This window comes from Miscanthus floridulus, unplaced genomic scaffold (genome assembly GCF_019320115.1).
Source record: "Miscanthus floridulus cultivar M001 unplaced genomic scaffold, ASM1932011v1 os_2657_1_2, whole genome shotgun sequence".
Taxonomy (NCBI): Eukaryota; Viridiplantae; Streptophyta; class Magnoliopsida; order Poales; family Poaceae; genus Miscanthus; species Miscanthus floridulus.
In genome coordinates, this window is record NW_027098435.1 from 5,216 (window position 1) to 77,304 (window position 72,089).

The 72,089-nt window shown below is 43.6% G+C and overlaps 2 protein-coding genes and 1 pseudogene across 2 annotated transcripts; 2 read left to right on the top strand and 1 right to left on the bottom strand.

Moving 5' to 3' along the window:
• Positions 1-9,252: 9,252 nt before the first annotated feature.
• On the bottom strand, positions 9,253-24,594 carry LOC136535296 (protein neprosin-like; annotated as a pseudogene).
• On the top strand, positions 13,863-17,597 carry LOC136535294 (uncharacterized). Its single transcript, XM_066527591.1, has 4 exons — positions 13,863-14,056; positions 14,499-17,032; positions 17,118-17,226; positions 17,313-17,597. The coding sequence occupies exons 2-4, from the start codon at positions 14,502-14,504 to the stop codon at positions 17,595-17,597; spliced, it is 2,925 nt and encodes a 974-aa protein (XP_066383688.1). The 5' UTR covers positions 13,863-14,056; positions 14,499-14,501.
• A 2,520-nt stretch (positions 24,595-27,114) lies between the features above and the next one.
• Positions 27,115-28,016, top strand: LOC136535297 (uncharacterized). The gene is made up of 4 exons (XM_066527594.1): positions 27,115-27,170; positions 27,259-27,432; positions 27,508-27,872; positions 27,962-28,016. Exons 1-4 carry the CDS (start codon positions 27,126-27,128, stop codon positions 28,014-28,016), a joined length of 639 nt encoding a protein of 212 aa, XP_066383691.1. The 5' UTR covers positions 27,115-27,125.
• Positions 28,017-72,089: the final 44,073 nt, after the last annotated feature.

The following is a 72,089-nucleotide window of genomic DNA, read 5'->3' on the forward strand; positions in this document are numbered from 1 at the left end:
CAGATCCGCATCGTCCCTAGCTACCCCTCCCCATCAATCGCAAGATCCACAACCGCCTTCGCCTGATCTACCTACTGATGGGTCTCTCCCTGAGGCGCACGCAGCAGCCACGGGGATCGAAAGCTGCCAAAGGCCTAGTCCATGGAGGGCAAGAGTCACCGGCTCAAGTGCAACAATCGCCACCTGCTCAAGCTCTTCCTCAACCGGCAAGTCCAACTTTGATTGACCAGGATCTGCAGGAGAGGGCCAGCTGGGCACAGCTCCCGGATTTCGCAAAGGATTTGAAAAGTTTCAAAGAGCAAAGAGCGGGCTTGGAGCTGAGTGAGGGCAGGCCCGTCCTCAATCTGCCAATGTCAGATCCACCAGAGATTTCCTCCGAAAAATAAGCCATTGGCAACTAGAAACCTGGTAATGAAACTATTAGTTAGCGACCCTTCAGATAATAATTAGCAGGTTTATTAGGATGTCTGTTTGTATCTATTAGTACTAATTTTAGCTGCTAATTTTTAGTGCTAATGGGTAGATTCTTTAAAAGAACACTACACCTACACCATAACTAGAGCACAGCCTTGACTTGTCGGAAGCTTTAGAATAGAGTAGCGTACCTTATTTTATTTTTATTAAACTAGGTTAGTGCCTTTGCGTTGCAATGAGAATAAAATAATGCTGGACCACCTTAGTGCAGGTTAAGTGGCAGCCAAAGTCAAAGGTCTTGAACATGCTCTCCCTCCAAAGAAAGCTTCTTCTAATTTTGTCAATAGCCTTGAGAGCCCAGGGTGGTAGGTCCACATATCAATGTGTGGAAGTGAGCTATAAAACACATTATCTTATTCAAAATTTCTACATACACAAAATGTCGATACTTCTTGCTTTCTTCGCCCTGTTTGGTTGAGCTAAAATCATATATAGCATGAACCTGGGAATAATTTGTTAATGTAATGTACACATGCTCAAGTAAATACAAATATTCATGTGTATTATGATTTCAAATAATATTTCTCAAGCTCTCCGTCATAGATAATAACTGTATACAATCCGTAGATAAATTGTGTACCATCCGGCTACTCACAGAACTTATTCTTTTCATAGGTCACCCAAATTACAGAACTTTATTCACTCAATACTAACTCCAGGCATTAAAATGGATTACATTTTTCAGGTCACAGTGCTGAAGTTTGTAAAATGTTTGATCAATCTGATCATCATAGCATTGAAGACCATTTTACACTGCAAGTCATCTCTCCGACCACTTTGACTTCACCACCACACCATCAGGAATGCATTATCAGTTACCTGGTCACAACACCCGAGATTGATAGCAGGCTTTGAAATGATGTGTCTGTTATTTTCAAGCACGAGTCCATTCTCAAGCTCCTTAAGCTGCTGGAGCACGGAAGAGCGAGTGCTTGACCCCCATAAAGGATTTGGTAAAAGGATAGAAAATTAGCAATATTAACCATTGTTGGAAACTTGGAGATCTCAGGAGAACCTAACTTGGGTAACTAAAAGAGCTACGCAAATAATATTATCAAAGTTTAAAAAAAAGGGTATATCTGAAATAAATTAAAAAGATGAGGCAAAATCTTTGAAAACTGTACATATGGAACTATTCCAAATGGAAAAAGGTTTGCACATGACTTTTTCCATTTTTCTTATAATTATCTCTATCTTAACAGTAATGAGAAAATTCACCCCCTTATATTTCAAAAAAAAAGAACACAACTTCACATTATCAAGATGGTACGTGAGACTAACATTCTCGAAGTAGGATTGAATCAGTCTGTGATGGAATACTCCAAAATGTACTACAAGTACAGTTTCCTTTTTTTTACCTTGAAGCTATAGTATGACTCTTGCAAAATATAGCACTTGTCTAGCATGACGTGCACAATCTCTGCAAGAAGCATCAGGAACTTGTTGCAAGCCACTGGTGACCTACAATGGCAACTAACATCTTTGTCAAGTTCAGGTTAGTACTACAATGTAAGCATCAGTAGAAACCCAAAAAAAAAAGATTCGGCTTGTGAGAGCCATGCAAAACATCAGCTGCAATACAACATGCGATAAAAAATGGTTATAAATTCTAAACACTATTCTTGATTCATGTAGAGATAGTAGGATCTTTGTACCACGAATACGGAACTTCTCTACACAGATCTACCAATTTTTACATCACTCTGCAGTTTGCATCCATGAAGCCAATTTCAGAGGAATGGTGAAACCAACATTACTTGATCTGGACACCGACAAAATAGGCACGGGGCATTTACTGAGGAATAATTTATTAGAATATCTTTTTTCAAACTTCAAAGCCCCTTAAATCTGGTAAGCACCACTTGTAGTTATATGTACCTATGGGGATTAAGCACTAACTATGTGATAAAAAAGTACAGCAACTGTTAATACATAAAGAACCTGAAAGACCTGGTTACTTGTGTGTTATTTTTTCCGTCTTGCCTCAGCATCCAAAGAAAAATAAAACACAAGAGAGAAGTGGGAAGGAGTTTCTTTGTATTTGATCTGAGCACACAGAAACTAATTGAATTTCACTGCAGCAGCTGTGACCGGGGTTCCCATTTAAAACTAACCTTCTTACTGTGTTGGCACGGTGTTAAAGGTTTCCTACAGCTTCTGGGTGACTGCTGCATAGTAGACGGGAAATGATTATACAAATGTCTCCCTTTTTCTGATTCATTCTTTCTTATACTCACCCCACTCCAAATGAAATCAATTTAAAGACAGTTTATATTCGTTCTTAGTAAAAATCAGATAAAGATAAAAAAGTTGTCATATGATCATAGCCTTCACAAGTGTCCGCATCTGTGAGGCCTTGTATGCATGCAGCAACGATCCATGCAACCAGTTTGGCTGGCTTCTGAATTTAAGTAGGTTCGTCACAAACTAGCGCTTAATCAGATTGAGACAGGAAAAATCAAGGAGATTAGAAGAATTTGGGGGAAGAGGAATCGAGAGGCGGGTGAAGGCAGCTCGGAGCCCAGGAGACCGAACCAGTGACGGAACCAGGAACTTTAGGTAGGGGGGGCCGTGCAAAACACTGTGACTTCATGGGTCGGCATGTTGCTTGAGGGTGCATGCAGTTGGGTCAGAAGTGTACCGTGCCTGAGCAGTGAGCACCTCTCGCTGTTCCACGGTGTTTTGTTAAACTCTAGTTGTTGCGCCGGGCGACGCTGTGCATATGTTAATTCCATCTAATGGGTAGCGGTTTGTTGTTGACTCGTCCGAGAGGTCCCTAGGCTTTGAATGCGGGGGAGTGGAGACCTGCGGAAGAAAGCTGGAGACCTGCTAAAGTGCAAAATATTGATCTGTATGTGCTGTATATGTGCTTTGAAGAGGACTTGGAATGGCAGGGTTCTAAATATTTTTGACATGTCAGGGGGGGTGGGGGGCTGCTGGCCACCCCCTGGTTCCGATACTGGACGGAACTCACCTTGGCCGGTGCCTTCGCCAGGGCCGCGGCCTCGTCCTCCCTTGCCGCTGTCACTACTGCCGCAGGGGCATCCTTAGATCCCGCCGGCGATGCATCCTCAGCGGGGACGGTGAGATCTCGGCGATCACTTGCGGCGGTAGGTACCCTTCCATAGCTAGCGACAACATAGTCCTCCCCTTTGATCCTATTTTCCGCGCAAGTGGCGCCCTTGCAGCTGCGCGTCCCGCCCATGCATACTCCAGCGACGGCGACGTGTGTGACGGGACAGGGATAGGGCAGCGACGTGCGGAGCCGAGTCAGGCCTCGGGCGTAATGGGTTGGAGCGGCGGTCCGGCGGAATCACCCGAGGCGAGAGAGAGAGGGAGGGACGCGTGGGACCACAAGTCGGCGCAAATTTTCATCATGACGGAATCGGCCGAGGCGAGCGAGCAAGGGAGGGACGCGAGGGGCCACAAGTCGGCGCAAAATTTCACCGGGTGAAGTGTTCCGTGTCGCGGCTTCAACACGGCCAGGTAGACAGGTCCTCTTGGAATTTTTAGTCGCAGAGAAGAGATAGAGATATGTTACAAAAATAGCTATATATGATGCTCATCATTACCAAGTAGTGAATATGTTAAGAGAATAAAAGCCTGTCACACTAGTCTTGTACTTAGCCACTTTGCCCATTATCCTGTCGACAGTCTACACTTAGCTCTGACGCAGTGATGTTCTTCTCTGCCAAGTATAGTCGCATTGAAGTACTGATATATGGTGCAAGTTCGTCAGTACACTTTTTTTTTCGTTTTCCCCTTTATATTTTGAGTTTCCTTATTTTTAGGTATGTACTGTAATTTCAGTAGAAACTAACTGTAATCGTGGTACGAAGGAAATGAAGTAGTACGCTGTTCTCCTAGCTTTTGTCATTGCAGAGAGGTCAGATTTCACAACTATACTTGACATAACAGTTACGCCGGGGCACGATCATGTCTAGGAAAAAAACTATGGCAGTAATAGCATCCGGATCCCTGCGTAGCCTGCCCCCATTCGCTGATTTTTTTACCTGCCCTGCACGCGCACCCTGCCCTATCGTAGGGCTTGCGCGTCAGGACAACTCGCCTCACATGCGTAGCCCACCTTGTCCGCCTCGTTTTGAGGCCGTTTGCCCCGCCTCACATGCACATCCTGCCCCATTGCACCCCAGCTGGCCTCCAGCGCGCCCCGTCCATCGTCCCCCAACTCGCCGCGCCCTATTCCCCGACAACCGTGCCGTGCCACTATCCCTCCACGCACCCCCTAACTCTGAACAACATGAAACACATGAATGCAACATATGTATGAAACAAATAAAGCATCTGGACATATACTTGCAATATATTTGTGAAACAATACAAGATCCACATAAAACACTTGTAACTTACAACATAAAAACATTTACTGCAACATAAGACTAAAACAGTTAAAATATTTGGAACATATTGTTGTAATATATGTGTGAAACATATGCAACATCCAGATCAGACCATATGAAACATTTTGAAACAAACCTCTAAAACACTTGCAACATGCCTCTGAAATACTTACAACATATGCAACATCCCCGATCTACTTCTGCATCTTCCATATAAAGTAATTGCAACATATTTCTAAAACGTCTAAAACACTTAAAACATACGCTTGCAACACTAGTACGTAGAACATTAGTATTGGCGGTTCTAAACCTATTTTTACTAGCATTTTTTATCCACCACCAGGGCCAAAGGCCAGTGGAAATCGCGAACTTCACAGACGTCTTCTATAGAACCGTCACTACAAATGATTTTACACTGGTTGTGTTCTTAAGAAAACCGCCACTATAAAAACATTTTTACTGGCTATTTTCTTAAGGCTACCATCACTAGAAATGGTTTTAAAAAATTGCAAATCAGGCTAAAAAAATAGAAAAAAAATTAATCCTAAGAGGCTGCCACCGGTCAGCCATAGCCATGGCACCACACACTCACTTATGTCTATAATGGATTTTTTTCTCTTCATATTATGCTCAACCGAGTTTAAATTGATTGTTTGAGACCCTAAACGAATTCAAATTTAAAAGTTGTCAACTACAAAGTTGTATAACTTTTTGAGATTTACATCTTTAGTTTTTTATTTTTGTCCTTCCAAGGTCGTTTACAAAATTTGAATTTTAAATTTAAGAAATTTAGACGTAATTATCCTCAACTAGATGATTTAAAATCAAAAAGTTGTTAACCATAAAGTTGCATAACTTTTCGAGATCTATAACTTTTATTTTGGTTATTTCTCCATCCGAGATCATTTGAAAAATTCAAATTTGAAATTTAAGAAATTCAAACATAGTTTTCCTTGATAAGATGACTTTAAATGAAAAAGTTGTCAACTGTAAAGTTACATAACTTTTTGAGTTCTACAACTTTCATTTTGGTTGTTTCTCCATCTGAGGTCGTTCAAAAAATTCAAATTTTAATTTTGAGAAATTTAAAAGTTGTCAACTACAATGTTCTACAAATTTAAGTTTGGTCATCTTTTCATGTGACTTGGTTTGAACAATTTAAATTTTAAATTTCAAAAAATGATAATTTAAAATAAGATTTTTTAACAGCAAATAATTTGAGCTGCAAAAGTCATCAACAATAAAGTTGTAGAACTCATCAAGGTTTACAACTTTTATTTTGGTCATTTCTTTATCCGACAATGTGATAGTATACATTATTCACAAATTTATAAATCTCTCGCATAGTTTATGAAACTATACAAGAGATGTTATTTGTGAATAATATTTACTACCACTTTGTCGGATGAAGAAATGAATAAAATAAAAGTTGTAGATCTTGATGAGCTCTACAACTTTTATGTTAATGACTTCTTTAGCTGAAATCATTTGATGTTTTAATATGTTGTTTGAAGTTATCATTTTTGAAACTCAAATTTGGAAATGTTAAAAAGAAAAGATGACCGAAATATTAGATGTAAAAACACAATAAATTGATAGAGCATGATTTTACAAAATTTTAGGAAAAAATCAAGTAATTTGAAGTTAATACGAGGGACAAAGATTAGTTACAAGTTTTAGCTAGAGATTAAAAAGATAGATAAGAGTTTTTCAACCATTTAAAAATTGAATTTCAAACAGCATTTTGAAACATCAAATAATTTCAAATGGAAAAGTTGTAAACAACAAAGTTATATACGAGATCTACAACTTTTATTTTGATCATTTCTCTATCCGAGGTCGTTTAAAAATTTTAAATTTTAGTATTTAATTTTTAATATTCGGCGTCTATTTCAAATTATTTGCATTGACGCTAGGTTATGAAAACCGCTAGTAGAAATCATGTATTTTTAGTGTCGGTAAATTAAGAAAACAACCAGTAAAAATGAATTTACACTGGCGGTTTATGGTCTGGACCCACAAGTTTTATTTCTAGTGGCGCCCATACATTACGAACCACCATGGGAAAAAAATGACCACCACCAAGAGAAATCGTCGCTGTACTAGTGTAACATGCGCTTTTATCGCAATATCTCTTTGCTGAGGTCGCACGTCGCGGTGGCCATGACATCGACAGCAGCCACAAACTTCTCGTGGGGAACAGCTCCGTCGGTTGCACCCAGCAGCACCTCGGTGTGCGCGGGGGATGGAGCAAGGCATGTAGCAGCGGGGGCGTGGCTCGCAGCGAGCTGGAGCGGCGCGGTGGGGGATGGAGTGTGGCGTGGCGACGAAGGGGGCATAGTGCGGGATGGGGGTGCGGCACGGGATGGAGCGTGGCAGTGGAGTTGGGAGCCGTGCAGCACGGGATGTGGTGCGCAGCGGTGAAGACAGCAGCAGCGAGCACACGGCGCAACAACACGCGATTGGTGAGCACAAGAGTGATAGATATTTTTGAGACAGACGGGGAGACGCAGAGAGAAAGTAGACCTATTAGGCCAGTAGCGCGCAGGCCCCCGAAACGCCGTGCGGACGGACGTCTTGAGCATTACTGAAAAGACTACGGTACAGAGAAAACCATTGTCCAGTGGCGTTCATGGTTCAAGTTGAGTTTGAGACTGAACATGGCCAATCGTGGTGACCGACTGAATAAGCTTCGGAACTTGCTGCAGATTCAGAGATGAAGAAAAACATGCTCAGCTAGCTCTTCCTTGTCATCACCGCTCAAAAGTGATTGATCAGGCCAAGCAACTAAGGCTCTCAGGTAAGCAAACTGGATGCGGGCCGGATGCCAAAATCGATGCTATCACTAAAAGGCCCAAATGCAACGAAACCGGCCCAATTTGCCTTTTCATGTCATCTGTCATCAAGCAGGCCTTGCTGGGACTCGCAGGCGTATGGCCTCTTACCGAGAGCATCGATTAGCCCAGCGGCCCAACTATAAAATATCTCAGCTATGAAAGCATTGTGCTGAGCCTGGGCGAACTAACATTTCCTTGTGATGAGGAGAAATTTTCCTATTTGACACCAGAAAAAGTACAGTTTTTTTATTTGGCACCCAAACACAATTTCTTTCCTATCTATCCCGGTCTCAAGTTTTTCTTTCGTATTTGACACTTCCGTTAGTTTGGAGTTATAAGGGTGTTGAGTCCTAGAGGAAAAGACCGCTTTATCACTGTCGTTTTTCTTCCCAGTTATTAACATGCTGGTTATTGCTATCTTGTTTGGACGTTTTACTTTCAACGGTTATGTTTTCATTTTTCAATTGCTTATGTAAAATAAAGGAAGGAGCATAATCTTGTAATTACTTATAATTATGTTGAGTTCAATATCAATCATTTAGGTACATAATACATAACAATAAAATAGGACTATCTAAGCAGATTTGTTAGTTTAGCTACGTATCGCATGCATGAATGTGCAGATATCTAGCTTCTTCGTATCTTTTCTCATTCTTGACGACGACACGCGAGCCTGCACGTACGTCTCCACTAGCTCATGTATAAATATACACACGCTAACTTTTCTATTCTTCTTCGTGTGATCAAAGCATCAGGGAGCTGCAACCACGTACAACAAAATAACGCATGTATGGACACACATCTTCAAGTAACTGGCTCGCTTACTTTCTATAGTAGCACGCACAAGCTAACAGAGGCTTCACAGCAGCCCTGGCTGCACCGGACCTGGGCACGTAGGCCTTGGTCGCGCCCGGCGTCTAGAGCCCCTCAAGCCCGCGCCGGCCGCCACTTCCCTTTGCTCAAAGGGTATTTCAGTCTTTTCCTGTAGTCCCACTAGGAGATTTAACTCTCACAGAAGTAACAAAAGTGTCAAATAAGAAAGAAAAAACTTGAGACGGGGATAAATAGGAAAGAATTTGAGTTTGAGTGTCAAATAAGGAAGTTGTACTTTTTCTGGTGTCAAATAGGAAACTTTCTCAAAAATGAGAGTGAGACCCAACATTTTCTTTCTTTGGGTGGAACATTTACCTTTTGTTTTTCATTGAATATATATTATATATCTTTTCTTCCAAACTAGGAACAGGAAGACGAATTGTTTGATGGGGTAGGGGAAAATAATCTAGTTTGAAATAAAGATTATTCCATAAAGAAAGGACAAACGTTCTAGTTTGAAAGAGATATTGTCCTACAGAAGAAAGAATAAGTTAAATCAGTGAATGAAACAGCACGCTCCAGCTGGCAAGAAAAATTGTCAAATGGCCTTTTTCCAAAAAAAAATCAATTTGTCCAATGGTGAAACAAAAAATGGTTTGCTACCAAGATTTTCTTTGTGTATTTGTATGCTCTACAAATGAATACAGTCACATGTATCTATTTACTATTTACTCTTCAAGGAGATGTTTGGGCTCTAAAAGAATAATTCAATTTTTACCAACGCAGTTAGGGTTCTTTCCGGGTCCTCCATAGTAGATGTAAGTGCCCCAGTTCCTATTAGTACCATTCTGTACATTATAGCATCCTTGCTGTGAACTTAGCAAGTCCACATTGTCTGGTGATTTGAGAATGTTGGACGAACCCACCACTTGGATGTTCCTAATATAACTGGCCTTGTTGAAGCCTTCCTCAGGGAAGTGTCCACTACCCATCTATGTGAAGTTTGGACAGGGTTAGGTGAGTACACCTCGCCGCCCCACATGACAGAGGAGGCACTGTCTGCCAAGTAGGAGAATATGGATGATGGCCAATAGCCCACAACATAGCTTCCCACTTGCAACCACCAATTGCCCCCCTTGGGGTCCTGCAACCCACAATTTACGGGAAAATTCAGAAAATAGCTAGGTTTATGATAAGGCAATATATTTATAAGTCCTTTGAGTGCTAAAATCATGCATGCACAAAAGTTAGAGTATATCGCTCTTTGATGGGAGTGGAAGCGCAAACATCCATAACTTCAAATAAATGCTCTATTAAAACATATTTCATGTATAATATAATGAAATTAATATGATTTTCTAGTTGCCAGTGATTTTAAACTTTTTTCAAAGTTAAAAAATAACTTACAGAATCAATGTAAACTATAATTTAATGTCCTAAGGTTAAAAATAAGGAGTATGTTAGAAGAACCCTTGCTCAAAAGGCTAACTCAATAGTGTTGTACTATTTGCGAACAAATATGAAACAGGCACAGGTAACACGACGATCCTAATAAGCTAGAGCGACCATTGATAGCCTGGGCTTAAGTCCGAAGGCAGATTAAGTAAGGACACGAAGCTGCTGGCATAGATTCTCTGTGCCCATTCACAATTTTGATTTTGAATGTTTGCAATGTGAAAGGTTTTTGTATTTTACCTTCCAGATTAAAATATCGATGTCAAATTGTGAGCCACCATAACTGGAGACAGGGGAGATGCTGCCACCGATTGCAAACTGATTGTTTGTCTGGATGAACCCTGGGCAGTTTAGGTTGTAACATCCTGTTCTTTGGTATCCATCACGCTACAATATTCCATAACTACAGAAAATTAGTATCTCTTTATGCCATTCCCTAGCTTAATAAAAAGGACCTCTATTAGTACTAATTAAAGAAAAAACAGGGATATTGTGTTTTTTCTTACAGTCCAGTAGATGAATATTCTAGTATTGCTATCCCTATAGAGCTCCGGATAAACCTGCAATTTCGTAGAGAGCACATGACCATTAGCCACAATGAAAGAGAGCAAGTATAGTAGGTTGCTCCTTAGAGCAACAACGATGTTGTTCAAAAGTAGTCCACAGGCATTAGAATCATATTATACTCACTACAGGAAACTGGCTCTTTGCCGACTGCAATTTTCTTTGCCAACTGTTTTTTTTCGACACTCGGCAAAGAGGTCCCTTTGCCAACTGGAATTTCCTGCAGTCGGCAAAGCAGGATTTGCCGACTGCCTGGCTTTGCCGACTGCCAGGCAGTTGGCAAAGAATTGCAGTCGGCAAAGGCAGGCCATGGTTGACGCCATCCACACCGTCACCTTTGCCGACTGCCACTCCGTCAGCAGTCGGCAAAGGCGCAGGCTTTGCCAACTGCCATCCTCCCTGGCAGTCGGCAAAGAATTTTTATTTTTTTTGATTTTCGATCCCAGTTTTTTGTGTTGCCTTGATATAGTAAGTACATGATATATTCCAAGTTTGGGATCATTTTGATTTATTTTGCTATATTCCATTGATTTTTTCTGTTTCTTTGATTTTTTCCGGCAGCTCCAGATTTGAACTGCAGGTACATGAAATAATGGAATCCGGCGATTCAGAAAATGATATTCATGATGTTTGGAGCATGTTGAGGCCGTGTGCGGGGCCTCGCGTGAAATTTCGACCGTGTTGGTGTCGGAACACGCCGAGCCACGCGCGTGAAAAGTGTTTTTAAATTTTATAAAATCGAAACGGAGTCCGAAAATGACGAAACTTGACGACGTGTCTTGTCATCGCATGCGGAGGCTGTGGTAAAAATTTGAGAAAGTTTCGAGCAAGTGGCGACGTCGGGTGGCTAAAACCTGGACATCTGCGGACTCCGTTTCGATTTTATAAAATTTAAAAACACTTTTCACGCGCGTGGCTCGGCGTGTTCCGACACCAACACGGTCGAAATTTCACGCGAGGCCCCGCACACGGCCTCAACATGCTCCAAACATCATGAATATCATTTTCTGAATCGCCGGATTCCATTATTTCATGTACCTGCAGTTCAAATCTGGAGCTGCCGGAAAAAATCAAAGAAACAGAAAAAATCAATGGAATATAGCAAAATAAATCAAAATGACCCCAAACTTGGAATATATCATGTACTTACTGTAGCAAGGCAACACAAAAAAACTGGGATCGAAAATCGAAAAAAAAATTAATTCTTTGCCGACTGTCATCAGTGGCAGTTGGCAAAGAGCCTTTGCCGACTGCCAGGGAGGATGGCAGTCGGCAAAGAATTTCTGAGAAAAAAATCAAAAATAACCTTTGCCGACTGCCAGGGAGCAGAGCAGTCGGCAAAGTATTTTTAAAAAAAATTAAAAAAAAAATTTTTGAAAAAAAAATAATAGACCTTTGCCGACTGCGTCACATGCTGGCAGTCGGCAAAGGGAAAAAATAAAAAAAAAAGAAAAACGTCGCCTTATCCGCTCGGCCCCGCCCTCCCCCCTCCCCAAAATCTCGCCCGCCTGCCCCAAAATCCCCTCCTCCTCCTCCCCCGGCCGCGCCCTCCCCTGCGGCCCCACGCTCCCTCCCCGGGCTGTGTCGGCTGCCCTCCCCCTCGCGCGCTGGCCCTCCCCGGCTTCGGCCCCCCCCCCCCCCCCCCGCTCTTTCCCCCCCCCGGCTCGTTCCCCTCCCCCCGGCGCCCCCTCCCCGCCCCCTCCCCCGCTCTCCCCCTGGTCTCGTCCCCTCCCGCCGCGTCCCCCACGCCCCTCCCGGCAGGCCGAGCCCTCGCTCTCCCCTGCCGCGCAGGGACATCCCCTCTCCTCAGGTGCGCGCGCCCCTTCCCGCCGCCCGGCTCGGCCACTCCCGGCCGCGCACCCCCCCCCCCGCCTTGGTCCTCCCCCGGCCGCAGTGCGCCCTCCCCGGGGCGCGCGCCCCATCCCGGCGACGCGCGCCCCTTCCAGGCGGCGCGCGCCCTCCACCCCCCGCCCCCCGCTGGTCCCTCCCCGGCGGTGCCCCCCCTCCCCCGCGCTCCCCCCCCCGCGCGGGCCCCACCCCCCGCGCGTCCCCCCCCCCCCCCGCGGGCCCCCCCACGCCTGGGCCCCTCCGGCGCCGGCCGCCCCGCCCAGGCCCCTCACCGGCGCTGCCCCGCCCGATCCGGCCACCGGCCAGGCGCGCCACCGTGCAGCTCCGGCGTCGGCCCCACAGCCCGCGGCCTCCCCCCGACCCGCCCGCGCCGTCGCGCCCTCCCCTCCCCAAAATCTCGCCCGCCGCCCCAAAATCCCCTCCTCCTCCTCCCCCGGCCGCGCGCGCCTCCCGGCGCGCGCGCCCCCTCCGCGGTGCGGCGCCCTCCCCCGCGCGGCGCGGCCCTCCCGCGGCGCCCCCCCCCCCCCCCCCCCGGCCCCGCCACCGCGCCCCCCCCCCCCCCCCGCGCTGGTCCTCCCCGCCGCGTGCGCCCTCCCGGCGGACGGCGCCCCCTCCCAGGCGGCGCGGCGCCCCACCCGCGCGGCGCGGCCCTCTCCGGCGGCGCCCCCCCCCCCCCCCGGATGGTCCTCCCCCGGCGCGTGCGCCCTCCCCGGCGGCCACGCGCTCCATCCGGCGCCGCGCGCGCCCTCCCCCCCTACCCGCCGGCGTGGCCATCCCGGCGGCGCACCCCCCCGCGCTGGTCCTCCCCGGCCGCAGTGCGCCCTCCCGGGGCCGCGCGCCCCTCCCGCGGCACGCGCGCCCCCTTCCAGGCGGCGCGGCGCCCTCCCGCCCCCCGCGCTGGGTCACTCACCTGTGCGGTGCCCCCCTCCCTCCGCGCTCTATCCCCTCCTCTAAATAGTCGCGTGGCCACCCCCACGGCGCGTTCCCCCCCCCCTCCTCCCCGCGATTGGCCTCCCCCCGCGCTGGGCCCCTCCTAGCTTCTGCCGCCTCGCCCTGGTCCTCACCGGTGCTTGCCCCGCCCTGATCCGGCCTACCCGGCTCAGCGCCAGCCGCCATCACGTTCAGCTCGGCGTCGGCCACTGCGGGGACGCGGCCTCACCCCGACCCGCCCCTGGCCGAGTCGATGCCCAGCACCGATTCCGGCGTGCCGCTCCGTCCGCCGTCCGAGCCACCGTCCGCGTCCGCGTCCGCGCGCCGTTCGCGTCCGCTTGGCCCTGCGTCGCCGTCCTCGCCTGCCGCCGTTCCTCGCCTCTCGTTCCTCGCCTCGCCGCGCCGTCCTCGCCTCGCCTCGCCGTCCTCGCGCGCGCCCTCTGCTCCACGCGCCGGTGACGCCGTCCGTGACGACGAGGTAGTAGTACTACTAGTAGTAGTAGTTTACTTTGTTAATACCTGCTTATATTCTTCTGCATGGATTGGAAATACATTTGTGGTTGTCGGCCATCGTGCCTGACATGTATATGTGTTTGTCGGCCATCGTGCCGTCTTTTCTTGCAGGTTTGGTAACCTTCCCGTACAGGGGAGGTGCTGCCGAAATTTTTCGTTCTCACTAATTGTTTTTCTTTTTCAGGAGGGCTCCCATTGGAGGCTAGCCGGAGGAGCACGACTCGGCACTGCCCCGCTAGCCTTTCTTCACCGGCACCTGCGGTATGACCCCTCTTTCCGCCACATGTAGTCGTAGGTCGCGTTACCCAGTTAGGCGTCTCCCGTCCGAAACGGATACGGTTGGAAGTATGCGTTCTTCGCATATGTATAACCGTATCCGTTTCGGATTGTCCACGTTATTTGGACAGCCCGAGGATGCGCAGACGAGGTTAGCTCCCATGTTCCGCTCCCGTCCGAGTCGGAGTTTCGGCAGGACCTCCCCGTTGTTCTCTGGATACACACTCTCCCCGCCGGGACGTGTATCGGGAGAACAGCGGGGAGGTGCTGCCGAAATTCCGTCTAGGACGGGAGCGGAGCATGGAAGCTAACCTCGTCTGCGCATGCTCGGGTGGGATTAGGACCTATCCTTCACCTATTAGATGGTAGGAGCGCGTTGTAGATGCACTTGCTGGTTTTATCACATGTTAACATTGCCGCATGACAGAGCATGGGTGACCGTGAGTGGATGTACTCGGGCTTCGCAAGTAAGAGCCACGAATGGATCAGGGGGACGACTGAGTTCCTGGAGCATGCATTTGGCCCAGCTGCTAAAGGGTCGATTCGGATGCCGTGTCCCTGCAGCGAGTGCAGGAACAAGAAGAAGAAAGTAAAGGCTCAGGTGTTGAGAGATCTGTTCAAGCACGGGTTCGTTCCAAACTATACCCGTTGGCGCCACCATGGTGAATACCATCCTATTAGGGACGAGGTGGTGCGACCCGTCCTCGAGGAGTATGATGGCGATGCCGGGATGGCAGACATGATGGCAGACTTCCACGAAGCACGGTTTGGCGAAGGAATGGATGTGGAGGAAGATCCGGAGGAAACCGCGAAGGCCTTCTACGACATGATGGAGTCGGCACAGAAGCCCCTTCACGAGAAGACAAAGCTTACGCAACTGGATGCCGTCTCACGCCTGATAGGGTTGAAGTCGCAGCTGGGCATTAGTCGAGACGGCTTCGATCTCGTGTTGAGCATTGTTGGGGGACTGCTTCCGGCAGATCATGTCCTGCCGACGAACACCTACGCTACACAGAAGCTCCTTCGTGCACTTAAGATGCCGTATGAGGGGATCCATGCTTGTCCGAAGGGGTGCGTCCTGTTCAGGGGAGACCTCGAGGAAGCAAAAACCTGTCCGAAGTGCGATGCCTCTAGGTTCGTGTTGGTAGAAGGCTCTGATGGCAGCATGAAACAGTCTAAGGTCCCCGAGAAGGTCGTACGGCACCTTCCTTTCCTACCGAGGCTGCAACGGCTGTATATGACGGAGGAGTCCGCGAAACAGATGACGTGGCACAAGAATGGCAAAAGATACCATCCTGACAAGATGGTACACCCGGCGGACGGTGATGCATGGAAGCACTTCGATAACATGAATCCTGTCAAGGCTATGGAGGCTCGGAATGTACGCGTAGCGCTGGCAACAGATGGGTTCAACCCGTTTGGAATGATGGCGGCCCCGTACACTTGCTGGCCCGTGTTTGTGATCCCCCTCAATCTCCCCCCCGGCGTCATGTTTGAACCTAAGAACGTGCTCTTGACGCTGATAATACCTGGACACCCGGGCGACAATATGGGTGTGTTCATGCAGCCGGTGTGGGATGAATTGGAACTTGCTTGGGAAGAGGGGGTACTCACGTACGACCGGGCTACGAAGAGGAACTTCAGAATGCATGTGTGGTACCAGTATTCAATGCATGACTTCCTGGCGTATGGCTTATTCAGCGGGTGGTGTGTTCACGGGAAGTTCCCTTGCCCGACATGCAAGGCAGATGTGATGTTCACCTGGCTGGCCAAGGGCGGCAAGTTTTCTTCTTTCGACAAGCATCGCCAATTCCTGCCTGAGAACCATGAATTCAGGCTAGATGTAAAGCACTTCACGAAAGGCGTTCAAGTCACCGGCCCCATTCCGCAGGTTAAGAGCCCTGCCGCCGTCCTTGCCGACATACAGGCTCTCGAACCTGAGGAAACAGGTGGGTTTAAGGGATATGCTCGGGACCACATGTGGACTCATATATCGGGCTTGACTAGGCTCCCCTACTTCAAGGACCTTCTTCTTCCACACAACATCGATGTAATGCACACAGAAAAGAATGTGGCCGAGGCACTCTGGGCAACACTCATGGACGTTGGCAAAAAGTCGAAGGACAACGTCAAGGCTAGACTGGACCTGGAGATGATCTGTGATAGACCAAACCTGGTGATGAAGACCCCTGCGCCCGGCAGGAAATGGAAAAGGGGGCCGGCCGATTACATCCTGAAAAGGGCAGATAGGAAGGAAGTTCTGCAGTGGATCAAGACGTTAAAGTTCCCCGATGGGTATGCGGCGAATCTGAGCAGGGGTGTGAACTTGCAGACTATGAAAGTCTTAGGGATGAAGAGCCATGACTTCCACATATGGATTGAGCGGATCCTTCCTGCGATGACCCGGGGATACCTCCCAGAGCATGTGTGGCGCGTCCTGGCAGAGTTGAGCTTCTTCTTCCGCCAGCTTTGTGCCAAGGAGTTGTCTCGGGATGTTTGTGTTGAACTGGAGAAGGCTGCACCTCTGTTGCTCTGCAAGTTGGAGATGATATTTCCACCCGGCTTCTTTCTGTCCATGCAGCATCTGATCTTGCACCTACCGCGCGAGGCACGGTTGGGGGGTCCCGTGCAGGCCCGTTGGTGCTATCCAATCGAGAGGTGTCTAAAGCTTCTTCGGAAAAATTGTAGAAATAAAGCCAAGATTGAGGCTTCCGTGGGAGAGGCCTCCGTTCTAGAGGAGGTGTCGACCTTCACACAGGCGTACTATACTGAGAAGCTTCGCAGCATGCACAATCCAACCCCTCGTTACAACGCTGACGAGAACTCATCGATACTCAGCCTTTTCCAAGGGGATCTCGGGAGTGGAAGCGCAGGTACCAACAAGCAGTTGAACCATCAGGAGTGGCAGACTATCATGTTCACATTGTTGATCAACCTTGATGAAGTGATTCCTTATCAGAAGTAAGTTCTCAATGAGCTTGTTACCTACGCCGTCACTATCCTCCATCTATCATGGTCTGACCCTCTAGTTTCTTCCTTCTTTCAGGGAATTTATTAGTCAATACTGGAGAGGCAATAGGGCTCCTACCGAGCAAGAAGAAGACAATCTTCTTAGACACGGTGTGCCCGATTTCATCTCCTGGTTCTGTACAAAGGTACCAACCAACTAACCTCTTTCCTGACTTTGTGATTCCACTTTGCTCCCCGGAGCGAGTTATGTAACGATCTCCTACCCTTGCAGGCCCGAACGGATGCAGAAATGAGCGATGAATTGAAACAGGTGGGCCGTGGCTTCTCCCATAGGGTGAAGTCATTCACCGTTTATGATGTGAATGGCTATCGCTTTCGCACGAGAAGCTACGAGGAGAGTCGACCCAACCTAAAAACCATGTGCTGCGGAGTTCGTACGCCCGGCACGGATGGGAAGGACTACTACGGCATAGTCGAAGAGATATACGAGCTCAACTTTAAGGGTGCCAGGGACTTTAGCGCCGGTGGTATTCAAATGCCATTGGTTCGATCCTGATATCACGAGGAAAGACCTTACGATAGGTCAAGTCGAGATTCGACAGGACTCCAGCTATAAAGGAGACGATGTCTACATTGTGGCCAACCGAGACTGCCACGCAAGTTTATTACCTCCCATGGGCGTGCCAAAAAGACGAGAAGCTTGCGGGGTGGAGCCTTGTGCATTTGGTGTCGCCGCGCGGCAAAGCGCCTCTCCCAAACGACGACGATTACAACTTTGACCCAAGCACCGATGAGTTCTATCAACCTGAGGGGCTAGAAGGTACCTTGGAGATCGACATTGGTTCGCTCATGGGCATGGAAGTAGACAACGAAATCGATGAGGACGAGGGTGAGGAGGTGCAGGATGCCAGGGACTTAAGAATGCTTGAGCGATGGCAGATGCAGCGCGATGGAGTTGTCCAGGAGGAGGTACATGATGATGACTATGGAGACGATGAGGATGATGATGACAGTGATGACTTAAGGGAGCTCGACAATATTGATAGCGATGACGACGATAGTGATAGAGATGACGACTCCACGCCCGAGATATTGTCGTTCGCGGAGATAATTACGAGGCCATGTAATACTATATTGTTATTATTATGTTCCTTTACAAGTACTTGTCATTTATTTATGCTAACAGTTTTGTTCTTTGTCATTGCAGGCACTCGGCAAAATGCCAGGCGGACGGCGGCAGCGGCCGCATCGAGCAGTACGCTCGGCGTACCAGGTCCCCCCGCAGGAGACCGCCGACGACGACGAGGAGGAGGAGGAGGTGTTGGTGCGCGGGTCGTCCAGTAGGGGGTCCCAGCCCCCCAGCGGACGTCGCCAGGCGACCAGGAGGCTGCCGTTCTCGTCCTCGCAAGGGGGGACGACGTCGCGTGACGACGAGCGCGGCGGCGACGACGACGACGACGATGACGACGACGACGGCGACGACGCGCCTACACCAGGCGAGACGGCTTTCGACTTCGTCAGGCGTGGCCAAGGTGTACTCGCGCGGGCCCACGCAGCTTCCTAGGGTGCGGCCGCAATTCCACCAGCGCCCGGTGATCACACCCGTGGGCCAGACGTAAGTAACCATTATTGATTTCACTACTTGTTCATATGACATGTCAAAAATCGAACTGAAGACTAACAATTGTTCTTAATGACTCGTGCAGTTCCTGGAAGATTGTGAGTGGAGCAGGTCAAGCACGCCATATCAATGGCATCCAGGGCCTCCTGATTAAGGAGTACTACCCTGGCCTTGTCAACGTCAACGGCGAGATGAAGGTGCCCACCAAGTGGTCCCACTTCTACCTCGTCGAGGAGGGTGGCGAGACCATCGCGGCAAAGATAAAGAGGGAGTTTTGGGTGAGTCTTTCATCGCACCGCATTGCTAAATAGTACGCATTCGTCGGACTTCTTGCAAAAAGGAAATGCTACATGATGTGTCTGTGTGCAGGACTTCTTCACGTGCGAGGAGGGTAAAGCGGCCCAGGCGGCGCGAGTGCAGGAGGCGGTCTGCAAAGATCGTCTCAAGGACCTGTACCATGAGGCGCGCATACAGGCCATCCGCGACTTCCACGCCAACGTGCTTGGAGAGAACATCAAGAAGCCCCAAATCCGCCAGAGAATGAACTCGAGGGAGGCCGACCTCACCCAAGCGCAATACGAGCAGGTAATTAAGTATGACAACATTCGTTCAGATTCCTTCAGTGAAACATTACACTAATCTTCTCGCATGTCAAATACTTGATGTCATGCAGGTGTGTCCGTCGTGGTGCGACAACCACAGGGAATGCTGGACGGAGATTGTGCGCATGTGGCGCACGGATGAGGCGTACGCGAGGCGCGCCGACCGTCAGGGCCGCCGCGCGCAGATGCGAGGGGTGTCACACCACCAAGGGAATCAGCCCCTCCCCCAGTTCGCGACAAGATGGGTATGCGTCCGTTCATGTCTTAATCCTTGCGCTCAATTGTCAATACTTGTAACCATGTTTGTGTTTTCAATGCAGACGCAGACGCACGGTGGGCAGGAAATCAACGAGTACACCGCGTACCTCCTCTCTCACAAGGGCAAGGCGACGGATCCGAACAACGTCTACAACCCGGAGGACGGGCCCGATGCGTACACCAACCCCACCGCCTACGAGAAGGCCACCGAGTACACCGTCAGCGGCTCGCCAGCGCTACGGGGAGACGTTCGACCCCACCGCCGAGCCCCTGGACATAGACCTCCTGCAGAGGTTGGGACCAGGGAAGCAGCACGGCCGCTACTACATGGCCCACAGCGCCCTCGACCCGTCCCAGGTTCCTACGCTGACCCAGGTTCGATCCACGCCCACGAGCTCCAGCGACATCCCCGTAGCGCCCCGGCGGCAGTCAGCGTCACAGGTAAGTGCCGTTTCGTTCGTCGTTCACTCAGTTTCGCACCTGTACATACAATCAACACTGCGGATGTAATATTGCAGGCCCAGATGGAGGCCAAGATGGAGGAGAGGATCGCCACGTTGCACGCGCAGATGATGGCGCAACAGATGGCTTACCAGCAAAGCCTGTAGCAGCACTACAACACTCAGATGCAGAACATGGCCAGCTTCTTCCAGTCCATGCAGACGCCCAGGGCGTCTACACCGCCTCCTCTTCCAATGTTCGCTCCACCGCCTCCTCCTCCAGAGTTTTTTCCTGTGCCTGCTCCTGTCGCTCCTGGAGGGACCCCGGTGAGTATATTGACTCTTGCTTTAACTTGTGCGTCCATGCTGCAGATACTAATGACATCACTTGGCGTTTAACTTGTGCAGGTACAGTCGGCGGGTTCGAACCCGTCTCCTGGAGGTCCCGGCCATCAGATGATGTCGTATCCACCACCTGCACCCTATCCACCGTATCCACCTCCGCGTGGCCCTCCTCCGACGTACTCGTGGCCGCCGGTGCGCGGAGGGTGGCAGTACGCGCAGGCGCCTCAGTTTGGTCCAAGGGGGTTTCCGTGGGCAAACCCTGGGGGCTCTGGGGGCGGAGCGGACGACTGAGACCGGGGACGGCGCGACGAGCTAGGTACTTGTCGATTCTGTTATCATGTATCCACCGTATCGTCGAAGTTGTTGTCATGTATTTCTTTTCTTCGTTATGGACCTAGACTTGTTATGTTGAACTTCGTGTGATGGACGTCGACTTGTGGTGTTCGACGTGTTGGACTTCATGTGATGGTTGTAATGCACTTGTGTGGTTGTTATTGTGACATATATGTGAGATATATGTGATGTTGTGCGTTATTGTGATATATGTGGTGATGTTGGCGACAAATGTGATGAAATTGTGATATAAATGGTGCTACCGGTGCTTCTGGTGAAATTGGATTATAATTTGTGATTTTGCAGGGTTTTGATGCGAGAAAACAGAAAACAAAAGCAAAAAAAAAATTCCAGCTTTGCCGACTGTTTACAGTCGGCAAAGCTGGGCAAAAAAACCCCAGGACAGAATCTTTGCCGACTGCAACTCCGAAAGCAGTCGGCAAAGAACATTTCAAAAAAAAAATATTTTCTTTCTTTGCCGACTGCCGAGCTGGCGGCCAGTCGGCAAACAATTTTTGAAAAAAAAATTCTTTGCCGACTGCCTAGGAACCAGCAGTCGGCAAAGCCTGCCGTCAGGGCTGACGGCGCCACGTGGCTATGCCGACTGCTGGCGTGGCAGTTGGCAAAGGATTTGCCGACTGTGTGCCACGTGGCAGTCGGCAAATCCGCCTTTGCCGACCCAGGCTTTGCCGACTGCCACGTGGCTTTGCGGTCGGCAAAGCCTTTGTCGACTGGGTTTATGCCTTTGCCGACCGGGGCAAGCAGTCGGCAAAGAGGCGTTTTCCTGTAGTGACTGTGATCTTAGCTATCTAAGCTTCGCAACCGAAGATTTATTTATTATAGGTGGAAGTGAGGCACGAGAGATTTTGAGGTACGGTTGTCCTTCGGTGAAGCAAACAACAACACTACTCATCATTATATTATTTAAGTCATGTAGACAGTTTTTTTTCCTTTATCTGCATGAGACTAAGGATGAAAACGGTCGAACTCGGTCGAAAAACTCCTTAACCGTTTTCTACTTTTACATTTGAAATACGAAAGCGAAAGCGAAAACGGACAAGCCGGACACGAAAACGAACACGAACTTACGGAATATCTAGAATTTCGAAAACGAACCAATTCGAGCGGAATTATGTCGAACACGGTCGGTATGCGAAAATTCAATACGAAATACCGACCCACAGTGCATAGCATTAAACAAGTGCACGACCAAATACATAACAAGTTCACAACTAACAAGTGCATGATCTAGTTCAAGTGCATAGCATTAAACAAGTGCACGACCAAATACATAATAAGAGAGATGAGGCTGGGCGCCGTCTATAAGAGAGGGCAGCTAGCCACCGGTAGAAAGAACACAGCTGCGTGGTGAGCAGCCTGTAATTGGGCTGTATGACCTGTGTAGTTGACCAAATTCGGTTTAAACCGAATTTTGAATTCGGAATATTTCAAATTAAAAGTAGAAAAGTAGAAAACGGTCGAAAAATGTGTAAACCATTTTCTACTTTTACATTCGAAATACGAAACATCTCAAATGCGAAAGCGAAAACGGTAAAGTCGGACAAGAAAATGCGGATTCGGTCAGATTAAATATAGAAAACGATGCGGTTCGGTTCGGGATATTTCCGTTCCGTTTTCATCCTTACATGAGACTATCTAGATAAAGTGTCACCACAACAAAAGGTACTATGGGCGGTTGTGCAAATTAGATCCATTTGCTATTGTTTCTGATAATAATTGTGTCTACCGAATCGATAGTTGGATGTGTTTTGCTGTTTCTTTTGGAACTTTTAGGATTGATTATTTTTTTAACACATTTGTGAGGACGACCTAGACACGTATAAGGACACGATCTTCTAAACAAATTCATGCTGTTAGCACAACTCATGAAAGAAAAAGGTTTGCATGAATCAATACCTACTCTTGATCCTACTCAAGCTCTAGCTCTTTCAAAAGCACATAATCATGGAGGATGAAAGACAGCTTTTAATAGAACCTTTTATGAAGATGGGTTTAATAATGTTTCTCCTTGAGGTCTTACCTGCCATCCTACTTCAATGGTATTGAGGCGTTGTTGCTATAGGACCCCTTACTAATCCAGAGTTGGGCCAAACTGAAGTCCTTGTTCTTCGAAATTGTTGGTTGCCACAAATTGAAGTTGGTTTTGGTTCCATAGTACTTATCCTCCGGTGCTGCAGCTATGGCATACTTCTCAATGAGAGAGCAAGAGTCAAATTAAATGAGAAATTTCATAAACACTAATAACAATAAATGATTAGTACTGATGTGAAGGTGATTCATGAATGACATTTTGTACCTTGTGGCCACTCGTCACACCGGGCTTGACAGGGTCATCGACAGAAATGAGTTTTGGGATGCTCCTGGGCATCTTCTTGCCATATCTCCCAATGGAACTGGCCCTCAGGACATCCTCCTCCTTGATCCTTCGAATTGGTATGGTGTTCTCAGGGCACTTGCCATTCTGATGCCATGTTTGGGTGATTGGACGGGCCGAAACTTTGGAGTCATCATGCAAGCCTTTAGGGTGGTCAGAAGGCCGCATCTGAAAGGTGACAAAGGAGCACCGTTGAGTGATGTCATGATACATGCACATATGTATGTGTTGGCGGGAGGCACTGCAACTAGGCTGCACCGAACATTGAAACGAAAAGGGAAATGCTCCTGCAGAGAGAGGAACCTGGATAGTATGGTTCTCGAGGAGAGGATCATCAAATGCAGGTTGTTTGTAGATGTCTACACAGTCTATGATATCTCCATCTCGGCTCTGTTAATTTCTCAAAATCAGTGGTCGCAACCAGGTAGAAATTAAAACAGAGAAGATTGTACGTAAAATAGCAAATGACAGCAGCGGTTGGCCTTCTCCCCTCTATATATAATGGTCCCCTCTATATGTACCTCAGCGCTTGCAAGAGGAGCCTTGTTAAGCTGCCTGAGGAGGTCAAGCACTTAGGCTATGGGCTATGTTGATTACGTAGTTAGAACAATTTGTACATGTTCTAGTAAGACTCATCCTACTTAGAGTAAAATATATTAGGTCTAAACTTAGGATCCGTTTGATTTGCTGGAGCTTCTCCAACAACTCCAATCAGCTCTCCAACCAAACAGTCAAAGCTAAAATGGTTACATTAAGAAAGCTTCGTGAATCATGGTGATTGGAGTTGGATGTGGGAGGAAGCTGAAAAAAGAAGCTTCACCCAATCCCTCTTGCTTCCATGGGCCCAGCACGTGGCCGTTGTCCGATTTACCCTGGGAATGTGGGGAGGGGCCTCCGGGCCGGCGCAGGGAGGGGCACAGAAGCCGGCACAGGGAGCAACGGAGTGGCTGGCATGGGAGGCCCCTCTGGGCTGGTGCAAGGCGGGGCGGAGGAGGCCAGCATGGATAGGGTGGAGAGAGTAGAGAAAATTCGGAAGAAAAAATAAAGAAAAAGAAAAAAAGAAATTGAAGAGTTGATGTTTCACCATTTTCAACAACCATAAGAGTTGTTTGACCAAATATTTTTCTAACTAAAACTAGAGTAAAAAAAGCTGCTTTACCAGAGAAGCCACACCTAGAGCTCTATGCTAGACCTAAAGCTCTACTAAACAGACCTTATTATATTTTTACGATTCTATCTCAGTCTCTAATGCATCCGAGAAGTAGGTCACCGATCATACAATCGACGTGATTTCGCTCCGACACAAACAAAATCATAAACCAAAATCTTTGACAAGGAGACTAGAGGAGCCAAGCAATTGTGTCAACATATATATGTACCTCAAAGCTTGCGACATGAGGCTTGTTGAGCCGCCGAAGGAGACTATGCACCTGCTGCCGCCGCTGCACCGACGTCCCGGAAGTCTCTGCCGGCACCGCCGCCACCGCCGCCGCACCCTCCAAGAAGAGAAACGCGAGAGCCACCACGAGCGCTACCAAGTACGCTCGCGTCGCTGCCATTGAGCCCGTACAGTGCATATGCACGGATGCAGACGGGATATGAGAGTTGAGGAGGAGGCTGAGCGAGGGTCCCAGCGTTTTAAAAAGGTTGAGAGCACATGGAGACGTCTCCAAAAGCCTGGCTTTGGCGTATTTGGGGTTGTTAGAGTATTTTTTTTTTGTACACTTCACATGAGAAAGTTCTTCAAGGTGCATCGGAATCTATCTTTGGGGTATAAGAGTATATTTTATACACTTCACATGTCAGACTACTTTTTTAACACGCACGCTAGGACAGTAATCAGAGGTCAATTTCAGACCAGTCAGCCACTTTTCCTTTTTGGATAAAACAGTTTCTAAAACTTGTCATTTTTGAAATCATGCACATAATTTCTCTTATGCTAAGGCCCCTTTAGAATGACGGAACCTTTCCTGTTTCCTATGTTTTTCCTGTGAAATAAACTGATTTATGTGAAATTCATGTACAACTCCAGTGAAATTCCTATGTTCCAAAGGGAGCTCAATGTTTGTATCAACAAAATCATAACCATAAGGCATTACAATTGAATACAAATCCAGTGGTTCACTTTTCTATAACAAAATCTATATCTTGTAAAGCTATTTTTGGTTGAAGATAACTGTGTCTGATGAATCTTTAAATATGGTGCGCCTCATAAGCAAAAAAGGTTGTAATTTTCTTAGCATAATTTTGTTAGACAAGTTTATTGTGACAACTATCTCAGCATAACTTTTTCAATAAAATTTGTTATTGTCCAACTTCCTATCATGGAAATTACTCACCAGAGCATTTTTAGCACAATATTTTCACTATCCTTTTTTCCTCGGAACAAAATTTTTAGCACAACTTTTTATTAGAAATACATTGCACACAAACATACATGTATAAACTTCTAATGTTATAAACTTACACAAACAGCTTGTGGATAAAAAAATTTTGCTATTCACCTTGCTTGTCTCATGGAAGTAGGTAACACACTAATCCACAATTCTAAAATATTTAAAAACTTTCAAAATGAATTATTTATAATATACTCGCTCCGTCCCAAAATAAGTGTCGCTATGGTATTTATTCTGGTCAAACTTTTTCAAGTTTAACTAGATTTATAGAAAATATTAGCAACCCAATTATGTTTAATATAAAAATAGATTCAATGATCTATCTAATAATACTAATTATGTACTATACATTTTAATATTTGTGTATATTTTTAGTCAAAGTTAAAAGCGTTTTATTTCTTGGGAAGCAAGAATGACACTCATTTTAAGACCGAGGGAGTAATTTAATTAGAGAAAACAATTCTAAAATTTTAAATTCAATTTAACATAACTTTTATAGATATATATAACACTGTATATAACTATATAACATTGATTGATTGCATTCATTCCATTTGCATATGGTTCTTATAAGTGTGGAAATCTTATAAAATGCAATTGCAAGTTTAGTGTACATTTATAGAAAATCTGTACTTTTCTAAACTTCTTTTTGATTTTGTTCTTAGAGCGAACTAAATTTGTTGGAAGCTCCTAGAAACTTTTTAACGAGCTCCATTCTATTTAGTTCCTTATATCCCATTTTATTTTCTTTATGACTTTTTTCTGAAATATTTGGAAGCCTCGAGATAATATGTCCCACAGTCTGAATATATTTTTGGTTTCAAAGTATTCTCATGTCCCAATTTATCTTTGGCCTCCACCCACCTTCTGATGAACTTCTTTTGCGGAAGAGTAAATAGATTCGAGGTTGGCGTCACCCTAATGACAACGTTAAGCCTGGTAGCAGCACGCACTACAGCATATGATTGATTTCTAGCTAGAGTTGACAAAAACTACTGCAAGCAGTTAATTAAGCTACTTATAATTAGCCATACCGATCAGTTGGTTGCAAAGTTGACCTTAAATTTGTAAAGAGAGCCGATGCCGGCAGTGACCAGATGACTCCTCTCAATCTTTCATTCGACACCGTCTTATGATTTATGCCAGTTGTCTTTGATTGTATATCAAGTAGTACAGGTACATGATTGGGGTCGAGAGGCTGATTGGATACAATGAGTCCAATTGTTAGCAGCACCGTTAAAAATTGATTTATGGTTTGCCAACCACACAGCTAGTTGTTTTAGCTTATTGTTAGCTGATTGAGAGGAACAAAAGTAGCTAATGGATTGAGAAAATACCAAAATGGCCTCCACTTACTACACATCTTAGACGCGCATACACCAAGGATAAAATAGACTTTTACCACAAATGGCACAAATGGGGCCTAGCTAATTTAGACGGCTTACGATTAGTATGTCCTAGCTCATCCACGCACTAAGTTTATGTCTCAGTCATGTACTCATGGTCATTTGTTAAATGGGTTGCAACGATAATCTTCATTGAAGGCAGTATTCAGCTCATGGTTGGCTGGAACCTTTGTACTGAGGATTAAAAAGATGAGGTTAAACTTAGCATCACCCTAATAAAAACGATAAACCGGCCTGTAGCATCCCGCATAGCCTGGTCCTAGCTAGAAGCCCCAAATCCGCCAGAGAATGAACTCGAGGGAGGCCGACCTCACCCAAGCGCAATACGAGCAGGTAATTAAGTATGACAACATTCGTTCAGATTCCTTCAGTGAAACATTACACTAATCTTCTCGCATGTCAAATACTTGATGTCATGCAGGTGTGTCCGTCGTGGTGCGACAACCACAGGGAATGCTGGACGGAGATTGTGCGCATGTGGCGCACGGATGAGGCGTACGCGAGGCGCGCCGACCGTCAGGGCCGCCGCGCGCAGATGCGAGGGGTGTCACACCACCAAGGGAATCAGCCCCTCCCCCAGTTCGCGACAAGATGGGTATGCGTCCGTTCATGTCTTAATCCTTGCGCTCAATTGTCAATACTTGTAACCATGTTTGTGTTTTCAATGCAGACGCAGACGCACGGTGGGCAGGAAATCAACGAGTACACCACGTACCTCCTCTCTCACAAGGGCAAGGCGACGGATCCGAACAACGTCTACAACCCGGAGGACGGGCCCGATGCGTACACCAACCCCACCGCCTACGAGAAGGCCACCGAGTACACCGTCACGGCTCGCCAGCGCTACGGGGAGACATTCGACCCCACCGCCGAGCCCCTGGACATAGACCTCCTGCAGAGGTTGGGACCAGGGAAGCAGCACGGCCGCTACTACATGGCCCACAGCGCCCTCGACCCGTCCCAGGTTCCTACGCTGACCCAGGTTCGATCCACGCCCACGAGCTCCAGCGACATCCCCGTAGCGCCCCGGCGGCAGTCAGCGTCACAGGTAAGTGCTGTTTCGTTCGTCGTTCACTCATTTCGCACCTGTACATACAATCAACACTGCGGATGTAATATTGCAGGCCCAGATGGAGGCCAAGATGGAGGAGAGGATCGCCACGTTGCACGCGCAGATGATGGCGCAACAGATGGCTTACCAGCAAAGCCTGTAGCAGCACTACAACACTCAGATGCAGAACATGGCCAGCTTCTTCCAGTCCATGCAGACGCCCAGGGCGTCTACACCGCCTCCTCTTCCAATGTTCGCTCCACCGCCTCCTCCTCTAGAGTTTTTTCCTGTGCCTGCTCCTGTCGCTCCTGGAGGGACCCCGGTGAGTATATTGACTCTTGCTTTAACTTGTGCGTCCATGCTGCAGATACTAATGACATCACTTGGCGTTTAACTTGTGCAGGTACAGTCGGCGGGTTCGAACCCGTCTCCTGGAGGTCCCGGCCATCAGATGATGTCGTATCCACCACCTGCACCCTATCCACCGTATCCACCTCCGCGTGGCCCTCCTCCGACGTACTCGTGGCCGCCGGTGCGCGGAGGGTGGCAGTACGCGCAGGCGCCTCAGTTTGGTCCAAGGGGGTTTCCGTGGGCAAACCCTGGGGGCTCTGGGGGCGGAGCGGACGATGAGACCGGGGACGGCGCGACGAGCTAGGTACTTGTCGATTCTGTTATCATGTATCCACCGTATCGTCGAAGTTGTTGTCATGTATTTCTTTTCTTCGTTATGGACCTAGACTTGTTATGTTGAACTTCGTGTGATGGACGTCGACTTGTGGTGTTCCACGTGTTGGACTTCATGTGATGGTTGTAATGCACTTGTGTGGTTGTTATTGTGACATATATGTGAGATATATGTGATGTTGTGCGTTATTGTGATATATGTGGTGATGTTGGCGACAAATGTGATGAAATTGTGATATAAATGGTGCTACCGGTGCTTCTGGTGAAATTGGATTATAATTTGTGATTTTGCAGGGTTTTGATGCGAGAAAACAGAAAACAAAAGCAAAAAAAAAATTCCAGCTTTGCCGACTGTTTACAGTCGGCAAAGCTGGGCAAAAAAACCCCAGGACAGAATCTTTGCCGACTGCAACTCCGAAAGCAGTCGGCAAAGAACATTTCAAAAAAAAAATATTTTCTTTCTTTGCCGACTGCCGAGCTGGCGGCCAGTCGGCAAACAATTTTTGAAAAAAAAATTCTTTGCCGACTGCCTAGGAACCAGCAGTCGGCAAAGCCTGCCGTCAGGGCTGACGGCGCCACGTGGCTATGCCGACTGCTGGCGTGGCAGTTGGCAAAGGATTTGCCGACTGTGTGCCACGTGGCAGTCGGCAAATCCGCCTTTGCCGACCCAGGCTTTGCCGACTGCTCTTTGCCGACTGCCACGTGGCTTTGCGGTCGGCAAAGCCTTTGTCGACTGGGTTTATGCCTTTGCCGACCGGGGCAAGCAGTCGGCAAAGAGGCGTTTTCCTGTAGTGACTGTGATCTTAGCTATCTAAGCTTCGCAACCGAAGATTTATTTATTATAGGTGGAAGTGAGGCACGAGAGATTTTGAGGTACGGTTGTCCTTCGGTGAAGCAAACAACAACACTACTCATCATTATATTATTTAAGTCATGTAGACAGTTTTTTTTTCCTTTATCTGCATGAGACTAAGGATGAAAACGGTCGAACTCGGTCGAAAAACTCCTTAACCGTTTTCTACTTTTACATTTGAAATACGAAAGCGAAAGCGAAAACGGACAAGCCGGACACGAAAACGAACACGAACTTACGGAATATCTAGAATTTCGAAAACGAACCAATTCGAGCGGAATTATGTCGAACACGGTCGGTATGCGAAAATTCAATACGAAATACCGACCCACAGTGCATAGCATTAAACAAGTGCACGACCAAATACATAACAAGTTCACAACTAACAAGTGCATGATCTAGTTCAAGTGCATAGCATTAAACAAGTGCACGACCAAATACATAATAAGAGAGATGAGGCTGGGCGCCGTCTATAAGAGAGGGCAGCTAGCCACCGGTAGAAAGAACACAGCTGCGTGGTGAGCAGCCTGTAATTGGGCTGTATGACCTGTGTAGTTGACCAAATTCGGTTTAAACCGAATTTTGAATTCGGAATATTTCAAATTAAAAGTAGAAAAGTAGAAAACGGTCGAAAAATGTGTAAACCATTTTCTACTTTTACATTCGAAATACGAAACATCTCAAATGCGAAAGCGAAAACGGTAAAGTCGGACAAGAAAATGCGGATTCGGTCAGATTAAATATAGAAAACGATGCGGTTCGGTTCGGGATATTTCCGTTCCGTTTTCATCCTTACATGAGACTATCTAGATAAAGTGTCACCACAACAAAAGGTACTATGGGCGGTTGTGCAAATTAGATCCATTTGCTATTGTTTCTGATAATAATTGTGTCTACCGAATCGATAGTTGGATGTGTTTTGCTGTTTCTTTTGGAACTTTTAGGATTGATTATTTTTTTAACACATTTGTGAGGACGACCTAGACACGTATAAGGACACGATCTTCTAAACAAATTCATGCTGTTAGCACAACTCATGAAAGAAAAAGGTTTGCATGAATCAATACCTACTCTTGATCCTACTCAAGCTCTAGCTCTTTCAAAAGCACATAATCATGGAGGATGAAAGACAGCTTTTAATAGAACCTTTTATGAAGATGGGTTTAATAATGTTTCTCCTTGAGGTCTTACCTGCCATCCTACTTCAATGGTATTGAGGCGTTGTTGCTATAGGACCCCTTACTAATCCAGAGTTGGGCCAAACTGAAGTCCTTGTTCTTCGAAATTGTTGGTTGCCACAAATTGAAGTTGGTTTTGGTTCCATAGTACTTATCCTCCGGTGCTGCAGCTATGGCATACTTCTCAATGAGAGAGCAAGAGTCAAATTAAATGAGAAATTTCATAAACACTAATAACAATAAATGATTAGTACTGATGTGAAGGTGATTCATGAATGACATTTTGTACCTTGTGGCCACTCGTCACACCGGGCTTGACAGGGTCATCGACAGAAATGAGTTTTGGGATGCTCCTGGGCATCTTCTTGCCATATCTCCCAATGGAACTGGCCCTCAGGACATCCTCCTCCTTGATCCTTCGAATTGGTATGGTGTTCTCAGGGCACTTGCCATTCTGATGCCATGTTTGGGTGATTGGACGGGCCGAAACTTTGGAGTCATCATGCAAGCCTTTAGGGTGGTCAGAAGGCCGCATCTGAAAGGTGACAAAGGAGCACCGTTGAGTGATGTCATGATACATGCACATATGTATGTGTTGGCGGGAGGCACTGCAACTAGGCTGCACCGAACATTGAAACGAAAAGGGAAATGCTCCTGCAGAGAGAGGAACCTGGATAGTATGGTTCTCGAGGAGAGGATCATCAAATGCAGGTTGTTTGTAGATGTCTACACAGTCTATGATATCTCCATCTCGGCTCTGTTAATTTCTCAAAATCAGTGGTCGCAACCAGGTAGAAATTAAAACAGAGAAGATTGTACGTAAAATAGCAAATGACAGCAGCGGTTGGCCTTCTCCCCTCTATATATAATGGTCCCCTCTATATGTACCTCAGCGCTTGCAAGAGGAGCCTTGTTAAGCTGCCTGAGGAGGTCAAGCACTTAGGCTATGGGCTATGTTGATTACGTAGTTAGAACAATTTGTACATGTTCTAGTAAGACTCATCCTACTTAGAGTAAAATATATTAGGTCTAAACTTAGGATCCGTTTGATTTGCTGGAGCTTCTCCAACAACTCCAATCAGCTCTCCAACCAAACAGTCAAAGCTAAAATGGTTACATTAAGAAAGCTTCGTGAATCATGGTGATTGGAGTTGGATGTGGGAGGAAGCTGAAAAAAGAAGCTTCACCCAATCCCTCTTGCTTCCATGGGCCCAGCACGTGGCCGTTGTCCGATTTACCCTGGGAATGTGGGGAGGGGCCTCCGGGCCGGCGCAGGGAGGGGCACAGAAGCCGGCACAGGGAGCAACGGAGTGGCTGGCATGGGAGGCCCCTCTGGGCTGGTGCAAGGCGGGGCGGAGGAGGCCAGCATGGATAGGGTGGAGAGAGTAGAGAAAATTCGGAAGAAAAAATAAAGAAAAAGAAAAAAAGAAATTGAAGAGTTGATGTTTCACCATTTTCAACAACCATAAGAGTTGTTTGACCAAATATTTTTCTAACTAAAACTAGAGTAAAAAAAGCTGCTTTACCAGAGAAGCCACACCTAGAGCTCTATGCTAGACCTAAAGCTCTACTAAACAGACCTTATTATATTTTTACGATTCTATCTCAGTCTCTAATGCATCCGAGAAGTAGGTCACCGATCATACAATCGACGTGATTTCGCTCCGACACAAACAAAATCATAAACCAAAATCTTTGACAAGGAGACTAGAGGAGCCAAGCAATTGTGTCAACATATATATGTACCTCAAAGCTTGCGACATGAGGCTTGTTGAGCCGCCGAAGGAGACTATGCACCTGCTGCCGCCGCTGCACCGACGTCCCGGAAGTCTCTGCCGGCACCGCCGCCACCGCCGCCGCACCCTCCAAGAAGAGAAACGCGAGAGCCACCACGAGCGCTACCAAGTACGCTCGCGTCGCTGCCATTGAGCCCGTACAGTGCATATGCACGGATGCAGACGGGATATGAGAGTTGAGGAGGAGGCTGAGCGAGGGTCCCAGCGTTTTAAAAAGGTTGAGAGCACATGGAGACGTCTCCAAAAGCCTGGCTTTGGCGTATTTGGGGTTGTTAGAGTATTTTTTTTTTGTACACTTCACATGAGAAAGTTCTTCAAGGTGCATCGGAATCTATCTTTGGGGTATAAGAGTATATTTTATACACTTCACATGTCAGACTACTTTTTTAACACGCACGCTAGGACAGTAATCAGAGGTCAATTTCAGACCAGTCAGCCACTTTTCCTTTTTGGATAAAACAGTTTCTAAAACTTGTCATTTTTGAAATCATGCACATAATTTCTCTTATGCTAAGGCCCCTTTAGAATGACGGAACCTTTCCTGTTTCCTATGTTTTTCCTGTGAAATAAACTGATTTATGTGAAATTCATGTACAACTCCAGTGAAATTCCTATGTTCCAAAGGGAGCTCAATGTTTGTATCAACAAAATCATAACCATAAGGCATTACAATTGAATACAAATCCAGTGGTTCACTTTTCTATAACAAAATCTATATCTTGTAAAGCTATTTTTGGTTGAAGATAACTGTGTCTGATGAATCTTTAAATATGGTGCGCCTCATAAGCAAAAAAGGTTGTAATTTTCTTAGCATAATTTTGTTAGACAAGTTTATTGTGACAACTATCTCAGCATAACTTTTTCAATAAAATTTGTTATTGTCCAACTTCCTATCATGGAAATTACTCACCAGAGCATTTTTAGCACAATATTTTCACTATCCTTTTTTCCTCGGAACAAAATTTTTAGCACAACTTTTTATTAGAAATACATTGCACACAAACATACATGTATAAACTTCTAATGTTATAAACTTACACAAACAGCTTGTGGATAAAAAATTTTGCTATTCACCTTGCTTGTCTCATGGAAGTAGGTAACACACTAATCCACAATTCTAAAATATTTAAAAACTTTCAAAATGAATTATTTATAATATACTCGCTCCGTCCCAAAATAAGTGTCGCTATGGTATTTATTCTGGTCAAACTTTTTCAAGTTTAACTAGATTTATAGAAAATATTAGCAACCCAATTATGTTTAATATAAAAATAGATTCAATGATCTATCTAATAATACTAATTATGTACTATACATTTTAATATTTGTGTATATTTTTAGTCAAAGTTAAAAGCGTTTTATTTCTTGGGAAGCAAGAATGACACTCATTTTAAGACCGAGGGAGTAATTTAATTAGAGAAAACAATTCTAAAATTTTAAATTCAATTTAACATAACTTTTATAGATATATATAACACTGTATATAACTATATAACATTGATTGATTGCATTCATTCCATTTGCATATGGTTCTTATAAGTGTGGAAATCTTATAAAATGCAATTGCAAGTTTAGTGTACATTTATAGAAAATCTGTACTTTTCTAAACTTCTTTTTGATTTTGTTCTTAGAGCGAACTAAATTTGTTGGAAGCTCCTAGAAACTTTTTAACGAGCTCCATTCTATTTAGTTCCTTATATCCCATTTTATTTTCTTTATGACTTTTTTCTGAAATATTTGGAAGCCTCGAGATAATATGTCCCACAGTCTGAATATATTTTTGGTTTCAAAGTATTCTCATGTCCCAATTTATCTTTGGCCTCCACCCACCTTCTGATGAACTTCTTTTGCGGAAGAGTAAATAGATTCGAGGTTGGCGTCACCCTAATGACAACGTTAAGCCTGGTAGCAGCACGCACTACAGCATATGATTGATTTCTAGCTAGAGTTGACAAAAACTACTGCAAGCAGTTAATTAAGCTACTTATAATTAGCCATACCGATCAGTTGGTTGCAAAGTTGACCTTAAATTTGTAAAGAGAGCCGATGCCGGCAGTGACCAGATGACTCCTCTCAATCTTTCATTCGACACCGTCTTATGATTTATGCCAGTTGTCTTTGATTGTATATCAAGTAGTACAGGTACATGATTGGGGTCGAGAGGCTGATTGGATACAATGAGTCCAATTGTTAGCAGCACCGTTAAAAATTGATTTATGGTTTGCCAACCACACAGCTAGTTGTTTTAGCTTATTGTTAGCTGATTGAGAGGAACAAAAGTAGCTAATGGATTGAGAAAATACCAAAATGGCCTCCACTTACTACACATCTTAGACGCGCATACACCAAGGATAAAATAGACTTTTACCACAAATGGCACAAATGGGGCCTAGCTAATTTAGACGGCTTACGATTAGTATGTCCTAGCTCATCCACGCACTAAGTTTATGTCTCAGTCATGTACTCATGGTCATTTGTTAAATGGGTTGCAACGATAATCTTCATTGAAGGCAGTATTCAGCTCATGGTTGGCTGGAACCTTTGTACTGAGGATTAAAAAGATGAGGTTAAACTTAGCATCACCCTAATAAAAACGATAAACCGGCCTGTAGCATCCCGCATAGCCTGGTCCTAGCTAGAACCCAGCTCACTGCGATTCAGAAAAATACGATAGCTAGTTCAGCTGAGCATCTCGACCTAATAAACTAGGTTTAGGCAGCATGTGAACGACCAAGCAAATTGATTGATTCCAGAGTTGACAAATGGCATTATCAATTAGCAGTTAATTAAATCACTTTTACTAGTTATTAGCCATACCGATCGGTTGATCGCTACAATTAACACTACTAGAGAACAGACTTTAGAACGATGTCCTAATTTGGCATTAGCCTCGGCATTTTTTGCCTCCGGACTAAAGGACCCTTTAGTCCCGGTTGGTAATACCAACCGGGACTAAAGGTCCCTGCCCAACGGTTGTCCGCGGGGCAGGGGTCTTTAGTCCCGGCTGGTATTACCAACCGGGACTAAAGGTAAACCTTTAGTCCCGGTTGGTAATACCAGCCGGGACTAAAGCTTTTAGTCCCGGTTTGGGTGATGCCCCGGGAATAAAGATTAATCTTTAGTCCCGGTTTGGACTCCTAACCGGGACTAATAATCCCGGCCTATAATTCAGCTCATTTCTTCCTCCCCGAGCCCGAGCCATTCTATTCAAACTCACTGCCTCTGTTTTTCAGCTTGCTGTTGTTCTTGCTCTCTTCCCCTCCATTGGTGTTGCTCTTCGATTTTGGAGGTAACAAACTTAATTCTCTTATGTTTTATCAGTAGCTTATCTCATTTTGCGATGTAGATGCATGTGTAACTTTATATGTTGGACTTTATTATGATTTTATATGTAAACTTAGAAAATTGTAGAAAATCCGTACTAGTTGAACTTGCGGACCGTGTTCAGCTCGGCGAGCATGTTCTCTGCCGAGCGGGTAACGGACGTCAAGGAGGAGCTTTGATTCTACGAGGGAGAGCGGCAACGGTCGTGGAAGACCGTGTTCCCTTTCTTGTAGAATCGGAGCTCTTCCTTGGCCAAGTACGGTGCCGTCTGGTGGAGAAATGCTCGCCGAGTTGATCACGTAAGCAAGGTCAACTAGTACGGATGGTTATTTATTGAAACATGTTTTTGAGCTATAATTTGATGGATATTTGATAACTTCAGACCTACAAATGTCATCTACAAATGTTACTATCCTCGGCAACCTAAACGTCCGCGAGCTCGCCGATATCGAGCAGGTCACTTAGAATTATTTTTTCCATGAAATGAACTACTTAGAAATCATGCCTTTTTTAGAATTAAATTTTCCATGAAATGAAAAACTTAGTAAATAGTTAGAAAATTATAGAAAATCCATACTAGTTTAACTTGCGGACCGTGTTCAGCTCGGCCAACATGTTCTCTGCCGAGCGGTAATGGACGTCAAGGAGGAACTTTGATGCTACGAGGAAGAGCGGCAATGGTCGTGGAAGACCGTGTTCCCTTTCTCGTAGAATCGGAGCTCTTCCTTGGCCAAGTACGGTGCCGTCCGGTGGAGAAATGCTGGCCGAGATGATCACGTAAGCAAGGTCAACTAGTACGGATGGTTATTTATTGAAACATGTGAAATCCGTACTAGTTTTGTTTAAATATATCATTTTAGAAAATATGAAATTTACACTAGTTTGCAAAAATAAGTATAGAAAGTAGATGACAACTGGTACCGGATCATCGGCCTCTCGTTCGGTTGCGAAACGACCGAGGCCAGAACTCCCTCTCATTATCTGCGGCAAGTGTAAGTAGAAGATTGTGATGGAGTACCGAGTCAAGAGACAGGGACCCAACAAGGGTCGTGTTTTCTACAAGTGCCCGGATCGCGATGTAAGTTTCTTACGCATTTTGTCTTTATGGCTAATTGACCTGCTTTTCTTGAATATTTTTGACTAAATATTTTTTGGCTTTAATTACAGTGGGAGGGCAATGGATGCGATGGTTGGTACTGGGAGGAAGATTATGCTACATACGTGCAGAATTTGGGTGCGCTTGAGGTAGCGGCTGCTGCTGATGAGGCAGTGAGCCAGCAGGAGAAGCTTATTGATATTCAATAGAAGAATGATTTGTCTGTTTTAGTTGCGTACGATCATGAAATAATTATGTTACTGAAGTGCATTATAGTTTTAGTTTGTTTAGTGATAGTTGGGATTGCTTACGTTGTAGCCAGACTTAGTTAATTAATCAACCGTGTGTGTGTCATTTATGTTGTGTAATAAAATACTAAATTATGTTCAAGGTTTTCATAATTTATCGTGTAATACAGATTATGTCACGCCATTGGATGTACAATGCCGATCGCCGCTCCCAAGACTTTATTGAGGGCTTGCACTATTTCTTAGGTGTGGCCGAGGCAAATAAGCAGGATGGTTTCATGTGCTGTCCATGTGCCCTATGTAAGAATTTAAAGGAATATTCAAGCTCAATGAGTCTTCATTCACATTTGCTTAAGTCAGGTTTCATATCAAACTATATATGTTGGACTAAGCATAGAGAAAGCGGGGTCATGATGGAAGAAGGTGAAGGAGAAGATTTAGACATTGATGACATTATTGCTCAGTATGGTGCCTTTGATGATACTACAATGGGGGGAGATGAAGAAGAGGTAGCGGTAGAAGATGATCTCGGTGATGCTCTTGGCGATGCCATTCGTGATGCACAACAAGAATGGGAAAGTGAAAAAGAGAAAGTTAAGTTCGAGCGCATGCTTGAGGATCATAGGAAGTTGCTATACCCGACGGCCGAAGAGGGGCAAAAAAAGCTGGGTACAACACTGGAATTGTTACAGTGGAAGGCAAAGAATGGTATATCCAACAAGGCATTTGCGAATTTATTGAACCTCATAAAGAAGATGCTTCCGAAGCCAAATGAATTGCCCACCACTACGTACGAAGCAAAAAAGGTTGTCTGCCCATTGGGATTAAAAATCCAGAAGATACATGCATGTCCTAATGACTGCATCCTCTACCATGGCAATGAATACGAGAATTTGGATGAATGCCCGGTATGTAAAGCATCGTGGTATAAGATCAGGCGCGATGATCCTAGTGACGTCGAGGGTGAACAACGTCCTAGAAAGAAAATCCCTGCTAAGGTTATGTGGTATGCTCCTATAATACCACGCTTAAAACGTTTGTTCAGAAATAAAGACCATGCAAAGTTGTTGCGGTGGTATAAAGAAGACCGTAAGGTAGACAATATGCTGAGACACCTAGCTGATGGGTCCCAGTGGAGAGCGATAGACAGGGAATTTCCAGAGTTTGCAAATGAGGCTAGAAACTTAAGGTTCGCCTTAAGTACAGATGGTATGAATCCTTTGGGAGAGCAGAGCACTAGTCATAGCACTTGGCCAGTTACTCTATGTATCTACAACCTTCCTCCATAGTTATGCATGAAGCGGAAGTTCATTATAATGCCGATCCTCATCCAAGGTCCGAGGCAACCTGGCAACGATATTGATGTCTATCTGAAGCCATTAGTTGAAGAACTTCTAGTTTTATGGAACAAACCAGGTGTACATGTCTAGGATGAGTACAGACAAGAACACTTTGACCTACGAGCAATGTTGTTCGTAACAATCAATGATTGGCCTACTTTAAGTAATCTTTCAGGTCAGACAAACAAAGGATATAATGCATGCACACATTGTTTTGATGACCTTGACAGTATATATTTGAAAAGATGTCGAAAGGTCATGTACCTTGGCCATCGTCGATTCCTTTCGTTGAATCACCAAGTAAGAAAGAAAGGGAAGCATTTTAAAGGTAAGCCAGGCCATCGGAAGAAGCCTCATAACCGAACCGGGGAAGATGTACTCGCAATGGTCAAGGATGTGAAAGTAGTATTTGGAAATGGACAAGGCAGTGAATCTATTCCCAAAGATGCTAAGGGACACGCACCCATGTGGAAGAAGAAGTCCATCTTTTGGGAGCTACCCTATTGGCAAGTCCTAGAGGTCCGCAACGCAATCGACGTGATGCACCTGACAAAGAATCTTTGTGTGAACCTGTTAGGATTCATGGGTGTGTATGGGAAGCCAAAGGATTCACTTGAAGCACGCCAGGACTTGCAGGGCATGAAAGAACGAGACAACCTTCATCCAGAGAAGACAGATGATGGACGTCATTACTTAAGTCCTGCTAGCTACACGCTTAGCAAAGAAGAGAGGGACAGCATGTTCGAATGTCTAAGCAGCATCAAGGTCCCATCGGGATTCTCCTCCAATATAAAGGGTATAATAAATGTGCCAGATAAGAAATTCCTAAACTTAAAGTCCCATGACTGCCACGTGCTTATGACGCAATTGCTTCCAGTTGCTTTAAGAGGAATTCTACCTCCACATGTACGTCTAGCCACCGTGAAGCTATGTGCATTCCTCAATGCAATTTCTCAGAAGGCAATCAATCCAGTGGAACTAGCTACTCTACAGAATGATGTGGTTCAATGTCTTGTCAGCTTTGAGTTGGTGTTCCCTCCATCCTTCTTTAATATCATGACACACATCCTAGTTCATTTGGTGAAGGAGATTAGTATTCTTGGACCTATGTTCTTACATAACATGTTCCCCTTCGAGAGGTTTATGGGAGTCTTGAAGAAATATGTGAAAGTCCATTCTAAGCCTGAAGGAAGCATCGCCCAGGGCTATGGAACAGAGGAGGTCATTGAGTTCTGTGTTGACTTTATTCCTGACCTTGCCCCGATTGGCGTTCCCGAATCACGACACGAGGGGCGACTCAGTGGTAAAGGAACTTTAGGGAAGAAAACATATATCGGCATAGAAGACGATTATTTCAATAAAGCACACTACACAGTTCTTCAGAACTCGTCATTGGTGCATCCGTACATCGAGATACATAAGGAGTTCTTACGATCCAAGTTTCTAGGGAAGACTGAAGCTTGGATTAGGTGTCAGCACATGGAAAGTTTCAGTGGTTGGTTGCGAAAAGAATGTCAAGGCGATGACAATATTGATGAGCAACTGTATTTATTGGCTAGGCAGCCATCGTGGCATATCCTCACGTACCAAGGGTACGAGATAAATGGAAATACATTTTACACAGTTGCCCAAGATAAAAGGAGCACCAATCAAAATAGTGGTGTTCGCATAGATGGAACAGATCCAAATGGGAATATACAAACATATTATGGCCGCATAGAAGAGATATGGGAACTAGACTACGCACCTAATTTTAAAGTCCCTTTGTTCCGGTGCCAATGGGTGAAGCTGACCGGAGGAGGGGTAACAGTCGACAAAGAGTATGGAATGAACAACAGTGGACCTCAACAATATTGGGTAACAAGAGGAACCATTCGTCCTTGTTGCCGATGTGAGTCAGGTGTTCTATGTGAAAGATATGTCTACAAAATCAAATTTCACAAGTATGTGACATAGTTTTAGGAAGTCGATATGAGATTCAAGAAGTTGTGACTAGTGTTTGATAAAAATTTCTCAAATGGGAAAATGAGCTATGTAACAATTGTAGATCTTACTGAGAAATCAATGATCAATGAGCCAAAGCGCCACATAATTCTTTCTGGGAAAATAAATATAGTGGGAATTAAAGACAAGTCAGACATGTCAGAAGATTACGAAAGAAATGTCCGAATTCCACCCTTCATAGTGAAGAAAGATCCAAGCATCATGTTAAATGATGAAGACACTCCATGGTTACGACAAGATCATAACCAAGGGTCATACGTCAAGAAGAAATTCACTGTTGTGCCCGCATGATACAACGATGCATGTTTAATATATTATGTTTTAGAGACGGATATTATGTAATATGTTATGACTTCACAATTGTAGATCTTACTGAGATGATCAAACTTGGTATTCAAAGTTTTTTCATCTGAGGTCATTTAGTGTCTCATTTGAGTAAGTTTGACCAAGTCAAATTTGGTCAAATAAAAAAATAACACTTTGACTCTAGTATTATGAACTCTAAATGACTTCAAACTAAAAAGTTTTGATTACCAAGTTTGTTAAACTCAAAAAGATCTACAATTGTTGTTTTGGTCAACTTTCCGTTTGAGAAAGTTTGGACGGTTCAAATTTGTGATTTTTAAATTTTGACGCCTACAAACTAGTTTTCGGGACCCTAGATTGTCTCAAATTGAAAAGTTTTGAATACCGAGTTTGTTAAGCTCATCAATATATACAATCCTTATATAGGCCATTTTTTCATTTGAGAAATCTTGAACAAAATGTAGTTCAAATTTCACAAGTATGTGACATAGTTTTAGAAAGTATATATGAGATTCAAGAAGTTGTGACTAGTGTTTGATAAAAATTTCTCAAATGGGAAAATAAGCTATGTAACAATTGTAGATATTGCTGAGATGATCAAACTTGGTATTCAAAGTTTTTTCATCTGATGTCATTTAGTGTCTCATTTGAGCAAGTTTGACCAAGTCAAATTTGGTCAAATAAAAAAACAACACTTTGACTCTAGTATTATGAACTCTAAATGACTTCAAATTGAAAAGTTTTGAATACCAAGTTTGTTAAACTAAAAAAGATCTACAATTGTTGTTTTGGTCAACTTTCCGTTTGAGAAAGTTTGGACGGTTCAAATTTGTGATTTTTAAATTTCGACGCCTACAAACTAGTTTTCGGGACCCTAGATTGTCTCAAATTGAAAAGTTTTGAATACCGAGTTTGTTAAGCTCATCAATATATACAATCCTTATATAGGCCATTTTTTCATTTGAGAAAGCTTGAACAAAATGTAGTTCAAATTTCACAAGTGTGTGACATAGTTTTAGAAAGTATATATGAGATTCAAGAAGTTGTGACTAGTGTTTGATAAAAATTTCTTAAATGGGAAAATGAGCTATGTAACAATTTTAGATCTTGCTGAGATGATCAAACTTGGTATTCAGAGTTTTTTCATCTGATGTCATTTAGTGTCTCATTTGAGCAAGTTTGACCAAGTCAAATTTGGTCAAATAAAAAAACAACACTTTGACTCTAGTATTATGAACTCTAAATGACTTCAAATTGAAAAGTTTTGAATACCAAGTTTGTTAAACTCAAAAAGATCTACAATTGTTGTTTTGGTCAACTTTCCATTTAAGAAAGTTTGGACGGTTCAAATTTATGATTTTTAAATTTCGACGCCTACAAACTAGTTTTCGGAACCCTAGATTGTCTCAAATTGAAAAGTTTTGAATACCGAGTTTGTTAAGCTCATCAATATATACAATCCTTATATAGGCCATTTTTTCATTTGAAAAAGTTGTAGAACAAAAAATACTATATTTCCTTTATTTTTATAGGTTCAACAAAAAATTCCTGTCAATTTTGGTCAAAAACCGAGAAAAAATTGAAACATTGACATTACAATAATATGATAATAAATTTTCTATCGAATAATATTAGTTTTATTAATTTTAAGTTACAAATATATTTTTGCATTAACAAAATACTTAGTATTAGTAACATTTATATTCTATATTCATAAAAGAAATTAAAAACTTTAGGTTACAAAATTTTCCTATTTACAATAAATAATTAGTTAATCAATAGTATTTTTTAAAATAAATATTGCAAAGTATTGAAGTTGCTATGGAATTAATTGATTAACCTAGTATTAAACAAAATCAAAATCCCAGGCCTTTCCAATTACGCTGGCGGGTTGGCAAAATTTTCAGGGCTTCAATCCCGGCCCAAACCAAGAACCGGGACTAAAGGGTGGACGGCAATTTCGGTGCCCGCCAAAAAATACCTTTAGTCCCGGCTGGTAACACCAACCGGGACTAAAGGACATTTAGTCCAGGCTGGTAATACCAACCAGGACTAAAGGTCCCTTTAGTCCCGGTTAGTATTACCAGCAGGGACTAAATGTCCTTTAGTCCCGGCTAGTGTTACCAGCCGGGACTAAAGTGTCGCGGGCTATATATATCGAACGTCTGTTCTATTCATCTTCGATCTCGCCTCCGTCGCTCAGCCCCGCCTGGCCGCGCCATCCGCCGTCGTCGAGCTCGTCTCTGTCGCGCCGCCGTCGTCGTCTACCCCCGCCCGGCCGCGCCATTCTCTAGGCCCGCATCGCCGCATCCCGTCTCCGCCGCCGCACCCGACCCCACCCTCCGTCGCCGACGCTTCCCGCGCGCCCACGCCGTACGGCCTCTGTTGAACTCGATCTTGATCTGCTGCTCTCGATCGGCCATGTTTTTTAGATTTTTTTTACAAAGTCTCGGCTGTATGTTAGATTAAAATGTATTAAATTTTAATTAGTAGTTTATTGTTAGTTTTTTAGTTATTTTTAGATAGTTTTTGATATATTAGATTTAAATGTATTAAAATTTAATTAGTATTTTATTTAGATCATTTTTTTAGATAGTTTTTTATTATAGTTTTTGATATATGTTAGATTAAAATGTATTATCTATTACTAGTTTATCTAATTTCATGTTAGATTTATTTAATTGGATTTAGTAATTATATATTCTATCTCTCTATATATATTATATCTAGAGAGAGATTCTATATGTATACATATGTACTTAATTATTTCTATATGTATATATACATGTACTTATTTTCATGTGTTGAGAGAGAGAAAATTGTATCTAGAAAGACATTCTTTGTGTTTCACATGCATATCTAGAGATATAGACATATGCACTTATTTCTATGTGTTGAGAGAGAGAGAAAATATATTGTATCATTCTATGTGTATATATATACATGTACTTATTTCCATGTTGATGAAATATTATGTGTTATTATATTTAATTGGATTTAGTAATTCTATATGTGTTATCACATGTACTTATGTTATGTACCATAGTAATTCTATCTATGTGTTATCTTGAAGATACAAATGGCTGCTCCGGATGATAACTTGAGTGATGACATAATGGCGGATATTATCAACGCTGGCACCAATGTGGATGTAGATGACACGAGTCAGTACTTTGCTGATTATGAGGATATCCTGAATATGCCGGTGATTGAAGATCAACAAATTGTCGCGCAAGAAAATACTGGCGAGGTATATTCGATTATCTATCATCTCTTATAGATGCATGCGTACGTATATTTGTTGTTAATCGTTGTGTTTCTACTCATGTAGCCGGTCTCTGGATCTACATCAACCACCAACAAAAGTAGGAAAGTCCGAGGGCCAAAAAAGCCATTAGAGGGCCGTTTCATAATATCAGAATTCAACACCGACACCGGCAAACCATTGGGACCACATGCTCAGACATATGTCAATCAATGTGGGTTCGTTGTAAGGGATAGGATCCCAGTTAGTGCTCGTGAATGGAAGCAGAAGATATCCGCTCCTAATGTTAGTTTTGTATCTGATTGTGACAAGAACCTAGCTTGCAGAGATATCACTCAGCATTTCACATTACAAGCAGATGATGCTTTGAAGGAGCTAGTGAGGGATTGGACAATGAAGAAGATGGCAACATTGTTCCAGAGTTGGAAGAAGACATTGTATAAAAAGTTTATCTCGAAGAATGCTACGCCGAATTTCAATGCTAAGGCGTTTGTCAAGTTGGAGTCCCATTGGGATGCCTTCGTAGAATACAAGACATCCCAAGACAGTGAAGAACGTGTGATGAGGAATCGGCAGAATGCCCGATAGAAGCAATACCATCATCGCATGGGATCAGGTGGTTATAAGAGTGCTATTCCCAAGTGGCAGAACCTAGAAGCAGAGATTACTGCCAAGGGAATCATACCTGAAACAATAGAGAAGAACTGGCCTCAACGCGCGAAGAATTGGTTCTACGCTCATGGGGGAAGCCTAGACCCAGACACTGGCAAGCTAATTTTCGGCCAAAAAATTGAGAGAGCAACACAGAGACTAGCTCGTGCTAGGGAAGAAGCTGATAGTGGTGTTTTCAAGCCCAACAGAGAGAAGGATGAATTGACATATGCCCTAGAGAATCCCGAACACGGTGGTCGAACAAGAGGCTATGGGGCGGTTCCGTGGCTACACGCATTCCCAGCAGACAAGGATACCTACAGAAGCCGCCAGAGAAAGAAGGATGAGGAGGCAGAACGAATCCGTGCATTGGAGCAATTTGTTGATGAGTCACGACAAGCATTGCTTGAATCACGTGAACGAGAAAAAACTCTTGAGGCAAGAATGCAGGAGGAGATCAAGAGGCAAGTGCAGCTAGCAATGAGTCAAATGCAATCACAATCAACGCCGGGAGTCACCATTAGCCCCGTTGGTCAGATGAAAAGTAGTTGTGCTTCTACGGAGCTGCCAGTTATTCAAGACGACGCTGGGTTGCGCTTCCCTGTTGATGACATTACCGAGCCTCTAACAACATGTGAGCTGCACATTCCAGATGGTAATAATGCATCAATCATGGTGGCTGTCGGGGTTGTATCTCCAATAGACCGAACGAAGACACCAAGAATCCATGGGTCAGTTATTCAACCTGGATATGCTAGCGTCTCGGTCGATAGAGTGCTCAAAGGTTACAGCAATGTTCCTCTTGACATTGAAGGCGGTGATGGGGAGAAGACACTAGGAGAAGCAGAGAAGACATTTATTCAATGGCGCAAACACTTCATCATCATTCCTGGGGCGCCACTGCTTCCCCTACCTCACCCTAGGTACGAATGAAAGTGAATGAAATATTATTTTCCATTAATTTTCTATTGGCTTAAAAAATAATTGACACACAACTTGTTTTTGTAGCAGGGTCTCCCCCCAGCCTAGCCTAATCATTCATTCCCCATCTCATCACAGCGTCGCGGGGGGCGAGACGACTTCATCCCCACGGCGATCGCCAACTCCTACACCGGCCCCATCGCCTCCACAACGATCTCCAACTCCTACACCGGCCCCACCGCCTCCACAACGATCTCCAACGCCTCCACGCCGGTCTCCACCAACACCGGCCACATTGCCTCCACGCCGGTCTCCAACACCGCCCCCACTCCCTCCACAGCGACGCACTACAAAGACGTCTAAGGTCTCGGCGGCAAAGAAGACCCCGAGAAAAAGAGTTATTTCTCAAGAAATACTTTCTGAAAAGACTGATGAGCAAATAGCAGCTGAAGAAGAAAAAAAAGTGAAAGATTTTTTTATAGATACCAAAAAGAAGAGTCAAGCGAAGCTTAAGGAGAAGCCATACTTTTACCTACCACGAGAGGTGCTGAGGCAGAAGGTCGATGCTCACAAGAAAAAGATGATTGAACTTCGTAAGCCTTCGCCACTATCAGACTATGACCGCTCCCTCGTGAAGTCACATGATGCAGATAAGAAAAGGAAAAGAGCATCAGGGAAGGATGTCCCACAGCTCGGACAACAGAAGCAACCAATGCAAAATCTTGTTGTTGCTAATCAATATGGTTCCAACATAGAAGTCTATCGACCAGACAACTCTGGAGAAGTGTCAGTTCAAGCCCTTAATGCTTTTTTTCAAGATATTGGTTTAACCTTGGATCAATTGACGGGCAAAGCTCCAATCCAGAACCTGGAAGTTGATACCTGGAAGACTTATAAATATGGCAAAAGTCTGTACAACCCTGCGGCTCTGAATGAATTGGGTACGCAAATGTACTTGCTCAACAAGTGGTACATGCAGGCGTGTGGCAGGGGTGAGCAGTGGATCTTTGTCAGATTTAGAGACCATCATTACTTCCGTGGCGATGACATCTTACATATTAGTTTCGAAGAATTGCATCAACTATACCACATGGACGCTCTGGACAAATCAATCATTAGCTCCTTTTGTTTGTAAGTGATTCATACTTTTATTTAATAAACTCACTTCCATGCGTACGTGTATATAATTATCCTCACATGTAACTTATATTTATATACAGATTCCAGATGTCAGAGCTCCAAAGAATACAAGACACCAGTGTTGGCTTCATTGATCCTTATATCGTATTCAAAACCGGTATTATTGTCAAGGAGCGATGGGTATCTGAAGCATAGGAGAATATCATGATGTTCTTCGTGAAGCAGCACGGCAAGACAACAATACTTTTCCCGTACAACTTTGAGTAAGTGTTAATAATAATGTAGTCTACACATTTTATGTAATATCAATACAACTTATATGCATATACGTGTGTGTATAAACCAATGCAGTTTTCACTGGATACTCATTGTTATTGAGTTAAACTCAAGTCGGTTACTAATCTTTGACTCGTTGAGAAAAGAACGGGCACTATACCAAGATATGATAGACATTATCCAGGGGTAATTTTGATCTCTCGCGCACAACTATTATTGAATAGACTTTGCCATAATTTATTAACGATCGTACATTATTGGTCGCACAGGGTTTGGAAAGAGTTTATTCGGCAACATCGTAAGGATTGCAAGGCACCACTTAATGTAGTTGAAATACAAGTAAGTTGTACTATATACACTTCCCCACGTGTTTAATTACTATATCGTACTTTAATTTACGTGTGAGATGATGAGAATAATCTTCTTCTCGTACAGTGGTATTTGCGGCAGGAACCAGGTAATAACTTGTGTGGATACTACGTTTGTGAATTTATCACTGCGCACATAAGAAGAACTCCTGAAGATGTCCTCAGAGTACGTATATATCAATTTTTATTTATTTTTAAATGAATATATATACATATATGTGTATTAATACTTTTCCTTTTATTTCAAATGCAAGACTGAATGGTTGAAACGAAGGGTCATGCAAAAAGACCATCAGAAAGCAGTTCAAGAGTCAATAGCAGGATATCTTCTAGAAAAAGTGCTAAATCCCAACGGCGAGTTCTACTTTGATCCTAAGGAATAAATGATATAAATTAAATATTTATTGATATCGTTATTTTCGAGAACAAGATTATGAAAGTGTTGTATATATACATATATATATATATATATATCTATAATATATATAGTTTCATACTTTATTCGAATATAATAATGCTCAAGATGAGAATTAGATGTAATTATACGCATGCGTGTATTTATATTAGCAGCGTAGAATACGTACATAAAAACATATTATATATTAAACAAATACGTGTAACTGAACTGAAAACAAATTAAACAAAAAAAAAGAAAAAGAAAAGTAACCTTTAGTCCCGGTTGGGTACCAACCGGGACTAAAGGGTGAACCGTTAGTCCCGGTTGGTGTTGCCAACCAGGACTAAAGGGTGCGTCAGATTTGCTCGGCTGGAGGGCCTTTAGTCCCGGTTGGTGTTACCAACCGGGACTAAAGGTCCCTCTTTAGTCCCGGCTCGATGACTCGGGACTGAAGGTTCCACCTTTAGTCCCGGGATCGTTGTCCCGGCGCGGTAACCGGGACTAAAGGCTGTTACCGCCTGGGACAACAAGTTCATTCTATAGTAGTGTAATTGACATCGAATTTGTTTAAGAGAGCCAATGCATGCAGCAACAGATGCGAATCTCCATCTTTTCCAGCAGCCACAAAGTCCTATGATTTACGCCTGTTAACTGCGATGCGGCAATAGCCGGCGTATTGAAATCATGTGGTATATATTGACCTAGACACGGCCGTGCAATCGCCCTGCAAATGCGTTTCTTAGATAGATGTTATATGGAAGTGTAATGCTAATAATATGGATATCATCAATTAAAAAACTCTTCTCTTATAAGATATTCAAGTTATTAATAAGTTTATCTTAACCAGATAGAGATTATAGAGTATGGATATAACAAAATGAACAATAAAGTGAAAGCATGCAAAGATAAGTAAGTCCGATAAATTTTAGGCACCAAAATTCTCCATAAATTTTTAATATTTATGTCTTCTAGCATGATTGGTTTCCTAGGTTTAGCCCAAAGAGGCTTACCAAACGCAGCGGCAGCTTGATTGGTTTCCAAGAGTAGGGATTGAGCATGGCGCTGCACGGTACAAAATGCTTCCCCCCCCCCCCCCCCCCCCCCCCCTTTCTACAATGTCATAAAAGATATTTATTAGTTTCACACTTATTTGTTTTCAGTATACTATAGCCATCAAAATGCATCTTTTATTTTTAGAATACACTAGTCCATCAACCCGTGCTCTCGCATAGGCTAGTTATTGCATAATGCCTCTAACTAATAGAAATTAATTATATTGAATTGAATGTTTTTTGTTTCTTCATTTTCCAAGAAATACACATCGTCTTCCAAGCATTAGTCTAAAATGAAAATTCAGATTTTTCTTTCGGCAGCCCTCAAATTTTTGAAATTCACAATGGTGGCGCTTGGGATCCATTTCTTCCCTGGCCAAGTGGCTAGCAACAACACATCTAATGAAATGGAATTTAGAGATGTTTTTAAATTAGAACAATAGTAAATAATATTTTCATTTATTTGGAATGGAGGGAGTACATCTTATATACATATGAATTCATGAACCAAAAAAATGATCATTTTGCTTCAAACATTTAGTTATATCCTGTCCTCCTTGCACCTCCTCCCATTGCTCCCATAGTCCCCTAACGTGCTAGCTCCTCAGATGCACAAGGTTGGGGTAAATATAAAATGGATTAGCGGATTATATGTAGCTACATTGGTATGTAAGTTTAATCGTGCCCTTCAATTTTAATTTGCGAACTCCGATATACCTATGTTGTGTACCCTCTATTTTAAATTATAGGTCACTCTAGCACATTGTCATATTAAGTCAAACCTATTCACGTTGACAAGGTTTTTGAGGTACCTTTTTTTCTCGAACGTGCCTCGGGCACGGTATTCATTAAGCAGGAGAAGATAGTTTACTCGAAATTACAAATAAACGCCATCGTAATCCATCGATTACCAAAGCACAACGACCCACGGGCAGCAAACGAATTTGATTTACATACTACTATGCTTGCGACGGGAATGACCCATGGAGACTACATCAGTGTTAGCAAGGACAGGAGGTGCTTGTATCCTGCCAAACACCACTCCTCGGCCTCGCCCAAGATCGAACAAGCCAGACCAGCCGCGTTAGTAGAAACTCCATCAAAAGTGCGCGAGTTCCTCTCCTTCCACAGTCTCCAGCCAACTAGGAAGAAGAGCGAATCGAACCCCTTTCTCGCCGGTTTGGCAATGAGCTTTCTGTTGCGCAGCCACCATTCCATGACATCCTCCTCATTGACGAGCACAACATCCAGGAAACAAAGTTTGGCCAGTAGAATGGCCTAGACCTCTCTGCTGTAAACACAACCCAAGATGATATGATCCATAGTCTCCGGTAGTTGGTCACAAGTGATGCAGTTGCTGGAGTCTTGCAAGCCATGGCGAAACCGTCGTTCTGTGGTCCAGCATCTCCTGTGCATTACCAACCAGAAGAAGGCACGAACTCTTGACGGCCCCGAGGTCTTCCAAATCTCCCTTGCCCCAAGAGTCCTCGAAGCTCCAAAGACCATGGCTCCATAAGCCAAGGCTGAAGAGTAGCCTCCATCCAATGTGAGCCTCCACCGAAACACATCAGGTGTTCCCTGCAAGGGCTGAAAGTGCCAAACTTGCTGCCACACAAGCATGAACTCGTTGATGACCTAAACCGTATGTGCTCCGGTGATGTGGCGCACCCATGCATTACCCAGTAGTGCATCACATACCAACGCCCCCGATGCCTTGCTGCAACTGCCTGATAGAGCGCAGGCGCCATTGACTGAATGCTTGTGCCATCAATCCAGTTGTCCATCCAGAAGAAAGTCGATTCCCTAGAGCGAACAATGGACACCGTTGCTACCTTGAAAACTGCAGTCACCATCTTTTCTTTTTTCCTATGCAAGCCGGACCAATTCAGGCTTTGATCAACCCGACATTTCCACTCCCATCGGACCCTCAGTGCAACCCCAGCACTTGCCTGCAGTGACCGTCTGCTCGCCACACCAAATGAAAGCATGTCGCCGCCTATCAATTTTCTCAATCGCCCACTGCTAAAGACACGGCGCTATCGACATGTGGATCGGTAATGCCGAGGCGTAGCCCTGGCTAATGCTGTCCCCCCGGCCATGTTCAGCAATCTTCCTTTCCACTATGGTATCCTGGACGCGACGGAATCTACCAGCTTCTGCTCATCACCCTTCCTCAGCTTGAAAATTGATAGTGGAATACCCAGGTAGCGGCATGGGAAGGCCTTGACCTTGCATAATAAAGTGTCACGCACCAGTTCTGACTCCTACTCCGAGCAGCCAATCGGAGTAGCCACACTCTTATCCAAGTTGGAGAACAGACCAGACGCTAGGCCAAAGAGCTCCACCGCCCCCTTTAGGACGAGTAGATCATCTAGTTTTGGTGTTACAAACATGACGATGTCGTCAACGTACAAGCTGACCCTGAAAGGCAGCGCAGCGACCACCAAGGGTGATAGGAAACCCTAGACGTCCAGCCAGCAGATAAGATGGTTGAGAACCTCCATGACGAGCACAAAAAGCATCGGTGACAATGGATCACCCTGGTGAAGTCCTCTCGCATGGCATATTCTTCTCCCCGGCCTACCATTAAGAAGTATTTTTGTGCTAGCAGTTGACAGTATGCTGGGGATCCGATCCCTCCAGTGTTGGCCGAAGCCCAAATGCGCCAACACCTCGAGCAAGAAGTTCCATGCAAGTTTAGTGTACATTTATAGAAAATCTGTACTTTTCTAAACTTCTTTTTGATTTTGTTCTTAGAGCGAACTAAATTTGTTGGAAGCTCCTAGAAACTTTTTAACGAGCTCCATTCTATTTAGTTCCTTATATCCCATTTTATTTTCTTTATGACTTTTTTCTGAAATATTTGGAAGCCTCGAGATAATATGTCCCACAGTCTGAATATATTTTTGGTTTCAAAGTATTCTCATGTCCCAATTTATCTTTGGCCTCCACCCACCTTCTGATGAACTTCTTTTGCGGAAGAGTAAATAGATTCGAGGTTGGCGTCACCCTAATGACAACGTTAAGCCTGGTAGCAGCACGCACTACAGCATATGATTGATTTCTAGCTAGAGTTGACAAAAACTACTGCAAGCAGTTAATTAAGCTACTTATAATTAGCCATACCGATCAGTTGGTTGCAAAGTTGACCTTAAATTTGTAAAGAGAGCCGATGCCGGCAGTGACCAGATGACTCCTCTCAATCTTTCATTCGACACCGTCTTATGATTTATGCCAGTTGTCTTTGATTGTATATCAAGTAGTACAGGTACATGATTGGGGTCGAGAGGCTGATTGGATACAATGAGTCCAATTGTTAGCAGCACCGTTAAAAATTGATTTATGGTTTGCCAACCACACAGCTAGTTGTTTTAGCTTATTGTTAGCTGATTGAGAGGAACAAAAGTAGCTAATGGATTGAGAAAATACCAAAATGGCCTCCACTTACTACACATCTTAGACGCGCATACACCAAGGATAAAATAGACTTTTACCACAAATGGCACAAATGGGGCCTAGCTAATTTAGACGGCTTACGATTAGTATGTCCTAGCTCATCCACGCACTAAGTTTATGTCTCAGTCATGTACTCATGGTCATTTGTTAAATGGGTTGCAACGATAATCTTCATTGAAGGCAGTATTCAGCTCATGGTTGGCTGGAACCTTTGTACTGAGGATTAAAAAGATGAGGTTAAACTTAGCATCACCCTAATAAAAACGATAAACCGGCCTGTAGCATCCCGCATAGCCTGGTCCTAGCTAGAACCCAGCTCACTGCGATTCAGAAAAATACGATAGCTAGTTCAGCTGAGCATCTCGACCTAATAAACTAGGTTTAGGCAGCATGTGAACGACCAAGCAAATTGATTGATTCCAGAGTTGACAAATGGCATTATCAATTAGCAGTTAATTAAATCACTTTTACTAGTTATTAGCCATACCGATCGGTTGATCGCTACAATTAACACTACTAGAGAACAGACTTTAGAACGATGTCCTAATTTGGCATTAGCCTCGGCATTTTTTGCCTCCGGACTAAAGGACCCTTTAGTCCCGGTTGGTAATACCAACCGGGACTAAAGGTCCCTGCCCAACGGTTGTCCGCGGGGCAGGGGTCTTTAGTCCCGGCTGGTATTACCAACCGGGACTAAAGGTAAACCTTTAGTCCCGGTTGGTAATACCAGCCGGGACTAAAGCTTTTAGTCCCGGTTTGGGTGATGCCCCGGGAATAAAGATTAATCTTTAGTCCCGGTTTGGACTCCTAACCGGGACTAATAATCCCGGCCTATAATTCAGCTCATTTCTTCCTCCCCGAGCCCGAGCCATTCTATTCAAACTCACTGCCTCTGTTTTTCAGCTTGCTGTTGTTCTTGCTCTCTTCCCCTCCATTGGTGTTGCTCTTCGATTTTGGAGGTAACAAACTTAATTCTCTTATGTTTTATCAGTAGCTTATCTCATTTTGCGATGTAGATGCATGTGTAACTTTATATGTTGGACTTTATTATGATTTTATATGTAAACTTAGAAAATTGTAGAAAATCCGTACTAGTTGAACTTGCGGACCGTGTTCAGCTCGGCGAGCATGTTCTCTGCCGAGCGGTAACGGACGTCAAGGAGGAGCTTTGATTCTACGAGGGAGAGCGGCAACGGTCGTGGAAGACCGTGTTCCCTTTCTTGTAGAATCGGAGCTCTTCCTTGGCCAAGTACGGTGCCGTCTGGTGGAGAAATGCTCGCCGAGTTGATCACGTAAGCAAGGTCAACTAGTACGGATGGTTATTTATTGAAACATGTTTTTGAGCTATAATTTGATGGATATTTGATAACTTCAGACCTACAAATGTCATCTACAAATGTTACTATCCTCGGCAACCTAAACGTCCGCGAGCTCGCCGATATCGAGCAGGTCACTTAGAATTATTTTTTCCATGAAATGAACTACTTAGAAATCATGCCTTTTTTAGAATTAAATTTTCCATGAAATGAAAAACTTAGTAAATAGTTAGAAAATTATAGAAAATCCATACTAGTTTAACTTGCGGACCGTGTTCAGCTCGGCCAACATGTTCTCTGCCGAGCGGTAACGGACGTCAAGGAGGAACTTTGATGCTACGAGGAAGAGCGGCAATGGTCGTGGAAGACCGTGTTCCCTTTCTCGTAGAATCGGAGCTCTTCCTTGGCCAAGTACGGTGCCGTCCGGTGGAGAAATGCTGGCCGAGATGATCACGTAAGCAAGGTCAACTAGTACGGATGGTTATTTATTGAAACATGTGAAATCCGTACTAGTTTTGTTTAAATATATCATTTTAGAAAATATGAAATTTACACTAGTTTGCAAAAATAAGTATAGAAAGTAGATGACAACTGGTACCGGATCATCGGCCTCTCGTTCGGTTGCGAAACGACCGAGGCCAGAACTCCCTCTCATTATCTGCGGCAAGTGTAAGTAGAAGATTGTGATGGAGTACCGAGTCAAGAGACAGGGACCCAACAAGGGTCGTGTTTTCTACAAGTGCCCGGATCGCGATGTAAGTTTCTTACGCATTTTGTCTTTATGGCTAATTGACCTGCTTTTCTTGAATATTTTTGACTAAATATTTTTTGGCTTTAATTACAGTGGGAGGGCAATGGATGCGATGGTTGGTACTGGGAGGAAGATTATGCTACATACGTGCAGAATTTGGGTGCGCTTGAGGTAGCGGCTGCTGCTGATGAGGCAGTGAGCCAGCAGGAGAAGCTTATTGATATTCAATAGAAGAATGATTTGTCTGTTTTAGTTGCGTACGATCATGAAATAATTATGTTACTGAAGTGCATTATAGTTTTAGTTTGTTTAGTGATAGTTGGGATTGCTTACGTTGTAGCCAGACTTAGTTAATTAATCAACCGTGTGTGTGTCATTTATGTTGTGTAATAAAATACTAAATTATGTTCAAGGTTTTCATAATTTATCGTGTAATACAGATTATGTCACGCCATTGGATGTACAATGCCGATCGCCGCTCCCAAGACTTTATTGAGGGCTTGCACTATTTCTTAGGTGTGGCCGAGGCAAATAAGCAGGATGGTTTCATGTGCTGTCCATGTGCCCTATGTAAGAATTTAAAGGAATATTCAAGCTCAATGAGTCTTCATTCACATTTGCTTAAGTCAGGTTTCATATCAAACTATATATGTTGGACTAAGCATAGAGAAAGCGGGGTCATGATGGAAGAAGGTGAAGGAGAAGATTTAGACATTGATGACATTATTGCTCAGTATGGTGCCTTTGATGATACTACAATGGGGGGAGATGAAGAAGAGGTAGCGGTAGAAGATGATCTCGGTGATGCTCTTGGCGATGCCATTCGTGATGCACAACAAGAATGGGAAAGTGAAAAAGAGAAAGTTAAGTTCGAGCGCATGCTTGAGGATCATAGGAAGTTGCTATACCCGACGGCCGAAGAGGGGCAAAAAAAGCTGGGTACAACACTGGAATTGTTACAGTGGAAGGCAAAGAATGGTATATCCAACAAGGCATTTGCGAATTTATTGAACCTCATAAAGAAGATGCTTCCGAAGCCAAATGAATTGCCCACCACTACGTACGAAGCAAAAAAGGTTGTCTGCCCATTGGGATTAAAAATCCAGAAGATACATGCATGTCCTAATGACTGCATCCTCTACCATGGCAATGAATACGAGAATTTGGATGAATGCCCGGTATGTAAAGCATCGTGGTATAAGATCAGGCGCGATGATCCTAGTGACGTCGAGGGTGAACAACGTCCTAGAAAGAAAATCCCTGCTAAGGTTATGTGGTATGCTCCTATAATACCACGCTTAAAACGTTTGTTCAGAAATAAAGACCATGCAAAGTTGTTGCGGTGGTATAAAGAAGACCGTAAGGTAGACAATATGCTAAGACACCTAGCTGATGGGTCCCAGTGGAGAGCGATAGACAGGGAATTTCCAGAGTTTGCAAATGAGGCTAGAAACTTAAGGTTCGCCTTAAGTACAGATGGTATGAATCCTTTGGGAGAGCAGAGCACTAGTCATAGCACTTGGCCAGTTACTCTATGTATCTACAACCTTCCTCCATAGTTATGCATGAAGCGGAAGTTCATTATAATGCCGATCCTCATCCAAGGTCCGAGGCAACCTGGCAACGATATTGATGTCTATCTGAAGCCATTAGTTGAAGAACTTCTAGTTTTATGGAACAAACCAGGTGTACATGTCTAGGATGAGTACAGACAAGAACACTTTGACCTACGAGCAATGTTGTTCGTAACAATCAATGATTGGCCTACTTTAAGTAATCTTTCAGGTCAGACAAACAAAGGATATAATGCATGCACACATTGTTTTGATGACCTTGACAGTATATATTTGAAAAGATGTCGAAAGGTCATGTACCTTGGCCATCGTCGATTCCTTTCGTTGAATCACCAAGTAAGAAAGAAAGGGAAGCATTTTAAAGGTAAGCCAGGCCATCGGAAGAAGCCTCATAACCGAACCGGGGAAGATGTACTCGCAATGGTCAAGGATGTGAAAGTAGTATTTGGAAATGGACAAGGCAGTGAATCTATTCCCAAAGATGCTAAGGGACACGCACCCATGTGGAAGAAGAAGTCCATCTTTTGGGAGCTACCCTATTGGCAAGTCCTAGAGGTCCGCAACGCAATCGACGTGATGCACCTGACAAAGAATCTTTGTGTGAACCTGTTAGGATTCATGGGTGTGTATGGGAAGCCAAAGGATTCACTTGAAGCACGCCAGGACTTGCAGGGCATGAAAGAACGAGACAACCTTCATCCAGAGAAGACAGATGATGGACGTCATTACTTAAGTCCTGCTAGCTACACGCTTAGCAAAGAAGAGAGGGACAGCATGTTCGAATGTCTAAGCAGCATCAAGGTCCCATCGGGATTCTCCTCCAATATAAAGGGTATAATAAATGTGCCAGATAAGAAATTCCTAAACTTAAAGTCCCATGACTGCCACGTGCTTATGACGCAATTGCTTCCAGTTGCTTTAAGAGGAATTCTACCTCCACATGTACGTCTAGCCACCGTGAAGCTATGTGCATTCCTCAATGCAATTTCTCAGAAGGCAATCAATCCAGTGGAACTAGCTACTCTACAGAATGATGTGGTTCAATGTCTTGTCAGCTTTGAGTTGGTGTTCCCTCCATCCTTCTTTAATATCATGACACACATCCTAGTTCATTTGGTGAAGGAGATTAGTATTCTTGGACCTATGTTCTTACATAACATGTTCCCCTTCGAGAGGTTTATGGGAGTCTTGAAGAAATATGTGAAAGTCCATTCTAAGCCTGAAGGAAGCATCGCCCAGGGCTATGGAACAGAGGAGGTCATTGAGTTCTGTGTTGACTTTATTCCTGACCTTGCCCCGATTGGCGTTCCCGAATCACGACACGAGGGGCGACTCAGTGGTAAAGGAACTTTAGGGAAGAAAACATATATCGGCATAGAAGACGATTATTTCAATAAAGCACACTACACAGTTCTTCAGAACTCGTCATTGGTGCATCCGTACATCGAGATACATAAGGAGTTCTTACGATCCAAATTTCCAGGGAAGACTGAAGCTTGGATTAGGCGTCAGCACATGGAAAGTTTCAGTGGTTGGTTGCGAAAAGAATGTCAAGGCGATGACAATATTGATGAGCAACTGTATTTGTTGGCTAGGCAGCCATCGTGGCATATCCTCACGTACCAAGGGTACGAGATAAATGGAAATACATTTTACACAGTTGCCCAAGATAAAAGGAGCACCAATCAAAATAGTGGTGTTCGCATAGATGGAACAGATCCAAATGGGAATATACAAACATATTATGGCCGCATAGAAGAGATATGGGAACTAGACTACGCACCTAATTTTAAAGTCCCTTTGTTCCGGTGCCAATGGGTGAAGCTGACCGGAGGAGGGGTAACAGTCGACAAAGAGTATGGAATGACAACAGTGGACCTCAACAATATTGGGTACAAAGAGGAACCATTCGTCCTTGCTGCCGATGTGAGTCAGGTGTTCTATGTGAAAGACATATCTACAAAATCAAAGAGAGGAAAAAACAAAGACATCAACTCAATGATCAATGAGCCAAAGCGCCACATAATTCTTTCTGGGAAAATAAATATAGTGGGAATTAAAGACAAGTCAGACATGTCAGAAGATTACGAAAGAAATGTCCGAATTCCACCCTTCATAGTGAAGAAAGATCCAAGCATCATGTTAAATGATGAAGACACTCCATGGTTACGACAAGATCATAACCAAGGGTCATACGTCAAGAAGAAATTCACTGTTGTGCCCGCATGATACAACGATGCATGTTTAATATATTATGTTTTAGAGACGGATATTATGTAATATGTTATGACTTCACAATTGTAGATCTTACTGAGATGATCAAACTTGGTATTCAAAGTTTTTTCATCTGAGGTCATTTAGTGTCTCATTTGAGTAAGTTTGACCAAGTCAAATTTGGTCAAATAAAAAAATAACACTTTGACTCTAGTATTATGAACTCTAAATGACTTCAAACTAAAAAGTTTTGATTACCAAGTTTGTTAAACTCAAAAAGATCTACAATTGTTGTTTTGGTCAACTTTCCGTTTGAGAAAGTTTGGACGGTTCAAATTTGTGATTTTTAAATTTTGACGCCTACAAACTAGTTTTCGGGACCCTAGATTGTCTCAAATTGAAAAGTTTTGAATACCGAGTTTGTTAAGCTCATCAATATATACAATCCTTATATAGGCCATTTTTTCATTTGAGAAATCTTGAACAAAATGTAGTTCAAATTTCACAAGTATGTGACATAGTTTTAGAAAGTATATATGAGATTCAAGAAGTTGTGACTAGTGTTTGATAAAAATTTCTCAAATGGGAAAATAAGCTATGTAACAATTGTAGATATTGCTGAGATGATCAAACTTGGTATTCAAAGTTTTTTCATCTGATGTCATTTAGTGTCTCATTTGAGCAAGTTTGACCAAGTCAAATTTGGTCAAATAAAAAAACAACACTTTGACTCTAGTATTATGAACTCTAAATGACTTCAAATTGAAAAGTTTTGAATACCAAGTTTGTTAAACTAAAAAAGATCTACAATTGTTGTTTTGGTCAACTTTCCGTTTGAGAAAGTTTGGACGGTTCAAATTTGTGATTTTTAAATTTCGACGCCTACAAACTAGTTTTCGGGACCCTAGATTGTCTCAAATTGAAAAGTTTTGAATACCGAGTTTGTTAAGCTCATCAATATATACAATCCTTATATAGGCCATTTTTTCATTTGAGAAAGCTTGAACAAAATGTAGTTCAAATTTCACAAGTGTGTGACATAGTTTTAGAAAGTATATATGAGATTCAAGAAGTTGTGACTAGTGTTTGATAAAAATTTCTTAAATGGGAAAATGAGCTATGTAACAATTTTAGATCTTGCTGAGATGATCAAACTTGGTATTCAGAGTTTTTTCATCTGATGTCATTTAGTGTCTCATTTGAGCAAGTTTGACCAAGTCAAATTTGGTCAAATAAAAAAACAACACTTTGACTCTAGTATTATGAACTCTAAATGACTTCAAATTGAAAAGTTTTGAATACCAAGTTTGTTAAACTCAAAAAGATCTACAATTGTTGTTTTGGTCAACTTTCCATTTGAGAAAGTTTGGACGGTTCAAATTTATGATTTTTAAATTTCGACGCCTACAAACTAGTTTTCGGAACCCTAGATTGTCTCAAATTGAAAAGTTTTGAATACCGAGTTTGTTAAGCTCATCAATATATACAATCCTTATATAGGCCATTTTTTCATTTGAAAAAGTTGTAGAACAAAAAATACTATATTTCCTTTATTTTTATAGGTTCAACAAAAAATTCCTGTCAATTTTGGTCAAAAACCGAGAAAAAATTGAAACATTGACATTACAATAATATGATAATAAATTTTCTATCGAATAATATTAGTTTTATTAATTTTAAGTTACAAATATATTTTTGCATTAACAAAATACTTAGTATTAGTAACATTTATATTCTATATTCATAAAAGAAATTAAAAACTTTAGGTTACAAAATTTTCCTATTTACAATAAATAATTAGTTAATCAATAGTATTTTTTAAAATAAATATTGCAAAGTATTGAAGTTGCTATGGAATTAATTGATTAACCTAGTATTAAACAAAATCAAAATCCCAGGCCTTTCCAATTACGCTGGCGGGTTGGCAAAATTTTCAGGGCTTCAATCCCAGCCCAAACCAAGAACCGGGACTAAAGGGTGGACGGCAATTTCGGTGCCCGCCAAAAAATACCTTTAGTCCCGGCTGGTAACACCAACCGGGACTAAAGGACATTTAGTCCAGGCTGGTAATACCAACCAGGACTAAAGGTCCCTTTAGTCCCGGTTGGTATTACCAGCAGGGACTAAATGTCCTTTAGTCCCGGCTAGTGTTACCAGCCGGGACTAAAGTGTCGCGGGCTATATATATCGAACGTCTGTTCTATTCATCTTCGATCTCGCCTCCGTCGCTCAGCCCCGCCTGGCCGCGCCATCCGCCGTCGTCGAGCTCGTCTCTGTCGCGCCGCCGTCGTCGTCTACCCCCGCCCGGCCGCGCCATTCTCTAGGCCCGCATCGCCGCATCCCGTCTCCGCCGCCGCACCCGACCCCACCCTCCGTCGCCGACGCTTCCCGCGCGCCCACGCCGTACGGCCTCTGTTGAACTCGATCTTGATCTGCTGCTCTCGATCGGCCATGTTTTTTAGATTTTTTTTACAAAGTCTCGGCTGTATGTTAGATTAAAATGTATTAAATTTTAATTAGTAGTTTATTGTTAGTTTTTTAGTTATTTTTAGATAGTTTTTGATATATTAGATTTAAATGTATTAAAATTTAATTAGTATTTTATTTAGATCATTTTTTTAGATAGTTTTTTATTATAGTTTTTGATATATGTTAGATTAAAATGTATTATCTATTACTAGTTTATCTAATTTCATGTTAGATTTATTTAATTGGATTTAGTAATTATATATTCTATCTCTCTATATATATTATATCTAGAGAGAGATTCTATATGTATACATATGTACTTAATTATTTCTATATGTATATATACATGTACTTATTTTCATGTGTTGAGAGAGAGAAAATTGTATCTAGAAAGACATTCTTTGTGTTTCACATGCATATCTAGAGATATAGACATATGCACTTATTTCTATGTGTTGAGAGAGAGAGAAAATATATTGTATCATTCTATGTGTATATATATACATGTACTTATTTCCATGTTGATGAAATATTATGTGTTATTATATTTAATTGGATTTAGTAATTCTATATGTGTTATCACATGTACTTATGTTATGTACCATAGTAATTCTATCTATGTGTTATCTTGAAGATACAAATGGCTGCTCCGGATGATAACTTGAGTGATGACATAATGGCGGATATTATCAACGCTGGCACCAATGTGGATGTAGATGACACGAGTCAGTACTTTGCTGATTATGAGGATATCCTGAATATGCCGGTGATTGAAGATCAACAAATTGTCGCGCAAGAAAATACTGGCGAGGTATATTCGATTATCTATCATCTCTTATAGATGCATGCGTACGTATATTTGTTGTTAATCGTTGTGTTTCTACTCATGTAGCCGGTCTCTGGATCTACATCAACCACCAACAAAAGTAGGAAAGTCCGAGGGCCAAAAAAGCCATTAGAGGGCCGTTTCATAATATCAGAATTCAACACCGACACCGGCAAACCATTGGGACCACATGCTCAGACATATGTCAATCAATGTGGGTTCGTTGTAAGGGATAGGATCCCAGTTAGTGCTCGTGAATGGAAGCAGAAGATATCCGCTCCTAATGTTAGTTTTGTATCTGATTGTGACAAGAACCTAGCTTGCAGAGATATCACTCAGCATTTCACATTACAAGCAGATGATGCTTTGAAGGAGCTAGTGAGGGATTGGACAATGAAGAAGATGGCAACATTGTTCCAGAGTTGGAAGAAGACATTGTATAAAAAGTTTATCTCGAAGAATGCTACGCCGAATTTCAATGCTAAGGCGTTTGTCAAGTTGGAGTCCCATTGGGATGCCTTCGTAGAATACAAGACATCCCAAGACAGTGAAGAACGTGTGATGAGGAATCGGCAGAATGCCCGATAGAAGCAATACCATCATCGCATGGGATCAGGTGGTTATAAGAGTGCTATTCCCAAGTGGCAGAACCTAGAAGCAGAGATTACTGCCAAGGGAATCATACCTGAAACAATAGAGAAGAACTGGCCTCAACGCGTGAAGAATTGGTTCTACGCTCATGGGGGAAGCCTAGACCCAGACACTGGCAAGCTAATTTTCGGCCAAAAAATTGAGAGAGCAACACAGAGACTAGCTCGTGCTAGGGAAGAAGCTGATAGTGGTGTTTTCAAGCCCAACAGAGAGAAGGATGAATTGACATATGCCCTAGAGAATCCCGAACACGGTGGTCGAACAAGAGGCTATGGGGCGGTTCCGTGGCTACACGCATTCCCAGCAGACAAGGATACCTACAGAAGCCGCCAGAGAAAGAAGGATGAGGAGGCAGAACGAATCCGTGCATTGGAGCAATTTGTTGATGAGTCACGACAAGCATTGCTTGAATCACGTGAACGAGAAAAAACTCTTGAGGCAAGAATGCAGGAGGAGATCAAGAGGCAAGTGCAGCTAGCAATGAGTCAAATGCAATCACAATCAACGCCGGGAGTCACCATTAGCCCCGTTGGTCAGATGAAAAGTAGTTGTGCTTCTACGGAGCTGCCAGTTATTCAAGACGACGCTGGGTTGCGCTTCCCTGTTGATGACATTACCGAGCCTCTAACAACATGTGAGCTGCACATTCCAGATGGTAATAATGCATCAATCATGGTGGCTGTCGGGGTTGTATCTCCAATAGACCGAACGAAGACACCAAGAATCCATGGGTCAGTTATTCAACCTGGATATGCTAGCGTCTCGGTCGATAGAGTGCTCAAAGGTTACAGCAATGTTCCTCTTGACATTGAAGGCGGTGATGGGGAGAAGACACTAGGAGAAGCAGAGAAGACATTTATTCAATGGCGCAAACACTTCATCATCATTCCTGGGGCGCCACTGCTTCCCCTACCTCACCCTAGGTACGAATGAAAGTGAATGAAATATTATTTTCCATTAATTTTCTATTGGCTTAAAAAATAATTGACACACAACTTGTTTTTGTAGCAGGGTCTCCCCCCAGCCTAGCCTAATCATTCATTCCCCATCTCATCACAGCGTCGCGGGGGGCGAGACGACTTCATCCCCACGGCGATCGCCAACTCCTACACCGGCCCCATCGCCTCCACAACGATCTCCAACTCCTACACCGGCCCCACCGCCTCCACAACGATCTCCAACGCCTCCACGCCGGTCTCCACCAACACCGGCCACATTGCCTCCACGCCGGTCTCCAACACCGCCCCCACTCCCTCCACAGCGACGCACTACAAAGACGTCTAAGGTCTCGGCGGCAAAGAAGACCCCGAGAAAAAGAGTTATTTCTCAAGAAATACTTTCTGAAAAGACTGATGAGCAAATAGCAGCTGAAGAAGAAAAAAAAGTGAAAGATTTTTTTATAGATACCAAAAAGAAGAGTCAAGCGAAGCTTAAGGAGAAGCCATACTTTTACCTACCACGAGAGGTGCTGAGGCAGAAGGTCGATGCTCACAAGAAAAAGATGATTGAACTTCGTAAGCCTTCGCCACTATCAGACTATGACCGCTCCCTCGTGAAGTCACATGATGCAGATAAGAAAAGGAAAAGAGCATCAGGGAAGGATGTCCCACAGCTCGGACAACAGAAGCAACCAATGCAAAATCTTGTTGTTGCTAATCAATATGGTTCCAACATAGAAGTCTATCGACCAGACAACTCTGGAGAAGTGTCAGTTCAAGCCCTTAATGCTTTTTTTCAAGATATTGGTTTAACCTTGGATCAATTGACGGGCAAAGCTCCAATCCAGAACCTGGAAGTTGATACCTGGAAGACTTATAAATATGGCAAAAGTCTGTACAACCCTGCGGCTCTGAATGAATTGGGTACGCAAATGTACTTGCTCAACAAGTGGTACATGCAGGCGTGTGGCAGGGGTGAGCAGTGGATCTTTGTCAGATTTAGAGACCATCATTACTTCCGTGGCGATGACATCTTACATATTAGTTTCGAAGAATTGCATCAACTATACCACATGGACGCTCTGGACAAATCAATCATTAGCTCCTTTTGTTGTAAGTGATTCATACTTTTATTTAATAAACTCACTTCCATGCGTACGTGTATATAATTATCCTCACATGTAACTTATATTTATATACAGATTCCAGATGTCAGAGCTCCAAAGAATACAAGACACCAGTGTTGGCTTCATTGATCCTTATATCGTATTCAAAACCGGTATTATTGTCAAGGAGCGATGGGTATCTGAAGCATAGGAGAATATCATGATGTTCTTCGTGAAGCAGCACGGCAAGACAACAATACTTTTCCCGTACAACTTTGAGTAAGTGTTAATAATAATGTAGTCTACACATTTTATGTAATATCAATACAACTTATATGCATATACGTGTGTGTATAAACCAATGCAGTTTTCACTGGATACTCATTGTTATTGAGTTAAACTCAAGTCGGTTACTAATCTTTGACTCGTTGAGAAAAGAACGGGCACTATACCAAGATATGATAGACATTATCCAGGGGTAATTTTGATCTCTCGCGCACAACTATTATTGAATAGACTTGCCATAATTTATTAACGATCGTACATTATTGGTCGCACAGGGTTGGGAAAGAGTTTATTCGGCAACATCGTAAGGATTGCAAGGCACCACTTAATGTAGTTGAAATACAAGTAAGTTGTACTAATTATACACTTCCCCACGTGTTTAATTACTATATCGTACTTCAATTTACGTGTGAGATGATGGAATAATCTTCTTCTCGTACAGTGGTATTTGCGGCAGGAACCAGGTAATAATAACTTGTGTGGATACTACGTTTGTGAATTTATCACTGCGCACATAAGAAGAACTCCTGAAGATGTCCTCAGAGTACGTATATATCAATTTTTATTTATTTTTAAATGAATATATATACATATATGTGTATTAATACTTTTCCTTTTATTTCAAATGCAGACTGAATGGTTTGAAACGAAGGGTCATGCAAAAAGACCATCAGAAAGCAGTTCAAGAGTCAATAGCAGGATATCTTCTAGAAAAAGTGCTAAATCCCAACGGCGAGTTCTACTTTGATCCTAAGGAATAAATGATATAAATTAAATATTTATTGATATCGTATTTTCGAGACAAGATTATGAAAGTGTTGTATATATACATATATATATATATATATATCTATAATATATATAGTTTCATACTTTATTCGAATATAATAATGCTCAAGATGAGAATTAGATGTAATTATACGCATGCGTGTATTTATATTAGCAGCGTAGAATACGTACATAAAAACATATTATATATTAAACAAATACGTGTAACTGAACTGAAAACAAATTAAACAAAAAAAAGAAAAAGAAAAGTAACCTTTAGTCCCGGTTGGGTACCAACCGGGACTAAAGGGTGAACCGTTAGTCCCGGTTGGTGTTGCCAACCAGGACTAAAGGGTGCGTCAGATTTGCTCGGCTGGAGGGCCTTTAGTCCCGGTTGGTGTTACCAACCGGGACTAAAGGTCCCTCTTTAGTCCCGGCTCGATGACTCGGGACTGAAGGTTCCACCTTTAGTCCCGGGATCGTTGTCCCGGCGCGGTAACCGGGACTAAAGGCTGTTTACCGCCTGGGACAACAAGTTCATTCTATAGTAGTGTAATTGACATCGAATTTGTTTAAGAGAGCCAATGCATGCAGCAACAGATGCGAATCTCCATCTTTTCCAGCAGCCACAAAGTCCTATGATTTACGCCTGTTAACTGCGATGCGGCAATAGCCGGCGTATTGAAATCATGGGTATATATTGACCTAGACACGCCGTGCAATCGCCCTGCAAATGCGTTTCTTAGATAGATGTTATATGGAAGTGTAATGCTAATAATATGGATATCATCAATTAAAAAACTCTTCTCTTATAAGATATTCAAGTTATTAATAAGTTTATCTTAACCAGATAGAGATTATAGAGTATGGATATAACCAAAATGAACATAAGTGAAAGCATGCAAAGATAAGTAAGTCCGATAAATTTTAGGCACCAAAATTCTCCATAAATTTTAATATTATGTCTTCTAGCATGATTGGTTTCCTAGGTTTAGCCCAAAGAGGCTTACCAAACGCAGCGGCAGCTTGATTGGGTTTCCAAGAGTAGGGATTGAGCATGGCGCTGCACGGTACAAAATGCTTCCCCCCCCCCCCCCCCCCCCCCCCCCCCTTTCTACAATGTCATAAAAGATATTTATTAGTTTCACACTTATTTGTTTTCAGTATACTATAGCCATCAAAATGCATCTTTTATTTTTAGAATACACTAGTCCATCAACCCGTGCTCTCGCATAGGCTAGTTATTGCATAATGCCTCTAACTAATAGAAATTAATTATATTGAATTGAATGTTTTTTGTTTCTTCATTTTCCAAGAAATACACATCGTCTTCCAAGCATTAGTCTAAAATGAAAATTCAGATTTTTCTTTCGGCAGCCCTCAAATTTTTGAAATTCACAATGGTGGCGCTTGGGATCCATTTCTTCCCTGGCCAAGTGGCTAGCAACAACACATCTAATGAAATGGAATTTAGAGATGTTTTTAAATTAGAACAATAGTAAATAATATTTTCATTTATTTGGAATGGAGGGAGTACATCTTATATACATATGAATTCATGAACCAAAAAAATGATCATTTTGCTTCAAACATTTAGTTATATCCTGTCCTCCTTGCACCTCCTCCCATTGCTCCCATAGTCCCCTAACGTGCTAGCTCCTCAGATGCACAAGGTTGGGGTAAATATAAAATGGATTAGCGGATTATATGTAGCTACATTGGTATGTAAGTTTAATCGTGCCCTTCAATTTTAATTTGCGAACTCCGATATACCTATGTTGTGTACCCTCTATTTTAAATTATAGGTCACTCTAGCACATTGTCATATTAAGTCAAACCTATTCACGTTGACAAGGTTTTTGAGGTACCTTTTTTTCTCGAACGTGCCTCGGGCACGGTATTCATTAAGCAGGAGAAGATAGTTTACTCGAAATTACAAATAAACGCCATCGTAATCCATCGATTACCAAAGCACAACGACCCACGGGCAGCAAACGAATTTGATTTACATACTACTATGCTTGCGACGGGAATGACCCATGGAGACTACATCAGTGTTAGCAAGGACAGGAGGTGCTTGTATCCTGCCAAACACCACTCCTCGGCCTCGCCCCAAGATCGAACAAGCCAGACCAGCCGCGTTAGTAGAAACTCCATCAAAGTGCGCGAGTTCCTCTCCTTCCACAGTCTCCAGCCAACTAGGAAGAAGAGCGAATCGAACCCCTTTCTCGCCGGTTTGGCAATGAGCTTTCTGTTGCGCAGCCACCATTCCATGACATCCTCCTCATTGACGAGCACAACATCCAGGAAACAAAGTTTGGCCAGTAGAATGGCCTAGACCTCTCTGCTGTAAACACAACCCAAGATGATATGATCCATAGTCTCCGGTAGTTGGTCACAAGTGATGCAGTTGCTGGAGTCTTGCAAGCCATGGCGAAACCGTCGTTCTGTGGTCCAGCATCTCCTGTGCATTACCAACCAGAAGAAGGCACGAACTCTTGACGGCCCCGAGGTCTTCCAATCTCCCTTGCCCCAAGAGTCCTCGAAGCTCCAAAGACCATGGCTCCATAAGCCAAGGCTGAAGAGTAGCCTCCATCCAATGTGAGCCTCCACCGAAACACATCAGGTGTTCCCTGCAAGGGCTGAAGTGCCAAACTTGCTGCCACACAAGCATGAACTCGTTGATGACCTAAACCGTATGTGCTCCGGTGATGTGGCGCACCCATGCATTACCCAGTAGTGCATCACATACCAACGCCCCCGATGCCTTGCTGCAACTGCCTGATAGAGCGCAGGCGCCATTGACTGAATGCTTGTGCCATCAATCCAGTTGTCCATCCAGAAGAAAGTCGATTCCCTAGAGCGAACAATGGACACCGTTGCTACCTTGAAAACTGCAGTCACCATCTTTCTTTTTTCCTATGCAAGCCGGACCAATTCAGGCTTTGATCAACCCGACATTTCCACTCCATCGGACCCTCAGTGCAACCCCAGCACTTGCCTGCAGTGACCGTCTGCTCGCCACACCAAATGAAAGCATGTCGCCGCCTATCAATTTTCTCAATCGCCCACTGCTAAAGACACGGCGCTATCGACATGTGGATCGGTAATGCCGAGGCGTAGCCCTGGCTAATGCTGTCCCCCCGGCCATGTTCAGCAATCTTCCTTTCCACTATGGTATCCTGGACGCGACGGAATCTACCAGCTTCTGCTCATCACCCTTCCTCAGCTTGAAAATTGATAGTGGAATACCCAGGTAGCGGCATGGGAAGGCCTTGACCTTGCATAATAAAGTGTCACGCACCAGTTCTGACTCCTACTCCGAGCAGCCAATCGGAGTAGCCACACTCTTATCCAAGTTGGAGAACAGACCAGACGCTAGGCCAAAGAGCTCCACCGCCCCCTTTAGGACGAGTAGATCATCTAGTTTTGGTGTTACAAACATGACGATGTCGTCAACGTACAAGCTGACCCTGAAAGGCAGCGCAGCGACCACCAAGGGTGATAGGAAACCCTAGACGTCCAGCCAGCAGATAAGATGGTTGAGAACCTCCATGACGAGCACAAAAAGCATCGGTGACAATGGATCACCCTGGTGAAGTCCTCTCGCATGGCATATTCTTCTCCCCGGCCTACCATTAAGAAGTATTTTTGTGCTAGCAGTTGACAGTATGCTGGGGATCCGATCCCTCCAGTGTTGGCCGAAGCCCAAATGCGCCAACACCTCGAGCAAGAAGTTCCATGCAAGTTTAGTGTACATTTATAGAAAATCTGTACTTTTCTAAACTTCTTTTTGATTTTGTTCTTAGAGCGAACTAAATTTGTTGGAAGCTCCTAGAAACTTTTTAACGAGCTCCATTCTATTTAGTTCCTTATATCCCATTTTATTTTCTTTATGACTTTTTTCTGAAATATTTGGAAGCCTCGAGATAATATGTCCCACAGTCTGAATATATTTTTGGTTTCAAAGTATTCTCATGTCCCAATTTATCTTTGGCCTCCACCCACCTTCTGATGAACTTCTTTTGCGGAAGAGTAAATAGATTCGAGGTTGGCGTCACCCTAATGACAACGTTAAGCCTGGTAGCAGCACGCACTACAGCATATGATTGATTTCTAGCTAGAGTTGACAAAAACTACTGCAAGCAGTTAATTAAGCTACTTATAATTAGCCATACCGATCAGTTGGTTGCAAAGTTGACCTTAAATTTGTAAAGAGAGCCGATGCCGGCAGTGACCAGATGACTCCTCTCAATCTTTCATTCGACACCGTCTTATGATTTATGCCAGTTGTCTTTGATTGTATATCAAGTAGTACAGGTACATGATTGGGGTCGAGAGGCTGATTGGATACAATGAGTCCCAATTGTTAGCAGCACCGTTAAAAATTGATTTATGGTTTGCCAACCACACAGCTAGTTGTTTTAGCTTATTGTTAGCTGATTGAGAGGAACAAAAGTAGCTAATGGATTGAGAAAATACCAAAATGGCCTCCACTTACTACACATCTTAGACGCGCATACACCAAGGATAAAATAGACTTTTACCACAAATGGCACAAATGGGGCCTAGCTAATTTAGACGGCTTACGATTAGTATGTCCTAGCTCATCCACGCACTAAGTTTATGTCTCAGTCATGTACTCATGGTCATTTGTTAAATGGGTTGCAACGATAATCTTCATTGAAGGCAGTATTCAGCTCATGGTTGGCTGGAACCTTTGTACTGAGGATTAAAAAGATGAGGTTAAACTTAGCATCACCCTAATAAAAACGATAAACCGGCCTGTAGCATCCCGCATAGCCTGGTCCTAGCTAGAACCCAGCTCACTGCGATTCAGAAAAATACGATAGCTAGTTCAGCTGAGCATCTCGACCTAATAAACTAGGTTTAGGCAGCATGTGAACGACCAAGCAAATTGATTGATTCCAGAGTTGACAAATGGCATTATCAATTAGCAGTTAATTAAATCACTTTTACTAGTTATTAGCCATACCGATCGGTTGATCGCCTACAATTAACACTACTAGAGAACAGACTTTAGAACGATGTTCCAATTTGGCATTAGCCTCGGCATTTTTTGCCCCGGGACTAAAGGACCCTTTAGTCCCGGTTGGTAATACCAATCCGGGACTAAAGGTCCCTGCCCAACAGTTCGTCTCGCGGGGCAGGGGTCCTTTAGTCCTGGCTGGTATTACCAACCGGGACTAAAGGTAAACCTTTTAGTCCCGGTTGGTAATACCAGCCGGGACTAAAGCTTTTAGTCCCGGTTTGGGTGATGCCCCGGGAAATAAAGATTAATCTTTAGTCCCGGTTTGGACCCCTAACCGGGACTAATAATCCCGGCCTATAATTCAGCTCATTTCTTCCTTCCCCGAGCCCGAGCCATTCCATTCAAACTCACTGCACTCTGTTTTTCAGCTTGCTGTTGTTCTTGCTCTCTCCCCTCCATTGGTGTTGCTCTTCGATTTTGGAGGTAACAAACTTAATCCTCTTATGTTTTATCAGTAGCTTATCTCATTTTGCGATGTAGATGCATGTGTAACTTTATATGTTGGACTTTATTATGATTTTATATGTAAACTTAGAAAATTGTAGAAAATCCGTACTAGTTGAACTTGCTGGACCGTGTTCAAGTCGGCGAGCATGTTCTCTGCCGAGCCGGTAACGGACGTCAAGGAGGAGCTTTGATTCTACGAGGGAGAGCGGGCAACGGTCGTGGAAGACCGTGTTCCCTTTCTCGTAGAATCGGAGCTCTTCCTTGGCCTAGTACGGTGCCGTCCGGTGGAGAAATGCTCGCCGAGTTGATCACGTAAGCAAGGTCAACTAGTACGGATGGTTATTTATTGAAACATGTTTTTGAGCTATAATTTGATGGATATTTGATAACTTCAGACCTACAAATGTCATCTACAAATGTTACTATCCTCGGCAACCTAAACGTCCGCGAGCTCGCCGATATCGAGCAGGTCACTTAGAATTATTTTTTCCATGAAATGAACTACTTAGAAATCATGCCTTTTTTAGAATTAAATTTTCCATGAAATGAAAAACTTAGTAAATAGTTAGAAAAATTATAGAAAATCCGTACTAGTTGAACTTGCGGACCGTGTTCAGCTCGGCCAACATGTTCTCTGCCGAGCGGTAACGGACGTCAAGGAGGAACTTTGATGCTACGAGGGAGAGCGGCAACGGTCGTGGAAGACCGTGTTCCCTTTCTCGTAGAATCGGAGCTCTTCCTTGGCCAAGTACGGTGCCGTCCGGTGGAGAAATGCTGGCCGAGATGATCACGTAAGCAAGGTCAACTAGTACGGATGGTTATTTATTGAAACATGTGAAATCCGTACTAGTTTGTTTAAATATATCATTTTAGAAAATATGAAATTTACACTAGTTTGCAAAAATAAGTATAGAAAGTAGATGACAACTGGTACCGGATCATCGGCCTCTCGTTCGGTTGCGAAACGACTGAGGCCAGAACTCCCTCTCATTATCTGCGGCAAGTGTAAGCAGAAGATTGTGATGGAGTACCGAGTCAAGAGACAGGGACCCAACAAGGGTCGTGTTTTCTACAAGTGCCCGGATCGCGATGTGAGTTTCTTACGCATTTTATCTTTATGGCTAATTGACCTGCTTTTCTTGAATATTTTTGACTAAATATTTTTTGGCTTTAATTACAGTGGGAGGGCAATGGATGCGATGGTTGGTACTGGGAGGAAGATTATGCTACATACGTGCAGAATTTGGGTGCGCTTGAGGTAGCGGCTGCTGCTGATGAGGCAGTGAGCCAGCAGGAGAAGCTTATTGATATTCAACAGAAGAATGATTTGTCTGTTTTAGTTGCGTACGATCACGAAATAATTATGTTACTGAAGTGCATTGTAGTTTTAGTTTGTTTAGTGATAGTTGGGATTGCTTACGTTGTAGCCAGACTTAGTTAATTAATCA

Excerpts from the sequence above, each read along its gene's own strand:
- LOC136535294 (XM_066527591.1), top strand. The coding sequence starts at position 14,502 with ATGGGTGACCGTGAGTGGATGTACTCGGGCTTCGCAAGTAAGAGCCAC. Across the intron at positions 17,033-17,117 it reads GAAGTGATTCCTTATCAGAA|GGAATTTATTAGTCAATACT; the intron begins GTAAGTTCTCAA and ends TCCTTCTTTCAG. Across the intron at positions 17,227-17,312 it reads TCTCCTGGTTCTGTACAAAG|GCCCGAACGGATGCAGAAAT; the intron begins GTACCAACCAAC and ends CTACCCTTGCAG.
- LOC136535297 (XM_066527594.1), top strand. The coding sequence starts at position 27,126 with ATGAACTCGAGGGAGGCCGACCTCACCCAAGCGCAATACGAGCAG. Across the intron at positions 27,171-27,258 it reads CCCAAGCGCAATACGAGCAG|GTGTGTCCGTCGTGGTGCGA; the intron begins GTAATTAAGTAT and ends GATGTCATGCAG. Across the intron at positions 27,873-27,961 it reads CCCGTAGCGCCCCGGCGGCA|GCCCAGATGGAGGCCAAGAT; the intron begins GTCAGCGTCACA and ends GTAATATTGCAG.